The sequence below is a fragment of the Lathyrus oleraceus genome, chromosome 2, assembly GCF_024323335.1.
Source record: "Lathyrus oleraceus cultivar Zhongwan6 chromosome 2, CAAS_Psat_ZW6_1.0, whole genome shotgun sequence".
NCBI classification, from domain to species: domain Eukaryota; kingdom Viridiplantae; phylum Streptophyta; class Magnoliopsida; order Fabales; family Fabaceae; genus Lathyrus; species Lathyrus oleraceus.
This window is the reverse complement of record NC_066580.1, coordinates 403,313,278-403,385,366: the sequence shown is the minus strand read 5'-3', so window position 1 is coordinate 403,385,366 and position 72,089 is coordinate 403,313,278. Positions and strand designations below refer to the sequence as shown.

At 36.1% G+C, this 72,089-nt stretch overlaps 3 protein-coding genes across 6 annotated transcripts; all 3 read right to left on the bottom strand.

Annotated features, from left to right (window-relative positions):
• Positions 1-52,877: 52,877 nt before the first annotated feature.
• On the bottom strand, positions 52,878-54,659 carry LOC127123436 (uncharacterized). The gene is made up of 4 exons (XM_051053654.1): positions 54,522-54,659; positions 54,274-54,438; positions 53,973-54,170; positions 52,878-53,051 (listed from the first exon to the last, which is right to left on the bottom strand). Exons 1-4 carry the CDS (start codon positions 54,597-54,599, stop codon positions 52,878-52,880), a joined length of 615 nt encoding a protein of 204 aa, XP_050909611.1. The 5' UTR covers positions 54,600-54,659.
• Positions 54,660-55,299: 640 nt separating this feature from the next.
• On the bottom strand, positions 55,300-59,218 carry LOC127119729 (mitochondrial carnitine/acylcarnitine carrier-like protein). 3 transcript variants are annotated; one of them, XM_051050038.1, is made up of 3 exons: positions 59,012-59,218; positions 56,080-56,471; positions 55,300-55,994 (listed from the first exon to the last, which is right to left on the bottom strand). In XM_051050038.1, the coding sequence occupies exons 2-3, from the start codon at positions 56,469-56,471 to the stop codon at positions 55,493-55,495; spliced, it is 894 nt and encodes a 297-aa protein (XP_050905995.1). In that variant the 5' UTR covers positions 59,012-59,218; the 3' UTR covers positions 55,300-55,492. The 3 variants fall into 3 exon arrangements, with proteins under 3 accessions (XP_050905995.1, XP_050905994.1, XP_050905993.1); XM_051050037.1 differs by lacking the exon at positions 59,012-59,218 and adding an exon at positions 57,905-58,104; XM_051050036.1 differs by lacking the exon at positions 59,012-59,218 and adding an exon at positions 57,660-58,090.
• Positions 58,822-68,355, bottom strand: LOC127119728 (probable sphingolipid transporter spinster homolog 2). 2 transcript variants are annotated; one of them, XM_051050033.1, is made up of 16 exons: positions 68,127-68,355; positions 67,918-68,049; positions 67,721-67,822; positions 67,456-67,560; positions 67,289-67,364; positions 67,112-67,186; positions 65,866-65,968; positions 65,710-65,775; positions 65,201-65,246; positions 64,087-64,178; positions 63,786-63,862; positions 63,410-63,523; positions 61,800-61,919; positions 60,861-60,989; positions 60,216-60,294; positions 58,822-59,378 (listed from the first exon to the last, which is right to left on the bottom strand). In XM_051050033.1, exons 1-16 carry the CDS (start codon positions 68,177-68,179, stop codon positions 59,263-59,265), a joined length of 1,485 nt encoding a protein of 494 aa, XP_050905990.1. In that variant the 5' UTR covers positions 68,180-68,355; the 3' UTR covers positions 58,822-59,262. The 2 variants fall into 2 exon arrangements, with proteins under 2 accessions (XP_050905990.1, XP_050905992.1); XM_051050035.1 differs by lacking the exon at positions 60,216-60,294.
• Between the last annotated feature and the right edge of the window lie 3,734 nt (positions 68,356-72,089).

Sequence of the window (72,089 nt, the reverse complement as noted above, 5' to 3'; positions counted from 1 at the left end):
GTATTACATGAAAAATGATTCAACAACCGACAATAAACAATTAAAACATCCCGTCCCGATGTTACATCTATCAGAGCATGACCCACTAGGGTGACTACACTAGACTCCAAGCACTAGCTTCTACTCAACTCATTGCTCGTTACCTGAAAAATAATTGTAAGGGTGAGTTCCTCAATCGATGTAACAAACATTATAAATTATCATGTTATGTTAAGTAATTTAACTCATTAATCACCCAATATCAGCACAACTCATATACATACTCAAGATCAATACCACTGATACACATACAACAAACCAACAGAATGCAACTCTAATGAGACTCGACTCGTCATGCATGTGGTACCATTCGGAGTAAAACTCTCAACTTAAAATCATTGCCATTTTAGTGGGCATCAAGGCATAAGCCTTCAACTTTCAACTTAAAATTTTGCCAATCCAGGCCAACGTGGTGTGAGCAAAGCTCCGACTTAATGCATATGAATGTACATGGCATACACGACTTTAAACTGTCAACAACATAATAATAATATCAACACAACAACGTTTTCAACAAAAATCAACTTATAATCAACTTTGGCTCATCAAGCCTCCAACTCAGTATTTTCAACAACTTTAACACAACTGATCCACATATTTGGATCAACATTTCATAACATAAACCCAACAAAATTATTCCTCACAATCAACTAAAATAGGCCAATCACCAATTACGTTCACAACGTTAAAATACCAATTTTTCTAATTTCCAACAGTGTTAACCGGTTAACGCCCTGGGTTAACCGGTTAACGCAGGACAAAAATACATTTTCTGGCAAAACGCAACAGTGTTAACCGGTTAACGCCCTGGGTTAACCGGTTAACGCAGGAAAAACAGCACATTTCCACAAATTATAACAGTTTTAACCGGTTAACACCCTGGGTTAACCGGTTAACGCAGGCAAAACAGCAGTCCCTGCGCTAACACAAGGCAGAATGCAGAGTTCTCCGCATTTTCCGCCGTTGGAGGACTTCCGGACCTCCGATTCAATTTCCGTAAAAAGCTACATTATCGGAAAATCACGACACATACAATTATCGATTCAATTTCAGTTTTCATACAACTTAATCATCACAATTTTCTCAGCATTCTAAATCCCAATTAGGGTCAATTCAACGGTTTATCACTACCCATTACATGTTAATCTGTAATACCCATTAAACGACGATAAACCCCCCTTACCTGAGATAATCCGGCAGTCTCTAAGCTTCAAGCTTTTCCGTTCTTCAACCTTTGCTCTTTCTCCACTTTTCACCTTTCAGCCGCTTTCTCTATTTCACGTGAAAACTCTTTACCAACAATGAACCCTTTTTCTCTTATTCCAACTTATATATTTTCCACTAATTATTATTCCAAATAATAATAACAATAATAATCCAGTAATTCAATTTATTTAATTAAATTATTAAATATATTATTAACTTAATTAAATAATCCTCTTATTTAATTCGGGGTGTTACAACTCTCCCCTACTAAAAGAGTTTTCGTCCTCAAAAACATACCTCAAGCAAATAACTCTGGATAAGACTCCTTCATCCGACTCTCAAGTTCCCATGTCATGCTTTCGCCCGCAGCTCCCAACCAAACGACTTTAACCAACCCAATCTCTTTTCCTCGAAGAGTCTTTGTTTCTCGATCTTCAACTCGCACAGGCTTTGTCTCTACTGTTAAATTATCTCGCACTTGCACATCATCCATACTAACCACATGAGACGGATCTGAGATATACTTCCGAAGCTACGACACATGGAATACATCATGCAAATTCGAAAGATTAGGTGGTAATGCCATCCGATAAGCAACTTTTCCAACTCGTTCTAAGATTTGATACGGACCAATGAAGCGAGGAGTGAGCTTTTTAGACTTCAAAGCCCTCCCAACACCGGTCACAGGCGTGACTCTCAAAAACACATGGTCACCAGCTTGAAATTCTAAATCCTTCTTCCGCTTGTCATGGTAACTCTTCTGCCTACTCTGAGAAGCTTTCATCTTCTCCCGGATAAACTTCACTTTCTCGGTAGTTTCTCGAACTAACTCTGGTCCAAGTACTACACTCTCGCCAGATTCGTGCCAACACAACGGAGTTCTACATCTACGACCATATAATGCTTCAAAAGGCGCCATTCCGATACTAGAATGGTAACTGTTATTGTATGTGAACTCGATCAATGGAAGATAAGTGTCCCACGAACCTCCTTGTTCAAGAACACAAGCTCTCAGTAAATCTTCCAATGACTGAATAGTTCTCTCAGTTTGGCCATCAGTTTGAGGATGATATGCCGAACTCAACCTCAACTTAGATCCCAACGAATCTTGCAAACTTTTCCAAAATCCCGATGTAAACCTCGGATCTCTGTCCGACACAATACACAGAGGAACACCATGCAACTTTACAACTACTCGGATGTAAATCTCTGCCAACTTCGCAATTGGGTAAGTGATGTTAATAGGTATGAAGTGAGCCGACTTCGTGAGCCTATCAACGATCACCCAAATCGAATCATGCCCTCGTAAGGTAGCAGGCAGCCCCGTTACAAAGTCCATAGAAATGCTATCCCATTTCCATTCTGGAGCTTCCAACGGTTGCATCAACCCAGCAGGCTTCTGATGCTCAATCTTCGACTTCTGACAAGTTAAGCACGCATACACAAAACGAGCCACCTCTTCTTTCATTCCGGGCCACCAAAATAATTTCTTTAAATCCTGATACATTTTAGTAGCTCCTGGATGAATGCTCAAGCTGCTTCTATGACCCTCCTCTAGAATACTCCTCTTCAAAATTGCGTCGTCCGGAATACAAATTCTTTCCCCTAATTTCAACACACCTCTCGCATCAACCGTAAAGTCACTTTTCTCTAATTGACCACAACGATTAAGGATATCTACCAATTTCACATCCAATTTCTGTGCCTCTCGGATACTATCCATAAAATCATTATTAATCTTTAGCATTCCTAGCATCACACTCTGCGGTGTTACTTCGCAAACCAAACTCATATCCCGAAATTGCTCAATTAATTCCAACTCCTTAATCATCATTGCTGACACATGCAAGGTCTTTCTACTTAAAGCATCGGCCACAACATTTGCTTTTCCTGGATGATAATTCAAACCGAAATCATAATCCTTAAGCAATTCGAACCACCTACGTTGTCTCATGTTCAGCTCTTTCTGATCAAATAGATACTTTAAACTTTTATGATCGCTGAAAACTTCGAATCTGGAACCATAAAGGTAATGCCTCCAAAGTTTTAGCGCAAACACTACAGCAGCAAGTTCAAGATCATGCGTAGGATAGTTCTTTTCATGAATTCTCAACTGTCGCGACGCATAAGCAATTACTTTGTTATTCTGCATGAGCACACCTCCCAATCCCATCAATGAAGCATCACAGTAAATTATAAACGGTTCCTCCGGATTTGGCAAAGTCAAAACCGGCGCCGACGTCAATCTCCTCTTTAATTCATTAAAACTCTCTTCGCAATGAACATCCCACACGAAAGCTTTACCTTTGCAAGTTAATTTAGTCAACGGAAGTGCTAACTTAGAAAATCCTTCAATAAATCTTCGATAATATCCAGCTAATCCCAAAAAGCTTCTAATCTCGGTAACCGACTTAGGAGTTTCCCATTGCAATACCGCCTCTACCTTGGAAGGATCTACAGCAATACCTTTTCCTGAAATTACATGGCCGAGAAAACTGACTTCTCTTAACCAAAACTCACACTTGGACAACTTCGCATACAATTTCTTATCTTTCAAAACCTCCAATACTAATCTCAAATGTTCCTGGTGCTCTCCTTCGGACTTAGAGTAAATCAAAATATCATCAATAAATACTACCACAAAATGATCCAGATAAGTATGGAAAATACGATTCATGTATTCCATAAATACTCCCGGCGCATTAGTCACACCGAAAGGCATCACAGAATACTCATAATGTCCATACCGAGTTCTGAACGCTGTCTTCTGGATGTCTTCATCTTTCACTCTGATCTGATGATAGCCCGATCTCAAATCAATTTTACTGAACACACAAGCACCCACTAATTGGTCCATCAAATCATCTATCCTCGGTAGTGGATACTTATTCTTGATCGTTACTTTATTCAATTGTCTATAATCAATACAAAGCCTCATACTACCCTCTTTCTTCTTTACTAGCAACACTGGAGCTCCCCACGGCGACACACTTGGTCTTATAAACTTCTTCTCAAGTAAGTCTTCCAATTGCTTCTTTAATTCATACAATTCAGATGCCGACATTCTATACGGTGCCATCGAAACAGGCCTAGTACCAGGTACCAGATCAATAGTAAATTCAACTTCCCTCTCTGGCGGCACACTAGGAATTTCATCAGGAAAAACTTCAGGGAATTCTTTCACCACTAACAGTTCCTCTATCTTAGCTTTACTTTCAACCGACAACGTCGCCATCAAAGAAAACATCTGAGCTCCCTCTTTCATCAATTTTCGCAATTCTCTGAAAGGTAATAAGTCAACTCCTTCCTCTTCAGGAGTGGAAACCTCACCGACTTATGATGACAATTTATATGAACATAATTATACTCTAACCAGTTCATACCAAGAATTACATCCATCCCATCCAACTGCAAACATACTAAATCAACACAGAAATCTTTATCGAAGATCGACAAAGGACATTTTAAACATACCAAGGAAGTAGTTACTGATCCCTTAGCTGGGGTCTCAACAATCAATTCACCATCCAAAGCGGACAATTTTAAACCCAGTCTTCGAGCACAGTTAACAGAAATAAAACAGTGGGTAGCACCGGTATCAATAATAGTAATTAAAGGAGTACCATTTATGAAACATGTACCTCGGATAAGTCTGTCCTCACAGGAGGTTTGAGTTCCGGTCAATGCGAACACCTTCCCAGTCTGAGATTTCTTTGGCTTATGACACTGACTTCCAATATGCCCTTCCTCGCCACAATTAAAACAAATCATTTCCTTGTGCTTGCAATCAGCTATTGCATGACCAGTCTTACCACAGCGAAAACATCTCTTTACTTCAGCAGTGCATACATTACTCTTATGACCAGCCTGACCACATTTGAAGCAAAATATACCAGCAGGAGCACCTCCCTTACTAGTCCTCTGAGCCGGAGCAGCTCCTTGTTTCCCTTTTCCCACTGGAGCATCATACGGCTTGCCACGGTTTTGATGCTGCTTTCCCTTGCGGTCACTGACAATCTTGTAATGAGCATTATTGTCCTCTTCAAATATCCTGCAGCTATCAACCAGTTCAGTAAAAATGCGTATCTTCTGATACCCAACAACCTTCTTAATTTCAGAGCGCAATCCGTTCTCGAACTTGATGCACTTTGAAAATTCAGCACCAGCACCAGTGTAATGAGGATAAAATTTGGACAGCTCCACAAATTTCGCAGCATAATCAGTGACAGACATGTTTCCTTGCTTCAGCTCAAGGAACTCGATTTCCTTCTTACCACGGACATCTTCCGGATAATACTTTCTCATAAATTCCCTACGGAATACATCCCAAGTAATGTCTTCACCTGCCACGGTCAACCTCTCGTGAGTCTCTAGCCACCAGTCATCAGCTTCGACTGCTAGCATGTGAGTACCATACCGAACCTTCTGAGCTGGAGTGCAATCCATAACACGGAAGATTCTCTCAATCTCTTTCAACCATCCCAAGGCTGCATCTGGATCATGCTTCCCTTTAAACACCGGCGAATTCTCTCTTTGAAAAGTCGCCAAGCTACGTGATCCAGCATCCCCACCAGCATTTGGCAAGTTCTGCACCGCTTGTGCCATTGCTTGCATTGCGGCAGCCATTGCAGCGTCATTCCTTCCAGCCATTTCAACTTATCAATACAACACAACTTAAAGTTAGATTGGTAACAATACATAATTGTTAGACAGTAACGACACGACAACTGGCCGGACAGACCGACCTGCTCTGATACCACTAATGTAACACCCTTCTAAAATACCCCAAATATTTAATTAAAATAACAACAACAATTATCAGAGTAACTATGCACCAAGGGTGTCACACAACACTTAACAACATAATAACTGTCATGCTCATTATTTAATCAAAATAACATTTTTGCACAATTCGCAGCGGATATAAATCAACTCAACCATTCCACAAACATATAACGTATTACATGAAAAATGATTCAACAACCGACAATAAACAATTAAAACATCCCGTCCCGATGTTACATCTATCAGAGCATGACCCACTAGGGTGACTACACTAGACTCCAAGCACTAGCTTCTACTCAACTCATTGCTCGTTACCTGAAAAATAATTGTAAGGGTGAGTTCCTCAATCGATGTAACAAACATTATAAATTATCATGTTATGTTAAGTAATTTAACTCATTAATCACCCAATATCAGCACAACTCATATACATACTCAAGATCAATACCACTGATACACATACAACAAACCAACAGAATGCAACTCTAATGAGACTCGACTCGTCATGCATGTGGTACCATTCGGAGTAAAACTCCCAACTTAAAATCATTGCCATTTTAGTGGGCATCAAGGCATAAGCCTTCACCTTTCAACTTAAAATTTTGCCAATCCAGGCCAACGTGGTGTGAGCAAAGCTCCGACTTAATGCATATGAATGTACATGGCATACACGACTTTAAACTGTCAACAACATAATAATAATATCAACACAACAACGTTTTCAACAAAAATCAACTTATAATCAACTTTGGCTCATCAAGCCTCCAACTCAGTATTTTCAACAACTTTAACACAACTGATCCACATATTTGGATCAACATTTCATAACATAAACCCAACAAAATTATTCCTCACAATCAACTAAAATAGGCCAATCACCAATTACGTTCACAACGTTAAAATACCAATTTTTCTAATTTCCAACAGTGTTAACCGGTTAACGCCCTGGGTTAACCGGTTAACGCAGGACAAAAATACATTTTCTGGCAAAACGCAACAGTGTTAACCGGTTAACGCCCTGGGTTAACCGGTTAACGCAGGCAAAACAGCACATTTCCACAAATTATAACAGTGTTAACCGGTTAACACCCTGGGTTAACCGGTTAACGCAGGCAAAACAGCAGTCCCTGTGCTAACACAAGGCAGAATGCAGAGTTCTCCGCATTTTCCGCCGTTGGAGGACTTCCGGACCTCCGATTCAATTTCCGTAAAAAGCTACATTATCGGAAAATCACGACACATACAATTATCGATTCAATTTCAGTTTTCATACAACTTAATCATCACAATTTTCTCAGCATTCTAAATCCCAATTAGGGTCAATTCAACGGTTTATCACTACCCATTACATGTTAATCTATAATACCCATTAAACGACGATAAACCCCCCTTACCTGAGATAATCCGGCAGTCTCTAAGCTTCAAGCTTTTCCGTTCTTCAACCTTTTCTCTTTCTCCACTTTTCACCTTTCAGCCGCTTTCTCTATTTCACGTGAAAACTCTTTACCAACAATGAACCCTTTTTCTCTTATTCCAACTTATATATTTTCCACTAATTATTATTCCAAATAATAATAACAATAATAATCCAGTAATTCAATTTATTTAATTAAATTATTAAATATACTATTAACTTAATTAAATAATCCTCTTATTTAATTCGGGGTGTTACAGTATTGGCGCAATTAAAGAATCTATAGTGAGGAATATGTTATGCCACATACTCGGTTGAATTCTATTCTTGCACAGATTATTCAATATCGAGACATCATAGGTTTAACAAACAAGAGCATGATCGGGACTAGAGTTTTCAGACAGTTCCAAGTGGAATAAGCCTGGAGATTATTAGGTGGCGCTTTAAACGGTGTTGGAACAAAATTGTTTGATATCGTATTCCTTGGGTTTTGATGATAATAGAGTATTTGAAGAACAATTGGATATTCTAACATATGTTCAAGTATGCATGATTATATTATTGAGAACAGATGAAGAGAAATTTGAGGAATCTGCATTTGAAGATCAGACTCTGGATTTGAAGATCACTTCTGAAGACTCTGGCTCTGTTGGAAGATCCAAACTCTAAATAACTCAACTCTGAAGAAAGTCAGCATCTAGTGATCCAGACTCTGAAGCTTCAGAAGCCAAGAAGTGGACTTTGAAGTGATTAGCCTTTAAAGAGTGAAGTCTGAAGAACGTCAACCTTTGAAGTAGAGTCTCTTCAATCGAGGTAGCTCCGACAGACTCAAAGACCTTTTGATCATGTGAAGACTTAAGGAAAAATCTCTCATTTGATGTTTGAGCTTCAACGAATAATTCCTCTTGTAGAAATTTATTTTCTTGATGTGTCTAATCAAGTACAAAGATTATCCAACCTTTTGGTGAAGTTTTCAACGTCTCTTTCTCACCTTTCTATTAAAGGAGCAGCAGACCTGAAGAACAAAAATAACAATACACTACATCACAAAGACTTTGAACACCGAGATTCAAAGAGAAGGTACTCTGTCAAAATTGTTAGACTTAGAACATCTTAACATTGTATATATTTTAGAAGTTTTTAAGTCTTATAGTGTTTCTAAGTTGTATTTGGTCTACACCTCTGATTGTATATCAAGTGTAGTGTTTACCCAAATATCTTAACAGTTTGTTATAGAATCAGAAGTCTCTTGCTTTGGTGCTTGAGCATTTGAAGTCTCTTACTTGTATATTTGATCAAAGGAAGTCTCTTGCTTAGATGCTTGAGCATTTGTAATCAGTTTGGTTATAGTGGAAATCCCTTGGAAGTACAAGTGGACTGGAATACTCTTAAGTAATGAGAGGAACCATGATAACTTCTTATGTATCTGCTTTTACTTTTCTTGCTTCTGCTCATTAATATTTTCCTATTGCCAACTCTGATATTCAAGTCAGATTCTGGTTCAAAATATGATAAGGACAATTTGAAGCTATCCAAACTTTTCTGAGTCAGAATATGAACTAAGTGTTCAGAATCTGTTTGAAAGCTATCTCAGGTCGAAGCTGAAAAAGCTTAAAGAAGAAAAATGCAACAAACTCCCCCCCCCCCCCCCCCCCGTTCATGTGTTTTTCTCATCTTTAGTTGCCATCAGAGAAAGGTCCATGCTAAACACTTAACAATGGCGCAGAAAAAATCCAAAGAAAAATACATATTTTTTCATGGTTGATGAATTTGAAATTGGTTCAAGTGGGGGCACTCCCAATCCTCTTGGTGTTGTTAATCATGATTACAATACCTATGAGAGAAACAATTATACAACTAGACCTCCTACTTTTAATGGAGATTCTACTGATTATTAATGGTGGAAGAGCAAGATGTATACTCACACCATAGGTCTTGATGGTGATTTTAGGGGTATCTTAGAATATGGCATCGACATTCAAGTCAATAGTGTTGGAATGGTGTCTGACAGAAAATCTCTCACACCTGCTCAGAAATATATTTACAGAGAACATCATAGAGTTAGAGGCATCTTGGTTGATGTTCTACCTCATTATGATTACATCAAAATCATTGACAAATCTACTTCTCAAACCATCTTCAAATTCGTATATGTTACTTATAAAGGGAATCAATAAGTTCATGAAGCTTAGTATAACCTTCTAGTTCATCAGTATGAGCTGTTCATAATGAAGATATTGAAACCATATTTTCTAGGCTTCAAATTCATGTGTCTGGACTTCAGGTTCTTAACAAAATCTATACTACCTCTGATCATATCAAGAAGATTCTTAGGAGTCTTCTTGTAAGATACAGACCCAAGGTAACAACAATCCATGAGGCTAAAGACTTAAAATCATTAAGTCTCGAAAGTCTTATTAGCAATCTACAAAGCCATGAGATGGAGTTGAATGGAGATGAGCCTGTAAAGAAATCTAAATCACTGGCTTTGAAGTTAGTGGTAGAGAAATCTGATGATAAAGCTGTCAGATCCTGAAAATATGGAAACCAGAAGAAGCTTTTGTTAAAGAACATTATAATTGTGACAGTGATGATTAGGAAATAGCCTTTAACATCAAGAGGTTTCAGCAACTGGCTAACAAGAACAAGAGGTTCTCTGGTAAAAGATCTGGCCTCATAGGAATAAGCTCCAGAGTTAACAAAGCTGGTCAGAAAGGGTGATTCAACTGTCAGAAGTCTGATCATTTTATAGTTAACTATTCAGAGCTTCAAAATGACAAAGCTAAAATGGAAGCTTCTATAAGACCCTAATTTTGACCCTAAGATCCCTCATGGCATCATATCATTCCTCAATGCATTGCCTCAAGGATCATAGCATGTTTAGCTCCTTAACCCCAGGGTTGGGACTTGTGTGAGTGGTTTGAGACCACCAAGAATGTTTGTATTATATATTATTGCTTCTCTTGTTTGATTACTAACCAAAAGCACAAAAATATGTCACTAACTCTTTTTGTTTTGAAGCTCAAGTGATCATGTACTCCACAATGCTCCTAGTGGGCTTCTAAGCCCAATGAAATGGCTAGATGAAGAAGAGAAAAAGCATGACAATGGTCCAAAAAGCTCCTAATCATCATATATGTCTCCCAAGTATCTCAATTTGCCAATTTTATCAAGATAACCCAAAGGGCTTGAAGATTGTTTCCCAAGGAAACCCTAATTTCACTATGCTTTGACTATGCCTTGCCCTTGAAGCAATCTCAATCTCTAATCAAATTTAATCAAGGTAATTTCTTTCATTTATCATTTTATTCATATATGAGCCTATTTGAGGCCCCTCAATCATTCATTCATCAAGATTGGAAGTTTGGCCTTGAAAAGTTGACCAGTCAAGTCATCTGACTAAGCTGAGGTCCAATGAGATATAACTTTTGATGTGATTGTCAAATAAAGATGACCCTAAGATAAAACATGTTCCTAATAACCATATGAACAACTTTAATGTTCATCAAAAATCCATTTTAAGCTTTTAAGGTCATCATTCATTTCAAAACATTATAGGTCATTTTGATTGAAACCCTAATTTTGGGTCAACTTACCAAGGGCATAACTTCCTTAATTTTTATGATTTTAAGGTGAGACCAAATGAATTGGAAATCTTATGATGTCTAATTCAAATGTTATGTTGGATAAAATTTCATAATCCTAAAAGAAATACATGTGATAATACAAAACATTATAGGTTACCTTGGACCTAAGTCATTGAATTTGAAAAAAGTGCTTAACTTCAAATGCCCATAACATTCTCATGAAAACTCTAAATGATGCAAAATTTGAGTCTAGATTGATCATCTTGAAAAGATCTACAACTTTGAGGTTGGAGATTTTTTCATCTGAAGCTTGAATCAAGCAAACAGAGGGGCTTGAAGAGGCTTGCTTTTGGAGAAAATTTTCAAAGGGTGACTTAGACATGTTTTGTGCCCAAACTTTCACAGCCAGTTTTCACTAATTTCCAAATGCCAAATGATTGTTTCCCAACATGACTTTTGTTCCTTATTTCAAGAGATTTCCAACCATTACTCACATTACTTTTTTGGACTTTCCATGTGTGAGTTTCGAAGGGTTCATTCTTTATATCCATTTTGGCATTTCATGTTATAACTTGATGTGCAAGCTTGTTCAATTCATTGTGCACGTCCAAATCCCTTCCATGAGGTATCAGCAAGGTGTTTCACTCATTCTTGGGCCTGCTACACGCTTGCACAGGCCCATGCAAGTAAGATTCAAATTCCATGCACACGAGGGAACCATGCTTTACAACCCTCTTCAGCTATAAATAGAGATTCAATCTCATTCATTTCTCAACCAAGTGGAGATCTGAAGTGCTGCAGAATTGAAATCCCAACCATTACCAAAGGAATTTTCAGATTTTTCTCTCGTTTTCAAGCTTGAAATTCAACATCATTAGTTGATTCTCAAAGTTCAATTCCTTAACCTATCATCTCCATCACACTTCCAGAGCAAAAGCAGATCAAGATCTTGAAAAATTCGTGGCCTTATAAGCTCCATTTCAGAGGTAGAACCTCAAATTTTTTGGATCTAGATCTTGCAATTCAATGTGATTTTCTTTGGTTTATGTGGTTTTCTGAAGTCCTCACACTTGAGGCAGGCCAGTGGTGGTCTCAATTGTTCATTTCGTGCGTTTCCAGTTGACATACCATGATCTTCCATCTCACATTTCTCTCTAAATAGGAAGAGTAAGGATGATCCATGGATACAGTGGTGATGTACATCACCTGAGCTTCATTTTGATGTCCTTACTTTTTATTTTCATTACAAATTTTTTCCCTGTGCGTGGTGGTCGGAATCTGGTATCTCACCAGAGAAGATGGTGGTTTCCACCATCATCCCCACGTGTATGTTGCCCAACCCTTGGATCATGTCTCAATGTTATAATCCTGAGCGTCCATTGTGATTACTTGATTTAATGCATTATGATGCGCGCTTGACTTGAGTCTACCATGCGTACTCGCCTCTGAGCCTTTGATCCATGCCACGTCAATTAATGAATTTGATCTGGCGGCTGCGCTTTTTTCTATTATTTCTATTTTCTTTTAATTTCAGTTAATTCCATTTATTTTAAAAAATTCATAGAAAATTTATTTGAAGTCACAAAAATATGAGACCAATTCCAAAAAAATTCTTGAAAAATCTAGTTTCATATTTTGATTTTTAATTATTTTTGTGACTTCATTTAATATTTTTTGTGAATCATTTGACTTTTAATAGTTTTTAATTCATTTTTAATTACTTTCTGATATTTGAAAAATCCAAAAATATTTTCCTAACATCTATGGATCATGATAAGTCAATGAAAAATAGTCTCATCAATTTCTTATTTGATTTGAGATTTATTTGAGATTTTTAATTCATATTGTGTTATTTTCCATTGTTCTTAGTTGTTTTTAAATAGTTTTTGATTTCCAAAATGGTTGAAAAATTTTGTCAAAGTTTGTTTGACCATGTTAGACCTATGAGAATTTAATTGGACTTGTTGAAGTTGATTTGAATTAAATTTGAGGTTTGACCATATTTTGTTTATTTTATTTTGCATTTATTTTTTATTCAAAAGTTACCAAAAAATTATGGTTGACTTGTTGACTTGTAATCTTCATTTCTTTTCTGTTTGGCCTTAATTGATGATGATTTGGTTCACATTTGACCAATTGAGTTTGATATTTGAATTATCTTTCCCTCCCTTTCATCTTCATCCCATTCTTTTCATCATTTGGCCAATGAGTTAATGTCTTATGGTTGGTCTTGACAAATGAGAGGTTTAACCTTCTTTGATCCAAACCAAACTCAACTTGATCCAAGATCAAGTGAGTTGTTTTGTGTCCAAGATAGGTTGTTTCTTGGTCAAGCAAAAAACCTAAAGTTCATATAAGGCCTTTCCCCTTTTGTTTGGCATGGCAAGTTTGTGGAGCTTGGCTTACTAGTCATGATCTCTAACTTGTGTTTATTTGCCAATAGTTCTATTGACCGGCCTCAGATAGGTGTGACTACTACATTAGTCCACTTACGATTGCTTAACATATCGCTACATTGTCTTATGAAAAACTAACATAACTTCACTAATTACTAACTTTAATTTGAGCATTTAATTTCTTGCCCTTTACTTTTAATGCCATTTATTTCTTGCTCATTTATTCATATTGCTTTTCATTTTGCTCACTTGAGCACATATTTTATGTTTATGTCATTTTTCTTTTGCTCATTTGAGCTCATTATTGTATATAAATATATTGTTGTCTTGTGGTTGTTTTGTCTTTGTTTTGTGTGAACCCAAGGCAAAAAGGAGAAAGGACATAGAATTAGGACATACCCATGCTTAAAGGAGTTCAAGAGCAACTAGGCCTCATGCCTTTAGAATGCTAGACTTGTTGAAGAGCAACTAGGCCTCATGCCTTAAGAATGCTAAATTTCAAAGTTGACTTTAAAGGACTTTTCATCTAAACTTATTCTTTGTCCATTCCCCTTATTGTGTTGTGAACTTTTTGATGTTTGCTCTTGTGTGATAGGGATTCCACCTTGAGATTGTGTAAGAGGACCATTGTCATGAGTAGCCAAGTTAAGAGAGACAAGCCAAATGGAGATCCTAGGAGCTTGAATTCAATTGTGTGATTGCTTGTTTGTTTGCTAAGTCCAAAGGAAAGGAGCATCTTGAGTCATCTCTATGACTTCAAGAAAAGGAACTCCAAGGGTTTTTTTTCTATTTCTCATCTTTGTATGCTTTAGGACTAACTCTTATCTTCTTCTCCTCACTCTAACCAAGCCAAAAATCATTTTCTAAACTTTGACTTCATTTCAAATTAGAAACCTAGGCCTTAGGCCTTTGACTTTTTCAAAACCATTTTCATAAATACTCATTGTAAATAAACTATAATCCAACTTTGACCTTATTTTGTAAATAAATTTAACTTGTAAATATAACCCATTTCAAGTTGTTTTGTGGTTCCAATGGCCACTTGTTAAAACCTTTTCAAAAACATTAGTCATAGGTTTGAGTTATCATAGTGGTTGATGTAAATCTCACCTCATCCTTAGTGTTGGATTATAAGCCTTCCATGCTTATTATAGGGTTAACCCCTCACTAGCATGTTGAAGCCTTCCTCACATGGTGGATTGTTGGTTTAGGTTGAGTTTTCTCCCTTTGATAACAAAAGACCTTAAGGCTTTTGATTAAAATCAATTCACCAATCTTTGAAATATTTATCACGAACTACGAGGTTTTAATCCTCCTTTGTGATGGTACGTAGGCAATAGGTTCATCCATTCAAACAACAAAATTTGTAAATATAATCTATTCTCTTCTCATCCCTCCAATATTTTGTACAAATATTTTCATAAATACCAACCTACAACATATATTTGCAAAAAGAGGTTCCCTTAGAGTACTAAAGATGTTTTTGGTGCGTAAAACCTTCCCATTTCATAACCAACCCCCTTACCTAGATCTCTGACATTTTTATTAGTTTTTGATTTGAAAAACTTCTTACTTGGCTTTTGTTCGCTTTTTAGCCTTTCCTTTGGACAAATAAAAGTGCGGTGGCGACTCGAATTGTATGTTGACTTTTGGTTTAGTCAATAAACCTAAAAGTAACGAAAATCCCGCTACAGAAAAGTGGCGACTCTGTTGGGGACGTCTCCAGTGGGTTTAGTCTACTTCTTGCTTATGTGTGTTGTATGTTTATATTTATTGGTGACATATTTTTTGTGCAAATTTGGGATGACTGTATTGTTTGTAATGTATGAATTACTTGATATTAATTGCTTGTATGCTTGGTGGTTTCTTGTGAGATGAGTTTTATACCCGAACTCGAGTGCACTTATGATATGAGAATGGCATAGTCTTGTTGACTTGTGTGGAGTTATTCCTTAACAAGTTGACTTGCAAGCCCAGTCACTTGGTGGAGGTCTTGTTGGGATCAATAATGTCACCCGAGTTGTCGTGGTTAGGCATTACTCTTTCCAATATAAACCTTAGAAGCCAAGGACCTTAGATACCTAGCCCATCTTGGCCTATTCTAGGGCGTAGTACGAAGGTCGTTCAAGTGTAAGATTTGATACGATTGTTACGTGATACTACACTCATAAGAGTCCCTCTTGAGAATATTTTTGGAGAACGAGTAGTCGTTTTATCCGATAATATCCGAAAGATGAGATGATGACTATGGGGACCCTTTTTAGAACATGATTGTCAGGTTTAACCATAGTACACTCCCATTGGGTGGTTCTTAACCGATACTCCATGCTCGTGACTTACAACAAACCCTTGATTCACGGTTGATCCGTTCTCGTACATTCTCAATATCAATGGAACTTAGGTGTTGATAAGGTGTAAACCATAATCCACCAAAATGGATGATTGATATTGATAATGACGTGATCCATCCCATGACCTTTGTATGGTGTGACTTGCTTGATCCTTGAGTGTTATTGTTGCATCCATGCATTCATGCATTCATATGCATCCATACATTCATGCATTCATATGCATCCATATCATCAACAATAAAAGTTTTCAAGGAACTTAAGAGGTCTATTAGCAAATTTTCAGACATGGATAAGCAAAGAAGGAATACAAAGAAGTACAGTTTCAGACAACCCAACTTGAAAGAGTTAAGGAGTTTGACATCTTATGTATTAGAGCCCTTGGAGTTCAAAGCTCGCCATGGGAAGCTTCTGTCTATTCTTTCTACTAAGGTGGATGAGGGACTGATGAGTGTGTTGGTGCAGTTCTACGATCCTTTGTATCGGTGCTTCGCTTTTCTGGATTTCCAGCTTTTGCCTACATTGGAGGAGTATGCCTATCATGTGGGTATACCCATTCTTGACCAGTTGTCGTTCAGTGGCTTGGAGAAGATTACGTCTTCTCAAGAGATTGTTGATATGCTTCATGTGGATGTATCTGACATTGTTGCTAATATAACTACCAAAGGTGGAATTCAAGGTCTCCCATCTAATTTTCTGATTGCCAAAGCTACTTTGTTTGGGAAGGCAATGAGTAAGGAAGCTTTTGAAGCCATATTTGTACTCCTCATCTATGGGCTAGTGTTATTCCCTAACATCGACAACTTCGTGGATGTGGATGCTATTAGGATTTTCTCTTCTCTTAATCCCGTTCCTACTCTGTTGGGTGACACTTATTTCTCTTTGCATATGAGGAATGCAAAGGGTGGTGGTTCCATTGTGTGTTGTCTGCCTCTGTTGTACAAGTGGTTTATTTCGCACTTGCCTCAGACGCTTGCCTTCAAGGAGAACAAGGGATGTCTACGGTGGTCTGCAAGACTCATGTCTCTCACTAATGATGATATCTCTTGGTACAATCGTGTTTATGACGGCGTTCATATTATTGACTGTTGTGGTGAATTCTCCAATGTCCCTCTTCTTGGTACATGTGGTGGAATTAACTACAACCCTGATTTGGCTCGCCATCAGCTTGGGTTCCCCTTAAAGGATAAACCTAACAACATTTCATTGGAAGGCTTATTCTTTCAAGAGGGTAAAGATCCCCAAAACCTGAAGGATAGGATGGTCCACGCCTGGCGCAAAGTTCATAGGAAATGGAGGAATGAGCTTGGTCCGAAGAATTATATTGCTTTGGAACCTTACACCGCTTGGGTGAGGAAGAGAGCTCTTGAGTAACGTATGCCATACGAATATCCGAGACCTACCCCTATGGTTATGGTTAGGCCTTCAACCCTCCCTAGCCAAGGAGTAGAGGAGTTGAGAGATGAAGACCGTTCGCGTGCATGGGTTCGTGAGCGTGAGGAACTTCTTCAGCAGCTCAAAGATAAGGATGCAGTGATAGAATTTCTAGAGCATCAGGTTATTGATGGTCCTGATGATGTAGTTACTTCTCTTCTTCCTCATTCATCTAGGTTCTGGAAGAGGAAGTATGATCAGCTTGCCAAGGAGAAGGTCGATATGGAAGCAGCTTATGAGAGAGAGGTGAAGAGGCTTCGTGCAACCTATCTTCCGATCTCGAAGGCTTTGGATGATTATTTCTAGGGCTCCATAGGATGTTTATTCTCCTTTTCTCTTGTATTGTATTTGGTTACCAAAACTGTATTACTTCTTTGGTGTAAAAAGTTTCCAAATATTATTATTATGAGTATTCCATATATGTCTTAAAAGTTAAATATTTTCAAATATTTGCAAATAGATCTCTATAAAGTTTCGCTAATAAAAAACAAGCCATATGCACAAACATTGCATGCATCATATGCATAAGCAGGTTTTGTTCCAAGCTCTTGATCAGTGGTCTAACTCTTTGCTCTTCATTTATTTTGAAGACAAGTTGATGCACCGGTATAATACCAGAGCAAATCATCTGAAGATAATGGAACATCTCGAGCAAGAGAACAGGGACCTGAAGGAAGAGATTGCTAGACTGACTGCCATGATGGAGTCAGTCCTGGCCGCACAAAGCCAAGCTTCGCCAACTCCTGCAACTCCTCCCACGAGGACGGTCATATCTGAAATAGCTACTTCAATGGTGCCTGCTGCAACAGCCCATTTCGCTCCGACTATGCCAGCTGGGTTCCCTTGGGGAATGCCATCCAATTTCATGCTAGAGGGTTTCGCTCCTACTCTCGCTTCTATGCCGGCATCTAGCCCGGTCCTGTCTGTGCCACCTCCCGTTATGCACACCCTTCCCTGCGTTGAAGACACCATTTATCATTCCGAGCCATCTGAGGGCCTGGATGTATATGAAAAAATGGATGAAATGAAAGATCAATTCCTTGAGTTGCGTAAGGAACTAAAGACTTTGAGGGGTAAGGACCTCTTTGGGAAAAGTGCTGTTGAGTTGTGCCTAGTGCCCAACGACAAAGTCCCTGTTAAATTTAAAGTGCCTGACTTTGAGAAGTATAAGGGAAATACATGCCCGCTCAACCATCTTGTGATGTATGCTTGCAAGATGTTAACACAGACTGATAATGACCAACTGTTGATTCACTACTTTCAGGATAGCCTGACAGGTGCTGCGCTCCGGTGGTATATGGGGATGGAGAGTGCAAGCATATGTACTTTCAACGATCTAGGCGAGGCCTTTGTGAAGTAGTACAAATATAATATAGATATGGCTCCAGACAGGGACCAATTGAGGGAAATGTCTCAGAAGGATAAGGAGAGCTTCAAGGAATACGCCAAGATATGGCGAGAACTGACAGCTCAGATAGTGCCACCCCTGGAAGAGAAGGAGATGAAAAAGATCTTCCTGAAGACTTTGAGCTCTTTCTATTATGAGAGAATGATTGTTAGCGCTCCCTCAGACTTCACCGAAATGGTGAATATGGGGATGAGACTAGAAGAAGGGGTCCGTGAAGGACGTCTATCTCGAGATGACGGTTCCTCAGCAAAGAAGTATGGAGGCTTTGCTAGGAAGAAAGAGGGAGAGACTCATGTTGTGTCCTCTCATGTCAAAAGAAGGCCCTCTGTAAGGAGGAAGGAAGTCCGTCCGACTATAAACCAACACCAGGTGGCTCATATAGCACCTGCTTTCAGAGAAGTTCATCATCAACAACAACAACATCGTCAACAACAACAGGCCTACCAGCCTTGTAACAATAATAACACCAGCACCAGCAACTACGAGAGGAGGAGGGTAACTTTTGACCCGATTCCGATGACATATGTTGTGCTTTATCCTTCCTTGATTGATAGGAAGCTGATAACTCCACGAGATCCTCCTGTTGTACCAACCAATCCTCAGTGGTGGTATAAGCTCGAGCTTCATTGTGTGTATCATTCTGGGGCTCCCGGACATGATGTAGATGTAGGAGAATTGCGGTCCAAAATGCAGCGGAAATTAAAATTTTCTCCTTTAGAGATCCTTACAAACGGTCATGATCAGTGATAGAATATTTACCTCTTGTGACGATTGAAACCTTTGGTGCAGATCTCTTGTGACAATCAAAACCTTAGATGCAGATCCACGGAGCGATCACGAACGTTGAACGATGACAACGTCTCTACTCAGTCCACATGAACGGATTCCTTCAATCTCAGCGCTAGCTGGTACGAATGAAGGCTTTGAGTGAGAGAGAGAGAGAGAGAAAACGAAAATAATGCCACCGTGTTGAATGCTTCTGCACAAGGGTTCTATTTATAGAACCACTTGTGTGGGCTTCAAGCTAAAAGCCCACTTAAGTGTATTTTGGCCCATATCTTATAATATGCCCAAAATCACTTAAGCCCATGGTACCTTACCATATTTCGTATTCTACTCAAGTACACCGTACCTTACGATGTTCTATAATTCACTTAAGGGCACCGTACCTTACGGTATTCCTTAGTTACTTTATCTCTCATCAATCCGTCCTTTGTGTGTGACCCTGTAGGTTTTCGTGACGTTGGCAATTATATTAAATCACGCATTTAACATAATAAACAGTGAGCGGTATCTAGCAACACATCACTGCTACCCAAGACACGAAAATGTCATGTGATCTGACAATTCCTTCTGTGATAATACTTATGTGTATAATTACCCTTTTGCCCTTATGTCTATATTGAACACAAGGCATAGACCGTGTCATCCTCGTCCAGTTCAATATTGGGCCCATAGACATTTATCCTGTTATACATGATGGGCAAATTCCATCTAGGTCACTCATGTCCCTTAGCATGCTTCGTGGAGTACCCATCAACTGTCTTTATGGTTATCCAGTTACGGACAACGTTTGATCAGCAATAAAGCACTCGACTCTACATCTAGGGTCCATAGTGGTTTCAGGTCAAAGAGTGGTATACACCATTATCACCATGAGAATAACTTATGACACTTTGTATAACTTTCTATATAGTACTCTCATAGCGGGTCAATCCGGTATAAATATTACTCCTAATATTCATACCTATGTTTAAGACTTGATAACTCTTTATCCATGATCCATGATATGTGATCATCAGTCTACAAACATAATAGTCTTAATGCTTTAATGTTATCCCACTTCACACTAAAGCTCGACTACGGATACTTTAAGAATAGTGTCCTTATGTTTAATGTGATCTCATGATTAAGTCATACTTGATACATTAAACAGACTAGCTATTCTAGGGACTTTATTAAACAAACGTAATAAAGAAAAAGCCTTTTATTATTAATAAATAATTCGATACAAGTACCAAAAGTATTGGCCTCTAGGGCTTACACCAACAGTGGAGAATTGTTATCCATTGAAGACCAAGGTGCAAGACCTTGTGAGAAGTGGGATATTGTTTTTTGAGGACGTAGGTCCAAATGTAAAGAAGAACCCATTGCCCGAGCATGGGAAAGCAGTTGTTAACATGGTCCAGGGATGCCCTGGCAAGTACAAAGTCCTATATGTGAATGACATAAGGCAGTCCTTGGTTGAGATGCATAAGATGTTATGTGAACACAGCCACTACGAGCATAACCATGATAGGTGCCAAGTGTGCACTATCAATGAGAGAGGATGCCGTCAGGTAAGAAGGGACATCCAAGAGATGATAGGTCAAGGGATGATTGAGATACTTCAGAATCGTAATGAGGACGAAGTTGATGTTATCACCCCCGTGTTTAAAATTCCTGAGCCTGTTGTTATCAAGCATGATGGCAGCAAGAAGAAGGTATCGCCAGCTCTTGTGATAAAGCCAGCGGGCCCTGTCCTGTATGTATTAGACAAAGTTGTTCCCTACCGATATAACGCAGTCATGCTGGAGGATGGAAAGGAGGTACCGTTGCCCTCAACTTCTGTGGTGAGCATTTCATATGTTAGTGGTGTGACCCGTAGTGGTCGTGTTTTCTCGGTTCAGCCGAAATCCCATGAAGATGTCTTGTAGAGAACTGTTGCTAATCCTGTCGATCCCGTGGGGACTTCTTCTCCAAATAATTTTGTTCTTGTTGTTAAGGGTGTTGACCCTGTTGCTGTTAAGAATAATAATACTCCTATCCTGGTGAGCCAGTCTGGCATCTTGAAAGAGGATGGTGATGAGATGTTGAGGCTCGTCAAAAGGAGTGAATATTATGTTGTTGATCAACTGCTTCAAAATCCATAAAAGATATTTGTCTTATCTTTGTTGATGAATTCCGAGCCACACCATGAAGCTTTGCAGAGGGTGGTGGACGTGGCATACGTGGATCACGATGTCACAATCGAGCAGTTTGATAGCATTATTGCAAATATAACCGCTTGCAACAATTTGAACTTCTGTGATGTTGATCTTTCCGAGGAGGGGAAAGACCACAATTTGGCCTTACATATATCTATGAACTGTAAGGATGACGCCTTGTCCAATGTGTTGGTGGACACAGGGTCATCACTAAATGTATTGCCAAAATCCACTCTTGTCAAACTTTCGTATCAGGGGCCTCCCATGAGGCAGAGTGGAGTGGTTGTGAAGGCGTTTGATGGATCACGTAAAACTGTGATCGGCGAATTAGAACTCCCGGTCAAGATTGGACCTAGTGATTTTCATATCACTTTTCAGGTCATGGACATTCATCTGTCATACAACTGTTTGCTTGGTAGACCATGGATTCACAAGGCAGGCGTTGTGACATCCACCCTACACCAAAAGTTGAAGTTCGTGAAGAACAAGAAGTTGGTGGTGATAGGGGGAGAGAAGGCTCTCTTGGTCAGTCATTTATCTTCCTTCTCCTATATTGATGCTGAGCATGAGGTTGGGACTCCGTTCCAAGCCTTATCTATTGCTGAGCCTTCAAGGAAAGGACTTTCTTCATTTGTCTCCTATAATGATGTGAAGTTGGCCATTGAGCATGGTGCAACTACTGGTTTGGGGAAAATGATCAAGTTGGAAGACAACAAGTCCCGAGCTGGCATAGGGTATTCTTCTGGTGTTTCCAAAGATCGTGGGTTGTTCCAGAGTGGAGGTTTTATCCACACCGTTGAAGACCAGGAAGTTGTTGCCATTGTTGAAGATGATGAAGAGGAAGACCTTGGCAACTTTGTTATACCCGGAGGAATCTGCAATAATTGGATCGTTGTTGATGTTCCAACAGTTATCCACAAGTCAACGTAATGTGTTCATTTTGTTCAAAAACCCTTCTCCCATGCCAAAAGTAGAAGTGAAGACATTGTTGGCATAATTTGAGTAATACAATGATATTCATTCAATAATCACATGTTAAATGTTTGTTTTTCCAAAATTATTTTTGCTTTTTGCTTTTTGCATGAAATTGGTGATCACTATAAAACCGTAAAAAGAGAATAAAATCAATCTTTTCATCTGCATAATGATTTGCTTTATTTGAATTCTGAAATCTCTTTTATACTCGAAATCATTATGCAGGTTAATCAAACCCATTAAACATAATGATCCAACATCATCTCCCAACTTTGAGTTCCTTGTATTTGAGGCAGAAGAAGATGATGTTGAAGAGATTCCTAATGAGATTACCCGTCTGCTTGAGCATGAGGAGAAGATCATTCAGCCACATCTTGAGAATCTGGAAACAGTCAACTTGGGGTCTGAAGATTGCATTCACGAAGTAAAGATTGGGCCACTCCTTGAAGAGTTTCTTAAGAAGGGGTTGATCGAATTGCTACGAGAATATGTCGACGTCTTTGCCTGGTCATATGAAGACATGTCTGGTCTAGATACTGATATCGTGCAACATTTCTTGCCATTAAAACCCGAGTGTGTGCCTGTGAAGCAAAAGCTCAGAAGAACTCATCCTGATATGGCAGTGAAGATTAAAGAAGAAGTTCAAAAGCAAATTGATGTGGGGTTTCTGGTGACTTCTACATATCCTCAATGGGTGGCCAATATTGTGCCTGTGCCTAAAAAAGATGGAAAGGTCCGAATGTGTCTGGATTACCGGGACTTGAATAAAGCTAGTCCAAAAGATGATTTTCCTCTACCACACATTGATATGTTGGTAGACAATACGGCTAAATTCAATGTCTTTTCATTTATGGACGGATTTTCCGGTTATAATCAGATTAAAATGGCACCCGAGGATATGGAGAAGACAACATTCATCACACCTTGGGGAACATTCTGTTATCGAGTGATGTCCTTTGGTTTGAAGAACGCCGGAGCCACGTATCAATGCGCTATGACTACTTTGTTTCATGATATGATGCATAAGGAAATTGAGGTGTATGTTGACGATATGATTGTGAAGTCGAAAACAGAAGTTGAACATGTATAACACTTGTTGAAGCTTTTCCAGCGCTTGAGGAGGTATAAGCTCCGTTTGAATCCGAACAAGTATACATTTGGAGTCTGTTCCAGCAAGCTATTGGGCTTTATTGTCAACGAAAGAGGTATTGAAGTTGATCCTGCCAAGGTCAAAGCAATACAAGAGATGTCAGCGCCCAAAACTGAGAAGCAAGTCCGAGGTTTTCTTGGCCGCTTGAATTACATTTTGAGATTTATATCCCACATGACAGCCACATGTGCGCCTATATTCAAGCTCCTTCGGAAAGATCAGCTTCATGATTGGACCGAGGATTGCCAAAAGGCCTTTGATAGTATTAAAGAGTATTTGTCAGAGCCTCCGATTTTGTCTCCGCCTGTTGAAGAGAGACCGTTGATTATGTACTTGACTGTTCTTGATGATTCCATGGGTTGTGTCCTTGGACAGCAAGATGAATCAGGAAAAAAAAGTATGCGATATACTACTTGAGTAAGAAGTTTACTGATTGTGAGTCTCGGTATTCAATGCTTGAGAAGACATGTTGCGCTTTAGCCTGGGATGCTAAGCGTTTGCGCCTATATATGTTGAATCATACGACTTGGTTGATCTCCAAAATGGATCCAACCAAATATATCTTTGAGAAGCCTGCTTTAACTGGGAGAATTGCCCGTTGGCAGATGTTGTTATCTGAGTATGATATTGAATATCGAGCTCAAAAAGCTATTAAAGGTAGTATCTTGGCTGATCATCTAGCACATCAACCAATTGAAGATTATCAGTCTGTGCAGTATGACTTCCCTGATGAGGAGATTCTGTATTTGAAGATGAAAGATTGCGATGAGCCTACGCTCGATGAAGGGCCAAAGTCTGGTTCCCGATGGGGTATGGTGTTCGATGGTGCTGTCAATCAGTATAGAAATGGTATTGGGGCAGTGATTATTACTCCTCAAGGCACACATTTTCCTTTTACAGCAAGGTTAACTTTCAAATGCACGAATAATATGGAGGAGTATGAGGCTTGTATTATGGGTTTGGAAGAATGTATTGATCTTAGGATCAAACATCTTGATGTTTATGGTGATTCGGCCCTTGTTGTTAATCATATTAAAGGTGAATAGGAAATGAATCATCCTGGCCTCATCCCATACAGAGATTATGCGAGGAGGATTTCAACTTTTTTTACTAAGGTTGACTTCCATCATATTCCTCGAGATGAGAATCGGATGGCGAATGCTCTTGCTACGCTTGCTTCAATGATTGTAGTGAAGTATTGGAATGAAGTCCCCAATATTATTGTGATGCGCTTGGATAGACCGGCTCATGTGTTTCTAGTTGAGGAAGTAAAAGATGGTAAGTCGTGGTATTATGATATCAAGTGTTTTCTCCAAAGTCAGACTTACCCGCCTGGGGCATCTGTCAAAGATAAGAAGACTTTGAGGAGATTATCTGGCAGTTTATACCTTAATGGTGATGTGATTTACAAGAGGAATTTTGACATGGTTCTGCTCAGATGCGTGGATAGACACGAAGCAGACCTGTTGATGACTGAAGTTCATGAGGGTTCATTTGGTACTCATTCCAATGGACATGCCATGGCAAAGAAGATGTTGAGAGCAGGCTATTATTGGCTGACAATGGAGTCTGACTGCTGCAAATATGTGAAGAAATGTCACAAGTGTCAGATTTATATGGATAAGATTCATATTCCCCCGACCATTTTGAATGTTATTTCCTCACCATGGCCTTTCTCCATGTGGGGAATTAACATGATTGGCATGATTGAACCAAAGGCGTCGAACGGTCACCGTTTTATTATCGTAGCTATTGATTACTTCACCAAGTGGGTTGAAGCGGCGTCGTATGCAAATGTGACCAGGCAGGTGGTCGTAAAGTTTATCAAGAACCAGCTTATATGCCGATATGGTGTGCCAGACAAGATCATTACTGATAATGGATCTAACTTGAACAATAAGATGATGAAGGAGCTATGTAGCGAGTTCAAGATTGCACATCATAATTCTTCTCCCTATATACCCAAGATGAATGGGGCTTTTGAGGCTGCTAACAAGAACATCAAGAAGATTATTCAGAAGATGATTGTTACGTACAAAGACTGGCATGAGATGCTGCCATTTGCTTTGCATGGCTATCGTACATCTATCCGCACTTCAACAGGGGCAACCCCTTTCTCCCTTGTATATGGCATGGAGGTTGTGCTCCCCGTAGAGGTCGAGATTCCATCGATGAGAGTTTTGATGGAAGCCAAGTTGCCTGAGGCTGAATGGGTTCAGAGTCGTTATGACCAACTGAATTTGATAGAAGAAAAGAGATTGACAGCCATGTCCCATGGTCAGTTATATCAGCAAGGATGTAGAAAGCCTTTGATAAAAAGGTCAAGCCTCGTGTGTTCCGAGAAGGTGACCTCGTGCTCAAGAAAGTGTTGTCTTTCGCGCCCGATTTCAGGGGCAAGTGGACTCCAAACTATGAAGGTCCATATGTTGTTAAGAGAGCCTTTTCAGGCGGTGTTTTGTTGCTTACAACTATGGATGGGGAGGATTTCACTCGTCCTGTGAATTCAGATGCAGTCAAGAAATACTTTGCCTAAAAATAAAAACAGAATAGCTCGCTGAGTTGAAAACCTGAAAGGGCGGCTTAGGCAAAAATGAGCGTCTCGGTGGATTGAAAACCCGAAAGGACGATCCAGGCAAAAATTAGAGACATAAAAAGAAGTGAATGCACATATCCCGCTAGATTGAGTACCTCACCCTGGGGCAATCTAGGCAAAAATTATGGATTTGGCAAGTAACTGCATCCTGACAAGACTTTGCTCTACAGTTGTCATTTGTTAGGGATTCTCGCTCAATCGTCGTCACCCGAAGCGTCAAATACATTGAATTCGGAGTTGGTGGAGAAACGGTCATTATGTTCAATTTAGCCATTTTTCCATGTATATCACCAATTTCAAATTTTGTTAAGATCCATGGAGTCATGCCATTTATGGGCTACCATCCCATTAAATAAATTTGAGCTTTTATCCAATTCTTGGCACTCTTACTTGTTTCTGTTTAACAAATGCTTGCATGTTTTAATTGATAAATATCATTGTTTTAAACAAATAAAGTTTTATAATTTTTTTTAAACAAAATGAACATTCACAATGACTAAAAGGATAAATGGGATGTCTTCAATGCTTTCCCAAGGATAGTACGATCTCCGAAAGGTAAGACATTTGTTCACATTCTGGCATGTTTATATCCTCTTCATCAGCTTTCATGTTGTCTCCTCAGCAGGAAGTTGTCTAGAGCGGACTGGTGGAGGGTCAGTTTCTTTTTCTATCCCTAACATGTCATGTGTTGACGAAGGATTCATTTCCGATTCCCTCAGCCAAGACAGTTTCCTTTGAGAATTGCCTACAGTTTATCCCCAATAGGGTTGCCTGACCCGAGTTTGATAATTCGTATCCTCTCCATGTCTGAAGATTTCTTCTAAGTTTTGAGAGATGATGAGGAAGATGTGTTGCTTCCTTCCCCAGCGGAGCAAATTGTTCTTTCTCCCCTTAGCAGAGATTCTCTCTAGCAGTTAGAAGGCAATGTTTTGATTGATGGGTATCTATTTGGTGTTGTTCCCCCATGGAATTTCACATCATTCCTTGATAAATTCCCCAGTAGAGTTTCTTCTACGATGGATCTTATTGATATTCAGCCACATGTTCCCGAGAATTGATGAGAACTCCCTACCAATTGGAAGTTGTGACTTTGCCTATCCCCAGCGGTGATCGATGTCTTCCGGTATTTGATCATCCCCACCAGAGCTGAATTCTCCTGTAGGCCTTTCCCTTCTTTTTGAGATGTTGCGCCGGATATCCGTTCGTGACTCTTGAACCTATTTGTGTTAGATATGTCTGTCTGTCAGCATTAATCATACACAAATCATGCATATACATGCATAATCATAGCATTCATATATTCATGATTTGCATTATTTTCCATATATCTTTGCTTGTTATCTCCTGCTATTGGTGAAATTTTTTTTCCCAAGCAGATGCTCGTGTCTGATCTCTCCGTATAAAGTCAACCTCATAGGCAGAAAGTGTCTACCTTTCCTTCTTTATTCCCTACTGAGTTAAGTCCTCGTGGATGATTATTGTTTCAGTTTCCTCCCCAATTGCGTATCGGGATGGAATTACTCCCCTGAGTTATATCCTCATTGGGTTGAGTCTTGTTTAATTGTGTCTTTCTAGTTTGTTCCTAGATTGACCCCTTTCTTGTTATCCCCTGCAGTTTCCTATGGTTTAGTTGTTCAATTGCTCAGTAACCAGTAATTGTTCATCCTTTTCCCTAGTGGATCTCGTGGCCTTCTACCCAGTAGCCGGTAGTTGTAAGTCCTATTTCTGCGGTTTTCTACCCAGTAACCGGTAGATGTAATCCCCTCTTTGTTGGTTACCTTTGCCCAGTATCCGGTATTGATATTCCTTCGTTTTTTAGTATACCACCCAGTAACCGGTGATTTATCTCTCGGATAATTGCTTTTGTTAGGCAATTTATCCCTTGCGAGTCATCTTTCATTTACCCTTGTTTGGTAATGATTGTTTCTCCTTCTGATTGGTCATCATTTTGTACCTAGTAACCGGTATCCCGATATCCTTTCTTTTCGGTCGATTCATCCTTTATTAACCTAGTAATCGGTTGTGGATGATCTTCCATGCGAGTATGTTATCTATGTTATGACGGTAATAGATAATATATCTCATGCGCTCTTCAGTCGAAGTCTTTTTCTTCCCCAGTCGAGTAAGATTCGTATTTCCTTGCGGAATCGAATGCCCATCCTGTAAGTCGAGATTGCTTTTTTAGCCCTTCTTTCGGATGATGAGTGTCTTGGATATGTTCCCAATTCACGCCTAGTTGGTCACCTATTATATGCCCAGTAACCGGTATCACTGGTGTTCCTTCCTTCTACTCCCTATTATGACTTTTTGTCCCCTGTGGAGTCAGATTTTCCTGAGTTAAGATGTGCCTTTTGAGTCCTCCTCAGATGTTTTGGATGATTGATATCTCTCACCCTTATACCGGTCTTGGATATTCTTTCTCCCTGAGAATGTTGTTCTCTAACCCAGTAACCGGTGTTTTATTGACATGTCTCTCTTTGAGTTTATTACCCAGTAACCGGTAATATCTCGTTGTTTCTTCTTCAGCTGAGTCCTTTGTGGACATCCCCGTCTGAGTCCGGATCTTTATCCGATGTGTCCTTTATGGATAATTTTGTTGTATTGGCATATTCCCCAACACATGCACCTTGGTGTCGGCGAGTCTTTCCATCGATTTATTTTCGTGGAATCCCTTCGTGTCTCCCGGCAAGTTTTCCAGTCGTGACCTGCTCACGCATTTTTACCTTATTCCCCTCAGAGTCTCTGTTTCCCTAGTGAGTGCGTTACTCCTATGGATTTTTCCAGTTTCTTCGGATTTCTTTTCTTTTCGTGGCAATTATTCACCATGAAGATTTTATTTTCGCAGGCATACATTTGCATCATGAGGTCTCTTAGGGACCAAAATTCGTCTCTTTGTTATTATTTAAGTCCATTCTACCTCGTCGAGATGAAGATTTTTACCTTCATATCTCCGGCTAGAATGACCTTAAATAGGGGCATTTGTAAGACCCTAATTTTGACCCTAAGATCCCTCATGGCATCATATCATTGCTCAGTGCATTGCCTCAAGGATCATAGCATGTTTAGCTCCTTAACCCCAGGGTTGGGACTTGTGTGAGTGGTTTGAGACCACCAAGCATGTTTGTATTACATATTATTGCTTCTCTTGTTTGATTACTAACCAAAAGCACAAAAATATGTCACTAACTCTTTTTGTTTTGAAGCTCAAGTGATCATGTACTCCACAATGCTCCTAGGAAGCTCCTAAGCCCAATGAAATGGCTAGATGAAGAAGAGAAAAAGCATTAAAATGGTCCACAAAGCTCCTAATCATCATATATGTCTCCTAAGTATCTCAATTTTCCAATTTGATCAAGATAACCCAAAGGGCTTGAAGATTGTTTCCCAAGGAAACCCTACTTTCACTATGCTTTGATTGTGCCTTGCCCTTGAAGCAATCTCAATCTCTGATCAAATTTAATCAAGGGAAGTTCTTTCACTTATCATTTTATGCATATATGAGCCTATTTGAGGCCCCTCAATCATTCATTCATCAAGATTGGAAGTTTGGCCTTGAAAAGTTGACCAGTCAAGTCATCTAACTAAGTTGAGGTCCAATGAGATATAACTTTTGATGTGATTGTCAAATGAAGATGACCCCGAGATAAACAATGTTCCTAAGAATCATATGAACAACTTTCATGTTCATCAAAAATAAATTTGAAGCTTGGAAGGTCATCATTCATTTCAAAACATTATAGGTCATTTTGACTGAAACCCTAATTTTGGGTCAACTTACCAAGGGCATAACTTCCTTAATTTTTATGATTTTGAGGTGAGACCAAATGCATTATAAATCTTAAGATGTATAACTCAAATGTTATGTTGTACAAAATTTCATAATCCTAAAAGAAATACATTTGATAATACAAAACATTATAGGTCACCTTGGACCTAAGTCATTGAATTTGAAAAAAGGGCCCAACTTCAAATGCCCATAACTTTCTCATGAAAAATCCAAATAATGCAAAATTTGAGTCTAGATTGATCATATTGAAAAGATATATAACTTTTATGTTGGAGGTTTTTTCATTTGAAGCTTGCATCATGCAAACAGAGGGGCTTGCTCTTGGTGAAAATTTTCAAAGGGTGACTTAGACATGTTTTATGCCCAAACTTTCACAACCAGTTTTCACTAATTTCCAAATGCCAAATTAATTTTTGCCCAACATGACTTTTGTTCCTTATTTCAAGGGCTTTCCAACCATTACTCACATTACTTTTTTGGACTTTCCATGTGTGAGTTTCAAAGAGTTCATTCTTTATGTCCATTTCGGCATTTCATGTTATAACTTGATGTGCAAGCTTGTTCAATTCATTGTGCATGCCCAAATCCATTCCATGAGGTATCAGCAAGGTGTTTCACTCATTCTTGGGCCTACTACACGCTTGCACAGGCCCATGCAAGTAAGATTCAAATTCCATGCACACGAGGGAACCATGCTTTACAACCCTCTTCAGCTATAAATAGAGACTCAATCTCATTCATTTCTCAACCAAGTAGAGACCTGAAGTGCTGCAGAATTGAAATCCCAACCATTACCAAAGGAATTTTCAGATTTTTCTCTCTTTTTCAAGCTTGAAATTCAACATCATTAGTTGATTCTCAAAGCTCAATTCCTTAACCTATCATCTCCATCACACTTCCATAGCAAAAGCAGATCAAAATCTTGAAGAATTTGTGGCCTTAGAAGCTCCATTTCAGAGGTAGAAGCTCAAACTTTTTGGATCTAGATCTTGCAATTCAATGTGATTTTCTTTGGTTTATGTGGTTTTCTGAAGTCCTCACACTTGAGGCAGGCCAGTGGTGGTCTCAATTGTTCATTTCGTGCGTTTCCAGTTGACATACCATGATCTTCCATCTCACATTTCTCTCTAAATAGGAAGAGTGAGGATGGTCCATGGATACAATGGTGATGTACATCACCTGAGCTTCATTTTGATGTTCTTACTTTTTATTTTCATTACAAATTTTTTCCCTGCGCGTGGTGGCCGGAATATGGTATCTCACCGGAGAAGATGGTGGTTTCCACCATCATCCCCACGTGTATGTTGCTCAGCCCTTGGATCATGTCTCAACGTTATAATCCTGAGCGTCCATTGTGATTACTTGATTTAATGCATTATGCTGCGCGCTTGACTTGAGTCTATTATGCGTACTCGCCTTTGAGCCTTTGATCCATGCCACGTCAATTAATGAATTTGATCTGGTGGCTGGGCTTTTTTATATTATTCCTATTTTCTTTTAATTTCAGTTAATTCCATTTATTTTCAAAAATTCATAGAAAATTTATTTGAAGTCACAAAAATATGAGACCAATTCCAAAAATTTTCTTAAAAAATCTAGTTTCATATTTGATTTTTAATTATTTTTGTGACTTCATTGAATATTTTTTGTGAATTATTTGACTTTTAATAGTTTTTAATTCATTTTAAATTACTTTCTGATATTTGAAAAATCCAAAAATATTTTCCTAACACCTATGGATCATGATAAGTCAATGAAAAATAGTCTCATCAATTTCTTATTTGATTTGAGATTTATTTGAGATTTTTAATTCATATTGTGTTATTTTCCATTATTCTTAGTTGTTTTTAAATAGTTTTTGATTTCCAAAATGGTTGAAAAATTTTGTCAAAGTTTGTTTGACCATGTTAGACCTATGAGAATTTAATTGGACTTGTTGAAGTTGATTTAAATTAAATTTGAGGTTTGACCATATTTTGTTTATTTTATTTTGCATTTATTTTTTATTCAAAAATTACCAAAAAATTATGGTTGACTTGTAATCTTCATTTGTTTTCTATTTGACCTTGATTGATGATAATTTGGTTCAAATTTGACCAAATGAGTTTGATATTTGAATTCTTTTTCCCTCCCTTTCATTTTCATCCCATTCTTTTCATCATTTGGCCAATGAGTTAATGTCTTATGGTTGGTCTTGACAAATGAGAGGTTTAACCTTCTTTGATCCAAACCAAACTCAACTTGATCCAAGATCAAGTGAGTTGTTTTGTGTCCAAGATAGGTTGCTTCTTGGTCAAGCAAAAAACCTACAGTCCATACAAGGCCTTTCCCATTTTGTTTGGAATGGCAAGTTTGTGGAGCTTGGCTTACTAGTCATGATCTCTAACTTGTGTTTATTTGCCTATAGTTCTATTGACCAGCCTCAGATAGGTGCGACTACTACATTAGTCCACTTACGATTGCTTAACATAGCGCTACATTGTCTTATGAAAAACTAACATAACTTCACTAATTACTAACTTTAATTTGAGCATTTAATTTCTTGCCCTTTACTTTTAATGCCATTTATTTCTTGCTCATTATTCATATTGCTTTTCATTTTGCTCACTTGAGCACATATTTTAGGTTTATGTCATTTTTCTTTTGCTCATTTGAGCTCATTATTGTATATAAATATATTGTTGTCTTGTGGTTGTTTTGTCTTTGTTTTGTGTGAACCCAATGCAAAAAGGAGAAAGGACTTAGAATTAGGACATACCCATGCTTAAAGAAGTTCAAGAGCAACTAGACCTCATGCCTTTAGAATGCTAGACTTGTTGAATTGCAACTAGGCCTCATGCCTTTAGAATTCTAAATTTCAAAGTTGACTTTAAAAGACTTTTCATTTAAACTTATTCTTTGTCCATTCCCCTTATTGAGTTGTGAACTTTTTTATATTTGCTCTTGTGTGATAGGGATTTCACCTTGAGATTGTGTAAGAGGACCATTGTCATTAGTAGCCAAGTTAAGGGAGACAAGCCAAATGGAGATCCTAGGAGCTTGAATTCAATTGTGTGATTGCTTGTTTGTTTTCTAAGTCCAAAGGAAAGGAGCATCTTGAGTCATCTCTATGACTTCAAGAAAAGGAACTCCAAGGGTTTTTTTTCTCTTTCTCATCTTTGTATGCTTTAGGACTAGCCCTTCTCTTCTTCTCCTCACTCTAACCAAGCCAAAAAATCATTTTCTAAACTTTGACTTCATTTCAAATTAGAAACCTAGGCCTTAGGCCTTTGACTTTTTCAAAACCATTTTCATAAATACTCATTGTAAATAAACTCTAATACAACTTTGACCTCATTTTGTAAATAAATTTAACTTGTAAATATAACCCATTTCAAGTTGTTTTGTGGTTCCAATGGCCACTTGTTAAAACCTTTTCAAAAACATTAGTCATAGGTTTGAGTTATCATAGTGGTTGATGTAAATCTCACCTCATCCTTAGTGTTGGATTATAAGCCTTCCATACTTATTATAGGGTTAACCCCTCACTAGCATGTTAAAGCCTTCTTCACATGGTGGATTGTTGGTTTAGGTTGAGTTTTCTCCCTTTGATAACAAAAGACCTTAAGGCTTTTGATTAAAATCAATTCACCAATCTTTGAAATATTTACCACGAACTACGAGGTTTTGATCCTCCTTTGTGATGGTACGTAGGAAATGGGTTCATCCATTCAAACAACAAAATTTGTAAATATAATTTATTCTCTTCTCATCCCTCCAATATTTTGTACAAATCTTTTCACAAATACCAACCTACAACATATATTTGCAAAAAGAGGTTCCCTTAGAGTACTGAGGATGTTTTGGGTGCGTAAAACCTTCCCAGTTCATAACCAACCCCCTTACCTAGTTCTCTGACATTTTTATTAGTTTTTGATTTGAAAAACTTCTTACTTGGCTTTTGTTCGCTTTTTAGCCTTTCCTTTGGACAAATAAAAGTGTGGTGGCGACTCGAATTGTATGTGGACTTTTGGTTTAGTGAATAAACCTAAAAGTAACGAAAACCCCGCTACAGCTTCCAAAAGAACAACTCCAAAAGAAAGTTCAATAAAAGTCTCATGACAACATGGGATGAACTTGATAATGATGAAGAATATGATGAGAATAAAGAAGAAGTTAATCTAATTTGTATGGCTTCAACATTCTTAGATATGGAATCAGAAGTTGGTTCTGACTTAGATCCATAGGATGCAGATGAGGTATTATCTAAACTCTCTAGATTTGATTTAGTTTCCTTTTGTCAATATCTTATGGATATATGTCATGAGAAATCCAGACACATGAAAATATTGAAAAAGCAATATGATCTTTTGAAAGATGAACTAAAAGCATCTCAAAAGAAAACCGAATCTCTTGAAAGAGATCATATTTCTCAAGTAAATAAAGTGTCTAATAAACCATTGAGTGAGCATGAAATGGCTCTTTAAGAGTTTATCATAACTGGTTTTGAGAGAACTAAACTTACTTCCATGATCTATGGAGTAAGTAAGAGCAAATGAGAAGGTCTCAATTATCATTAAAAACCTTTTAACCCAAGGACTGAAACCTTGATTAAATTATCACATCCTTCTTCTTTAAGTTGTGCTAAAAAAGGGTTGTCATCTCAGTTTGTGTCTGCTACTAATGCTATGGTTTTAAACCAGTCATAACCTATAATTATAGAGTCAGAGGTTCTGAAGGCATCAGAACTTTAGACTTCAAGGTCAAAAGTTCTAGAGGAAAAAAAAACAATAATTCTTGAGTCAAAGATTCTAAAAGAATCAGAACCTGAGACCTCAAAGTCAAAGGTTCTGAAGAAGATAAAACCTAAGACATCCAGTTACAAGGTATTGAAAGATTCAAAACATGAGGATAAGATTCATTCAAGACAACATACTTTTAAATCTAAAGTCTTGAATAATCCAAAGCCTTATTACAAAGCAAAGGCTCAAAATAAGAGGAAGCTTAGTAAAACTAACCTCAAAGGACTCATAAGAGTATGGATACCAAAAAGTGAGATTATTTTTTCTACATATATGCTGAAAGAAAGAAAAAAGCAACAACTTCAGTTCCAGGACAATGGTTGCTTACAACATATAATAGCAGAAAAGCCTATGTTCCAAATCCCAACTCATAAGGAGGAAGAAAATGTGGATTCTGGAAGAAACCAGTAAGAAAATATTACCGGTACTGGGAGGACTGAAGCTGATTAATCAGGAGTTGGTGCTTCAGATATTTAACCATACTACTACATAATAGACCTTTCCTAACACCCATTTTACAACAGTTTTTCTGTTAACCGTGGTAATAACTTTTTTGGGGCACTTTTTTTTGTATTTACTAAAAGACATTTCACAATGATCAGAGGTACCAACCATGGTGAAAAGTGACGCATGGTCATGAGTTCAAATCCTAGCACCTACAGTTTTGTTTTAATTTATTTTTAACCCACTTTTCACCACGGTTAGATCTTCCAAGCATCATGAAAAGTGGCGCCTGGTCATGATTTCGAATTCTAGCACCTACAGTTTAATTTTTGTTTATTTATAAAATGACATACAACAATTGTTATTTAAAGTAATTGTTGTGATAGGTTGAGACATACAACAACGGTTGTTTAAAGTAAATGTTTTGATAGGTATAATGTTTTTTATTAAAGTAAGTGTGTTTATTGAGTTTCTTCACCGTTCTTAAACAAATATCTGTCGTCAATTTAGTGAGTAACAACACTCAAGACACTACCATTAGTGATCCGCATGAAACCTAAAACTTAGATAAACTTCCAACTTAGACAAACTTCATCTTCTACCTCCAAACATCTTCTTCCATTTACGAAACTCTTTTTATCTATTACACCAAGCTCGAAAACATCATTTCTTCCATAAACAAAACTCAAAAACATAATTTCTTTCATTAACAAATTTCAGAACTCCATCACCTCTTCTCCAACTTGGATGAGACAAGGAAAACATGAATTCAAGTTAGAAATGTTAGTTGTTTTTGTTCTTGTTGTTATTCTTGTTGTTCTTTTTGTTATTGTTGTTGTTGTTGTTATTATTTTTGTTGTTGTTGTTCTTGTTCTTGTTATTATTTTTGTAATTGTTATTGTCGTTGTTGTTGTTGTTGTTGTTCTTGTTATTGTTGTTCTTCTTCTTGTTATGATTATTGTTGTTTTTATTTTTGTTCTTTTTCTTATTGTTCTTGTTGTTCTTGTTTTTGTTCTTCTTGTTCTTGTTATTGTTGTTGTTGTTATTCTACTGCTGCATTTTTTTATTAAAATACATACAACAATGGTTGTTTAAAGTAACCGTTATGATAGATTGAAACATACAACAACATTTGTTTAAAGTAATCGTTGTGGTAGGTATTGCGCTACTTGACTTATAATCACGGTTGTACGACCGTTGTTGAAAGCTTCATACATACAATCACACCTAACCTTACAACGGTTAGTCTAGCACGGTGGTATCCCTTTTTCAACCATTATGATCGGTATTTTCCGTAGTAGCGCCAACCTCTAGAGCTCATCTAGTTTTAGTGGTCTCTGAAAAGACCCATGATAGTTATCATAAGAGCATTGTTGGAACAAAGTGGTTCCTCAAGAACAATCTCATTAGCATATCAGAAGCTGCACAAAGAAAGGTATGACAATTTCCTTGTTTTTACTCAACAGTTTCCAAACCTAATATTCTAAATACCAGTTAGTAGAATTTCATATTTATGAAAGTAGAATTACACCTCACTGTGATAATACTACTTCTATCTGAGTTTCAAATAATCTTATTTTATCTCAGAGTCAAGCATCTTAAAAGTCTTTTAAAGTTTGTGCTTGCATCTGATTGGGGAAGCAGAGTCTGATGATAATTAGAAGTTACTCTAATTAGAAGCTCTAAACTAGATTTTGGTGAATAGTAGCCTCTGAAGCATCTAAGCCTCTGAAACTCATAATAAGACTAATTTCCTCATATATGCACACAAGTGGATAAAACTTTTCAACTACCTCTGACACATGTCCACTTACGTGTCATGAATTTTAAACGTCTTCTGACATCTGTCTTGTAACTGTTGGGTAAAAACCCTTCAGATTATGATGATTCGTCTTAGAAACGGTGCATCCTGCCTCCTTTGTCTTTAAATTTGTTTTTATCAAAGATTATTTTTCACTCAAAAAACGCTACTTAATCATACGCACACATTTCTCTCTCTCTCTCTCTCTCTCTCTCTCTCTCTCTCTCTCTCTCTCTCTCTCTCTCTCTCTCTCTCTCTCTCTTTCTCTCTCTCTCTCTCTCTCTCTCACACACACACACACACACACACACACACACACACACACACAAACACACACACGCACACACGCACACGCACACGCACACACACTCTCAAGCTTTCTCTGAAAACTACCCATTTCAAAAGAAAACCCTAAGAACCCTAAAACCTATTTTGCAATGGCATCATCATCTTCTCAAAATCCACCCATGAATGTTGAATATGGTAAAAGTATGAATATCAATCCCAGAACCATTGATATCAATAAGGAGGACCTGAAGCTCATTATGGAGCAAATTGTGGATTTTGATTCCTTCAATCTGAATGGTTACACCCTCTAGGGCTTCTTCGAAGTGGAATAATGGTCTTCATTCTTTGAGATGTTGAATGTTATAACTTACCCACATATGGTCAAGGACTTTTGGATAAGAGTTTAAGTATTTGATGAGCTTGGTGCTTCTATGCAATAAAATTAAATGGTGTTGAAAGACAAATCTTTGAAAGGGAACAGTATAAGGGAAAAGGGTTTGAAATAGTTTGAAGAAGTGAAAATTAGTTCAGGTGTGATGGGTGTTGATGTGACCAGCATACAAAAGATTATTTTCAAGCTTCTTGGTATATCAAATACAGGAAGATTCAATCTGAACACCAAGGAAAGAAACTGAGAAGCCGATGTTATCAAAACAAGGTTGTTTGAGTTATCAGAACATACATCGACCTCTTCAGACTTTGGAAAGGTGAATAATATGAAGGCTACTTACAAGATTTTGTTTAAGATCCTCATTATCCGTTTGATCCCTAGAGAAGGTAGCACTGATCAAATATTTTGGGATCATACACACTTCATATGGTATTTGGTCGATGAAGATAACATCAATCTCCCTGGGTACATCTTTCATCATTTGTGTGAAGCTATCAAGGATAGTGAGAAGCACAAAAAGAAGAATGTACCCTATGATAGACTTTTGTCTGAATTGTTTCATCAGGTTCATCTGATTGAATCCCCTGAAAGTTGATTTTTCTTATGAGGATCTTAAGGAGATTCATGGTAACATTCTCTCTGCTTATGCTCTATCCAACATGAAGCTTCTGAATAAGAATGAAGTGGTGTTATCATCAGAACCTCTCAGAGTTAGAAGCTCAAAATCTAACTATCTTGAGGATTATCATGTAATTACCAAGCATGGCAATCATGAGGTAATTAGTATGTACATTGAGATGGAAAGAAAAGAAGCTGGTGTGGTTATGAGATATGGGGACTTAGCAGACGAACCAACTGAGTTGTACAAATAATCTATGAAAAGAAAACAGGTGGCTTCTAATGCTCAGAAGATAGTTCAAAAGCCTCCTAAGAATAAGGTTATGCAACATAAGGAGATTGAGAAGGAAATTGAAGAGGTAGTTGCCTCCACTATTTTGATTCCATCTAAGACAAGAAGTGGAAAGACTCCTCAGAATATATCTTCATCTTCTGTCATAACTGATGGACCTGTGAAGAAGAATAAGTTAATAAAGATGATTATTCCTTTTAAAATTATAGAGGAAGAAGAGGGAGTTGAGGTATCTTTGGTCAAGAGGACAAAGGTTGTAGATGTTGGAGCCCAGAAGGTTGCAGTAGGAGCTATTCACAAGGGAGCTCAAATAATTGTATTTGCTCTGTTGGATCAAGCATAAAAGCAACCTATAACTTCTAATGCTCAGTTGGAAGAAGTTGTTGACGGAGAACAAGTTCTGGAGACTATTAAAGTTCAAGCAACTGAAGTTATAGTTGGGTTGAAGACTGGTCATAATGCCTCTAAAGCTAAAGCTTCTAGTGTACCTGAAGGAGCTGCATCAGAAGCTACTACAAACATTGCTTCTAAAGTTGTTGGTGAAGAGGATCAAGCTACTCAAGATGATATGGAGACTCACATGACATGTAACAATTTAAAATCTATCTTTGAGAATTATTTTGATTCTTCCACCTTAAACCACATATCACGATTTAAACTCTTCTCCTGAAAGCACTTTATCACTTGTTCATAACAGAGATCAACTCTCAGAACCTGTGATGGATTCCCCTAACCCAACACCTATCATTCAGATCCTAGAAAATGCTATGAATCTAGTTGATTTTGAACATCCTTCTAGTGAAACTACTGATGACCAGAAACTAATGACATACTTTTCTAATTCTGAACAACCTCCACCTCTTAACATCATGTTTGGACCCCCTATTGATGTTTCTAGTGGGGAAGCTTCATGAATCTCTAGCTCATAATTAAATTATGATCATGTTGCTAGTCTGAATCTCAAACCTGTCATTCTTACACTTGTATTTATCAGGCCTATCTAATTTATCCCTCTTCAAACCTTCACCCCTCAAAACCTACAAAATGACCAAGCATGTTCTGCTGAAACAAACTATGAGCATAATAATTTATCTGTTCAGCTTGAAGCGGAACATGTAACCCTAGATCAACCATAACATGTACATTTAGCTAAACCCCAACCTGAAACTCAACTAGAACACCAACCTACACCTAAACCTTCACTTTAACCTACACTCGAACCATCACCTGAACCTACACCTCAACCAGTACCTAGTCATGTTTGTAATTAATATCAAGTTCAAATTACATTTGAACCTTAGATTGAAATTGAATAATTTTATTTGGACCAACCTTCACCTGAAACCAACCTTCACCTGAAACCAACCTTAGCCAAACTGATCAAGAAAACCAACCATCTGACCATCACTCATCTCCCAAAAGAACAGATGTTGTGTCAGAATATGGCACAATAATCCTATCCATTCCTTCATAAACTGGCATTCCACAAACAGACATTCCACCTCCTCCACCCTATATCCAAGCTCAATTATAAGAATACAAAACCTTCTCTTTGATAGATTACAAAATTTGGTTGATGCGAGAACTACAGCCTCTGACCCAGTAGCTTATGCTGTAAAATGGGATTCTCTCACAACCTTTATGGTATCAGTTCTTCAAAGTCTTAAGCACATCTCCTCAGAGTCTGTTTCTTCTTCCAGTCATAGGCAAGATCTTTTGGAAGCAAAACTGACTTCTATTCCTGTTAATCAGGAAGCCATGGGTAATAAGCAAAGAGAGATGGATGATAATATGAAGGTTATGTGTTTTCCAGACAAGATGCCATGGGTGCTGATCTAAAAACAATTATGGAGCTTCTAGAGAAGAAAACTTAGGCTCTAGGATTTAGTCACCCATTTGTTTTATCTTTTCTGAACTTATGTTATGAATCATTTTTTTTATGAATGGAAACTTTTCTTCAGTATCTTTTATGTCCTTTTATTTATCGTTTTGTCATTGACTAAAGGGGGAGAGATAAAAGAGTATTTAGGCACCTCTGATGATTATTCTATTGTTGTTTAATTTAAATTCCGAAAATTAATGTTATTATGTTGTTAAAGGAATTTAATTAACTTGGATATGCCTTATGGGGAGCTTGCAAACCTCACCCTCTGGACTACCAGACTCAAGGGGAGCTTACAAATCTTAGACCCTGAAGTCAACATGTTAATCAAATTAACAATCATTGTTCTTAAATACTATTGTTTTTCATTATCAAAAAGGGGGATATTATTGACACAAATTTAGTTGATACCATATTCCTTAGGTTTTTATGATAAAAAATTATTTAAAGAAAAATTGGGTGCCCTAACATATATTCAAGTATGCATGATTATATGATTGAGAACAGATGAAGAGAAGTTTGAGGAATCTCCATTTAAAGATCAGACTCATGCTCTGAAGATCACTTCTGAAGACTTTGAGTCAGATGGAAGATCTAGACTCTGAAGAAAGTTAGCCTCTGGTCATCCAAACTCTGAAGCTTCAGAAGCCAAGAAGTGGACTCTGAAATGATCAGCTTCTGAAGAGTGAAGTTTGAAGAAATTCAACCTATAAAGCAGAGTCTCTTTAATCAAGGTAACTATGATAGACTGAGAGACATTTTGATCACCTAAAGACTTAAGGAAAAAATATCTCCTTTGATGTCTGAGCTTCAACAGATAATTCCTCTTGCAGAAAGTTATTTTCTTGATATGTCTAATCAAGTACAAAGGTTATCCAACCTTTTGGTGAAATTATTCAATGTCTCTTTCTCTCCTCTCCATTTAAGGAGCAACGTACCTGAAGAACAAAATAATAATACACTACATCACAAGACTTTGAAAATTAGCATTCAAAGATAAGGTACTCTGTCAAAATTGCTAGACTTAGAACATCTTAGCATTGTGTATATTTTAGAAGTTCTTAAGTATTAAAGTCTTTATAAGTTGTATTTTGTTTACACCTTCGGTTGTATATCAAGTGTAGTATTTACCCAAGTATCTTAACAATTTTTTATAGAGTCAGAAGTCTCTTGTTGTAGTGCTTGAGAATTTGAAGTCTCTTATTTGTGTGTTTGAGCAAAGGAATTATCTTGCTTGTGTGCGTGATCATTTGTAATCAATTTGGTTATAATCGAAATCCCTTGGAAGTACAAAGGGACTGAATTACTCTCAAGTTGTGAGAGGAACCAGGATAGCAACTTGTGTCTCTGTTTTTACTTTTCTTGCTTCTGCTCATTAATATTTCGCTTCTATCAACTCTGATATTCTAAGTCAGATTCTAGTTCAGAATCTAATAAGGACCTTCAGAAGCTATTCAAGCTTTTCTGAGTCAGACTCTGAATGAAGTGTTCAAAATATGTTTGAAATCTATCTGAAGTAGAAGCTGAAAAAGTTCAAAGAAGAAAAAGCTAACACAGTTCAACCCCTTTTCTTGTGTTTTTCTCACCTTTACACGGATGGTGCAGTCCTCAATTTAGGGATAGTAGGGTGTGTAGGTGTCTTAAGCGACGAGCATGGTGTGTGGCTGAATGGAATTGCAAAGTATTTAGGAAGGTTCTCTATGATTGTTGTAGAATTGTGGAGAATTTAGGAAGGAATCCAATTAGCTCAAGCAAATGGCTATACCTGAGTGGTAATCCAAACAGACCGCATATTTCTTGCCTTTTTGTCATCAAATAAAAAGTGTGAGAAACATATTTGAAAAAGTAATTAAATAGTTTAAATAATTAAAGTACAAAAAAATCTAACATAAAAAATAATATAAATAAAAATCAATAGATTAAAACACAAGAAGTTGCATTAAGCAATAAAGAAAAGTACAAAACAAACAAAACAATTCCCGGAGGAAATGAAAAATAACATATAACAACAACATATAAGAACGAAAGTAGTAAGAGAAGAAAACAACAACAAAAATAAGTAGCTTTTCAAAAATAAATTGAAGTGTTTGTTTGATGTCAGCAATGTGTAAATCTGAAGTAAGTTGGATCTGTTCAATATTGACAATTTTTTGGTAGATGGTAGAAGACACTCTATGAAACTCTTATTTCAACATATATGTATTGATAACCAAAGGTGACAATGATTGAGGAACATAGAAGGACGGTGTATAGTTCATATTTCCCTCAACAAGTGTTGTGTCTGAATCCAAGTTATGAATGTCTTCAAGTTCTTCAATAGGAAGTTCTAGTGGAATCAACTTTGTAGCTTGTGTCATAGTAAAGAATTTCTTCATATTTTCCTTAAAGGAGATTGTGTTAACCTCATAAATGTTTTTTTGTCCCTCAACATTGTTGAGTTCCATCCATTCCTATATCTATAATGCAGGTCATTGATCAAGAACTTCACTCAACATAAGGCTAGAAACATTCTTATACCTTAAATCACTATAAGAGTTTTGTTGATTTGCGACCCTTAGATAAAAAATGTTCTCCCCCGTATATGTGTTAATCACTATAAGAGTTTTGTTGAGCCGACTTTACACAATCATTTCACAAATAATATTAGAAAACATTACAATAGCGAAAAACACAAGTCAGAGGTGTTATCTTCCTCACTCATGCTTCTTTTTCATTCGCAACACCATCAACTTCCTCATTTGAAACACCACCATCTTATTCTTTTTACGAGTTTTTAATTTCTCTATTTTCCCTTCTCTATCTCAACCTCTCGCGTTCTAGGTTATATTTATTAGTGTATGTTCATATATTTTTATATTATGCTTAGGTTATATAATCTAGTTTATGTATCTAAGTTCATATTTGTATAAATTTATATTTTTTATTTAAATTCGTAACATTTACATTTGATAATTGAAAATTTTAAATGTATAATGCTTGTATTTAAGCTCATATTATATTTTAGCACTGTAATATGTTTTTGAACTTTACGATAAATGATGATAGTTCCTTTATGACTTCAAGTAAATCGAATTTTTTGGAACCAAATTAGTGATGAAGAAAATTTATAGTTTTATTTTATTTATTAGTTCTTTATAATTCTTTATAATTATAAATACTTTTATCGTTTCTCATTATAAATCTGGTTTAATTTATTATCTTTTGTTCAAAATATAACTTTTGTTTGGATTGAGAGCCTTGGTCTTGATTTGCTAAGCTTTTTGTCGCTCTTGAAATATTTTCCCATCATTGAAACACTTCATTATTTCCTATAGGCGTTTGGCCCTAGGGGCACAGGTTAGGGCATGATTTTCCTACCTAGAATGCTTGAGTACTTTAGACCTTCACTACTTCTGACGAGATACTTAACTCACCGTCTTTAGATTTATTTTCCTACTTTAGATATGGACCATTGATTTTCTATTGACTTCTTTATAAAAGGTAGGTTTTTCCCCCAATGTCTCTTTTCTCTCTCCCTACTACTTTACGCTCATTTATTTTTTCTAATTTTGTTCACATGTTCTCTTGCTTGGGCGTATGAGTATTATGTTGCTTACTTATCTATGGGATTGCCTTCTTTCCGTCTCCCATTCACAGGCACATCATTGTCTTTTTCTACATTGTTTCATGGTTAATATAAGGGATACGCTTGTAAGCGATGCTCTCAAGCTCACTAGAGAAGAGGCTTCATAATCTACGAGAATGGAGAATCCTGAATTTGTGGGACTTCTCTACGGTTGAAACTTCCCTACCCTCGTCCCAAATACGCCTCAAGGTGACTCTGGGTCGAGGTTAGGTTCTTCTAGCGATGATAATGGTTCGTAGATGAGTGATATAACCATGCGTGTCACTAAAAGGTGACCCATGAAGGCGAATTTTCTTTCCTTTTATGTCAAGGATATATATTATCGAGATATCGATTATGCAAAACCTACTAAGGAAAGGAATAAACTTTTTGGTACTTATTTTACCTTTGCTTTATTTGTGATATCAGAGCTTGTATTATCTCTTATTTGTTGATATTTCCCCTTTCAGATGCACTCAAGATGAAGAGGGCCACAATCGCTCGTGTTGTGCCTGCATAGGATGATGGATCCATTCCCCTATTAGAGGAATCCACGTGACTGCTCAGACGCCCTCAGAACTTCGGAGCAAGAAGAACCATGATAGAGTTGCCTTTGTTGGGGACAAAAAGGACCAGGGTAAGGCGGTCGTCTTAGGGAGTCCTACTAAAAGGTCGAAGCATCCTAGGTATACTCCTTTTATCCACTTGTCGAAAAACATTGGGAATCCTCTTCTCCCATTTCCCCATGTGCTAGTTGGTTGGATGTCCCAAACTGTGGCAGAGATAAAGGATTGTGTATCTACCGAGGATTATGCCCACATGCGCAAACTTTCCAAAACAGGAAAATATGGCTTGTTGGCAGAGTCAGCCTTCCTTCTGTTGCGATCGGCCTCCCTCGTGACTTAGTTTGCGGCCGAACTTGAGGAACTTATGATCCCTAACGCCTCTTCTCAAGAATTCGAATCTTCGAAGGCTAGTTATGAATTTACGGAGTCGAAAGTCAACAGCTTCGAAAGGGAGTTTTCTAAGTTACGCCACCATCTGGATAAAATGTCTTCTTTCTTTGAGGAGGTGACTACATATAGCTCTCCTGCGACCTTTGTCGGTCGGGTGGCTGATCTTTAGGGCCTACGTGACAAGGGGAAGAAATGTTCTCGTGAAGCGGAGCTTATGCTAGAGGCCTCGTCTTCAAGTCCTCGGGCAGTCGAGGTGTAGCTTCAGGAAGAGAAACCCACTAATTCTAAGGAGATGGGGGCTTTCCAAGAGGAACGCGTCGATATAGAAAAATAGTTGTTGGGTCATCCTAATGACATTATGGAGGAAACCACTCTCAAGAACGTTTTAGGCCAATTAGAGCTAATTGTTCCTGGTCTCTAGACCTTTCATGATTCCTTCAAGTTTGTCTATAGAACTGATTCATTGTAATTTGTTGTTACTATGTAAATTAAATTATATTTGTTGTAGTGTTTATATTTCCCTCGGTGAGGATAGGATATATATGGTCATGACATTGAAATTGCTATCAGATAAGTGCTCCATGTCACAAAGGACCGTCGTAGCCAAGGGTACGATCTACATTCCATCCCCTGAGTTATGACTGGGATCAAGGTGGATGTATTTAGGCTCAATCGCCTACGTCATTGTAGTGACTAATTTTGAAGGGGGGGGGGGAAGCTATGCAAAAACACACTTAGTATTTCCTGTCTCATGTATCTTAAAAAGAGATAAGGACATAAAAGAATGCGACATAAACGATAATAGAAAAGTAATTGCACTCATAAACATGTCATTATGTTACATGGAAAAGAGTGGAACAAATAGATACATGGCCATTTTAACTGTAATATTGATTTAGTTTGGTGATGCTTCATGTCCTTGGTATTTGTTCTCTTGCAAAGGATTTTAAGACGTAGGTTCATTTTCCGGTGTTGGTTTGCACCCGGTATGGTCCTTCCCAATTTGCTGCAAGCTTTCCATCTCTTTACATTTTCCCCTCATATGTCAGCTCTTCGAGCACCAAATATCCTATCTGGAATTCTTATTGTTGGACACACCGGTTGTACTTGGAGGTCATCATTTACTTGAGGAAGACACTGGTGAAAGCGGTTAGAAACCTCTTTTTTCTTCTAAAAGGTCAACCGCTCCCATGATTGCTATGTTATTATCTTCTATCGACAAAGGGTTAAATGTCCTTTAACCTAGTTCTTCAATTTCCACTAGAATGACTATTTTAATATTGTACGTAAGCCAAAAGAGTTTCTCCAAAAGTCAACTACGGAGTTGTACAATGAGCCCAAAAAAGATGTAGCAGATAGTCATCCTAGTTATCGTTGGCCTCATCTAGTCTTTGCTTTATACCTCTAACTAGCACCCGATTAGCCGATTCTACTTGTCAGTTCTTTTGGGACCAAAGAGAAGTGTTGTTTGATCCTTAACTCCTCCAATAGGCTTTTCAAACTTTTATCACTAAACTGAATTCCATTATCCGTCACAATGTCTTGGGGATCCCAAATCTAGCCAATGTGTTGCTTTTAAAGAATTCCAGGACATTCGATGTCGTGATGTTTGACAATGCTCCTTCCTCGATCCACTTGGTAAAGTAATTCATGGCTACGATCAAGTATTTTAGTTGCCCCAACATAGAGGAAAAATGACCAAGGATGTCCAGTCCCCATTGCAGGAATGGACATGGTGATGTCAGAACATGTAACTCTGTGGATGGAGCGTTGAAGGCCTCCCCCTGTCGTTGATATGGTAACACTTCTTCACGTATTCCGAGGTGTCTTGAACCATGGTAGACCAGAAATACCCCTCTCTTAAAATCTTTTTGGCCAAGGAGATGTTGCTCGACTATCTCATCGTGTACTTCTAAAAGTGCGTAAAAGGTTTCCTTCTTCCCTAAGGACTTCAGCAAGGATGTAAATAAGCCTCTTTTATACAAAGTTTATCTGATCACGGTATACTCACTAGCTCTTATATTTACCATGGTAGCATTGGATAGATCAAACTAAAGACTCTCTAGCTCAATATACTCTCCTATTGGGGACATCCCAGATGGTGAGATGGTACAGTTTATGGATGACACTATCTTCCCCGAGAACTCAATGATCAGGATTTTCCTAGTCTCTTGGACGAAAGAGTGATTAATCCAGGGGTTTCTCGTACTGACTAACAGGGAGAGTACGTCGGTGCGAGTGTTTTATTCCCACTATACATTAGCGATTTCCAACTTCTCGGTAGCTAGCTTAAGGTACCGTTGGAATATCAGATCTTTGGCTTGGGTCTCCTCTCTTATCTGATAGACGACTAATTGGGAGCCTGTTTTCAACTTGATGTGATATGCCCCCATCTCTTCAACTAGGGACATTCCCATAATCTCTACTTCATACTTGACCTTTCATTGTGCTTGCGATGACCTCATCTTTCTTTAGGGACTGCCATGTTCGTTGCTGGGATATGTAGCGGGCGCGAGGGTTAGATCGATGTCAAGAATCTCGTGTGTTGATATAAAAAAAATATTTGTGTTTTTTTAGAGGCGTATGATTAATGTGGATTTTACTTCCAAAGGAAGATCGAATCCTATCTTCACTGACCATTTGGGTTGTTGTCGAGTTGGATGGCCTCGAAATCAACGTCTGGGACGGGCCTAACTTTACCTTTGAAGGCATTTAGGTCGAACATATTGATATTCCCGGGACCTTCCTCTACTTCCATCGACAACACGGGAATGTCATTAAGGATAATTTATTTGATCCACCTTGCTTCCTTAAGGTCGATGCTGGCAACAACCAACTTTCTTTCCATGTAATGATATGCTATCTTCAGGTGGATCGAGGAAGCTATCACATCTAGATTTTCCAAAATCCCCCAAGGATACCTCTGAATGCACTTCTACACGAAATTACAAGGAAGTTAAGGGTTACCTTTCTCTCACGCAATCCTTTTCCTAACGGCATCGTGAGATCTACCGTTTCGCATGGACAAGTTACTGAATAATTGAAGACCAATATATCTCCGCGTTGATACTAACTCATATATGATTTTCCGAGGCTTAGTTGCTTCAAAGTATCAATGTATAGGAGGTTGAAAGAGTTTATGTCATCTACGAGGAATTCCGTCAGAGTATAATCGACGACAATGATATATAGGATCAACGACAGGTCAAAGTTTGGAGTTCCCTTGATCTTCTCACGATCTTGAAATCTTATCGCTAGTCAAACTTTGTGTTGTTGTTCTCCGATAATCGTCATTGGAGAAAGGCATTATGGCGGAGGATCTAGATGTCGCGACATTGTGGATCTCGTCGATAGATGACAATTGGTGTGAGAGTGAATCGAAAGATTCAACGGATCTCTTTGACGCGGCGAAGGAGTTGCTACTTCCACCTCTGATGCTTCCATTAGAGATCTGGTTTAGATCGAAGATGATTTGCTCGTGGAATTTTTGCGGGAATTAGGAGTCAATTTCCACATGACGCCATTGTTCCATTCTAGAAACATAATTAGGTATATGTTGATGGTGAAGAATCTTGGACAGATGGTGTTAATCTCTAATACCGCAACACAAGGATGAATTTGCAAAATTAGCACTCTAACACTCGAGTCATTGCAAAATTCAATATAAATAGAGATCATAAAGTGTATCTTGAATATTTCATAAGATGACTTTTATACCTTAAATCATTTAGAGTGAATTGACATTAATTTGAACCTTAATTCCTCCTAAAGTTTAATACAAAATTAACTTGACGTATTAAAAAAAGAAATCAATAATAATATTATTAGTTTAGTTTTTTTTTCTGAAACAAATCATTAGTGTGACTATTTATTTAATTAACAGCAAAAATAATAACCTACTAGATTCAAATGATAAGATTTTCTTAGAAAATCAATATATTTATGCACACAACTGCAACTACTAATGATTAAAAATAACTGAAATGTATTGAAAATAAAATATTTATATTTCCTAAGAAACATTTTTCTATAAGCGTCAGATCCGAATCGAATTTTAAATCAAATATGTTAAGAGAGTCAAACATATAATATATGTATCAAATTATATAGTTTTTTTTAAAGGATATACCACATTATGTTGGTAAGATGATAACATTTTTTATTAGAAATAAACTGAAATTAATTATTGAACGGAATATATTAGATCAATTCATCAAGTTCATGATTATCATTGTTTCATTCTATAAAATAAAAATATAACTATACTCAATTGTTGCTTAAATTAATACTAAAAAGTTGTTTGGAGTCTCCAAAATAAAACAAAAAATGATCATGTCACAACCAGAAACTGTCCATTCGTAGAACTAAAACAAAACAAAAAAACAAATTTTTAAAATATAAATATCAAAACTTTATTAAATTGGAGAAGAAAGATGGATGTCCCTATCATTACATGGATTTTCCAGCTAAGCATTTAACTTTCTTTTACCATACATGATCTAGTCCATGACGATAATTTTAATCTTACACTTCTCATGTTCCTGATTTCAATTTAATTTTATTCTCTTTATTTAACTTTATAAATAAAAGAAAATTTTGTTGATTTAAATCAATAACAAATTAATAAGATATAATTTAGTGCAGAATAAAATAATTAAATAAATAAGTATAAAATTAAAGAATCGACAAGTTGATATTTAAAATTTTTTTATTAAAAATGATATTGATTCATTTAAATTGATAAAATACATCGAATAATGCAAATTCAAAATCGTTATAAATTGAAAAGGATGAATATGTGAACCAAATATTGGGGTTGATTGAATATATACATGTTGAAGAAGTCACGCATCGTTTAATTTTGTGAATGGAAAGGGAGTCAAATGTTATATATACGATACAAGTTCTTTGAAAACCCACATTGTTTAATTTTGTGAAGGAAGAGAGTGTCCAAGACTATATATAGGATTCAAATTCTTCATTACAAGACGCAACAGTCCAAAACAATTTAAGTTTGTATATGACTTTATTTGTTCTCTTATACTCTTGTATTTGAATGTTTTGAGATTTAGTAAATATTTGTTTTGGAGGATGTGTGTACTAGGAGACTGAGTTAGTTGATGGTATATTATGTATTTTAATAATTTTCACAAAATGTTATTCTCTAGTTGTCTATTGACAGTGGTCGTGGTTTTTTTTCGATTTTTGAGTTTCCACGTTATTTTCTTGCGTTGTGATTGTGTTACTCTTTTTTCTCTATGCTTTGTTTATTTTCGGATTATGTTATTCTTGGACCCTGCTATAGGATGTGGGGACTCACACTTGTGACGGAGAATGTTTGGTGCAAGTATGAGTGGTTCAAGTCTCACATCGCCTATGAATGACTGAAATATTTGATTTATAAGAGAGAGATGAGTCATTTATCTAACACCTTAAGGTTTTTGGTTGAGATGTGGGGTTTCACTCTCTTGTGGTCCTGGAGCATTAGTCTTGTTGGTGCTCCCGACTCTTTCGAACTCTCCAACAGTGGTATCAAAGCAATGGTTCGACTTGATGGGGGAACAGGAACTGGATCAGGTATTGGATCTTGTTATAGGATGGGGACTCACTCTTGTGAGGGAGAATGTCAAACTCATAACAGGTAATAGCAAATGGTATATTTGAACTCATAACCAATTAATTAATTAATTTTTAAAATAGAAACCTAATTAATTTTTTAACTTTATTTGATTACTTAATCGATTAAGGCACTTAATTTGATAAAATAACTAATATAATTAATATAAATATATATGTCCATATAATATTTATTGAAATATAATATATATATATATATATATATATATATATATATATATATATATATATATATATATATATATCCACGTAATAATTATTGAAATATGTCAACAATCTCACACTTGGACACTATATATTAATAATTATATCACAATTCTTTAGGTGCGTATCTGAATGTTATTTTTTTTAGATTTCAACTTTACAGAAAAGCCTAACTCGGTTTTAAAGCTAAATATTTGATGATGAGTGCTTCAAGCACTAAAGAGCTCTTTTTATTTTTAATTATGATTCTGCCAAGGAAGTATGAGACACTTTTGAAATAGTTCATGGAGATTTTCCTGAGATCAAACAAGAGAGAATGAATATACATATCCAAGAAGATGAGTTACAAGTAAAAGTGACAATCATCTTCACAAATGGTTCTCAAACATTGAAACTCTTATTTTAGGTACTATGTGTCTAACAAATATCTCAGACTCAAGAATTGGTATCAGAAATATAATTCAATACCTCATTCGAAGCATAGACATGTTTGTGTTGAATTTCAGAAAAAATCCAAGAAAGGAGGAAATTATCTTGAAACTCAAATAGATAATACAACTTCTGAAAGATGAAAAAAATAATTCAAGAGCTTTTGAAGAATCTTCATCATCTTTAAGACTACTTGAAGAGTGATTGAAAGATCAACACTAAATATTTTGTTTGAAAGAATTATCAGAGTAAATGAACGATTCTATGAAGAATCAACATCAGAATTTTTTTTTAAAGAATTAACATCCGGAAGAATCTTAGAGGAAACATCATTTGGAGGAACTTTGAAAAGTCAATGGGAGAGACCTCAAGAGATTCATACAAAGATGTATTCAAAGATATACCTGATAGGAAAAAAGAATTATCATAGGGTATTAACATGATAAATCGTTCATTAATATTTGTCCTGATAAGGAAAAAAATATAGTTTAGTGTTTATTCATCTTGATGATGACAACACTATATGTTAAACGGTATAATATTAAGTCTTCATTTGAAAAGAATAAGTAATGATCAAGATGTTCTATCAAGATGAAGATGTTTATGTGAGATAAAGATGTAAAGCCAACCTCACGATAGTGTCTATCAAAGAAGCTTTGTCAAGTCTCATCATTTAGAAGAATCAAGTCTCAAATGAAGTCACTACTATAAAATATACATTTCGTAACAATTTCTTACTACAACCATTTATTCAACCGAAATAATATCTATTCATTAAACACCTTATTTTTATTTTTAAATCACTTTTCTTCCGTATCCAAATATGTAAAGAACTGACATGCTTCAAATCTAAGCACCAACAATTTTATGTAGTTTAGTTTAAAAAATATATATTTCCTTAATTTTTATTTTTTTAATAAAAATCAAACTATTTTTCACCAATAAACAATATTTCTAGAGTAACTCAAATAAAAAAATACAAAAAATTAACAAAACCACAACATATGGTGTCCCACTAAACCAACCATTAGATTTGGTATATACATGTTGTTTAGTAGTTTAGACACCATCATGAACTTGTCTTTAGTCTTTTATTGCTTTCTTTATATGATAAAACTAATGAGTTTTTGTTTAGTTTATTCATTCCAACTCCTAATTTGTGGCTGCTCTATCACCACGATTTCTTTGATATATTAAATCCATAACCCTTTAATCCATGAGATCAATCACACCCTTCATCATCCAATAATTCAACTAAAATAATCAAAAAACAACTATTAAAAATTATATTTAAACAAAGAAATTAAATACTAATAATAGTACTAATGAATCCACCAAAAACTTCAACCTCACACACTTTATTATTAATAGTACTACTACTAAAAGAGCAACATATGAATATCTAATAACTAAAACCATTAATTAATTAATTAATTAATTAATTAATTAATTAATCAAATAATTAACAGCCTAGTAATTTTAAATGTGGCCAACTAATAGAAGGCACTATTTTCTTTTCACTTTTGCTTTTCTTTTCACTCTTCTTCCCTTTATTATTCTTTGCCACCACCACTTGTTGCTTATTACTAGAACATGTGCTTTTCGTTTGAGGCTCTTCCACAATCTCTGGTTTTTCCTGCATCATTCAGTTTTATTAAAATAACATCTTACATAAGCTTTTAGTAATATAGTATATGAAGCTTCTAGCAAAAGAATATTCTCTTCTTTTTTTTTGTATAAAATACTAGAAGCTTCTCTCATCATGATGCACATGATTTTTTTTAGCACAAAATGTGGACTTTTAGCCACCCAATAAATTTTCATGTTAGCTACTACAAAACTCAAACTATTATATAGTATTCTAAATATCTTAGTGAAATTGTTTTTTTTATTTTGGTGAAAGAGACATAGTGCTATATTTTTTTCTATCATGTTCCACAATAGCTTACTATTTGTAGTAACCAATAACCATTGTCTTAATAGCACAAAGATCCAATGTTAAATAGTTTAAGCATTCATAGTACCATAAAATTTAATTTAATAAGAAAAAGTGTATAAAATTTAGTGAGTGGTGACAACACAAAAAATCGTAGACATATATCTAGGGGTGGCAAACGGGCATGCCCGTCCCGTTTATACCCGCCCCGCAAAAACCCACAAAAAACAGGGCGGGGCGGTCATAGTTGAGGATGTGGGCCCAAAATTTAGGCCCGTCCCGCAAAAAAGTGAGGGCGAGACAGGGAAAGTCTGCGGACACTGCACTCTTTAAGCCTAAAAATACAAAAATTTATGTAAATACATGTGCCCGCGGAAAAAACGGGGCGGGACGGGGCGGACACATTAGAGGGTGAAGGCCTAAATCCTTGACCCGTCCCGCACTAAAGTGCGGGAAAAACGGGCATGTCCGACAGGTCGGGCCCGTTTTGCCACCCCTACATATATTTGATATTTACTTATGATTTTTTTTGTCTGCATTAATGTTGATGACATTTTAATCGGATCGATCGAGTATATAACGTATTTTTTCATAGTTGACACTATAAGATTGATGAATTACCTTGAATTGAGTAGTGTTATTATGATTGTGAGGCATTATTTGTTTGTCACCATTATGATTAGGGACATTGTTGAAGGTTGGAAATGAGTAACTTATTTCTCCCTTGGATCCTTGGCTTGATGAAGACTCACCAGAAGCTTGTGTGGAAGCAACAGACAGAGGATTTGAGCTTCCACTTGAATCCATCTCTACACAAAGCTACATATGAACAAACAAGTTAATATACATCAAAAAATATTGAAAACTATAGAATAATTAAATTCATTTTTGTAACATTAAATTATGAAATATAAAGTTACACCTGAAAAAGCCTGTTTTCAAGAGAGGCAACACGATCCATCAATGTTCCTTTAAAGTAATCTTCTTTAATGGAAGATTCAGAAGATTGTTGTTTATTATTATTATTATCAGCACCCCCATTAACAACATTGTTTCCACATCTTTGTTTTCTTTCTAAATATTTCATCTGTCACAAACAAAAAACAAAAGTGTAAGAAAAAGTATGTGAGAATTAAAATTGGTTTCAATAAGTGAAAAGTAATTGCTCACAATGAATTCCAAATGATCGAGTCTAGCAATGAGAGGGATGGAAGAGGAATCATGAGAGAGTAGTTTTTGATGATCCATGTTTGTGTTATGACAAAAAATAATGTGATATGTTATGTTACATATGTATATATATGTAGTGATTTATTTCATGATCTATTATGACACACAAGAAATAATCAACTCATTCCCTTGTTTTTTGAGTACACCTCACTAGTCATACATTAGTTTGTTTGTTATCTTGTTACTATTAACATGGCAAAGACAATTTCTTTTGGATATCACCAAGACTAATTGTGTTCACCAAAACCAATTATGGGCTTATGGCCCAAAGCTTCTGTTTATTATTTGGGTATATTCTAAAATATGAGTTTTATCGGAGGAATTTTTTTTTGTCGTAGTCGGATGTCTTGTTAACGGAACTCAGATGCATCCTTATAATAATTATATGTATTTTTGAAGACTTTAACATATAGAGATGAATTGAAAAACACTCTTAATTATATATACTCCTATTTTGGAATATTTGATCATATCTAACTAGAAAACAAGATGAATCTTATTTTTACTATCTTGAAATGAATCGAGTTTGAAGTTATATCTTAAATTAGACCGAGTTTGAGTATAGTTTTTTAAGCTAAATCAAGTTGAATCAAATTCGACTCATTTCAAATTCACCTCTGCGTGAATGTCTCTGCAGTAAACATTATTGTATATATATCTTAGTCGTATAGAATCTTAAATTTAAGAAATTTCTTATATATGAGCTTTTAAGAACAACTTTTAAAATAAAAGGTTGCTTTCATTACCACTGGTTAAAGAATCATTCCATGAAGTAATCAATAAACACAAGCCATTGTGGCAATGTTGCAATGCATGAAATAAAAATGTTGTAGGATTTGAAATAAAATATATATTTGAGCATTCATGGTACTCAATGATAAACTCCCCTATGAAACTTGCTTATTAAGTAATCATCCCAAAGCTGATCTTGTCATCTCATATGCCAAGAAACATGCTGCATTTGCAGGAACACTTCTGAACATTGCAGGACCGAAACCCTTATAAAGCCCTTTAATTCCCTCGGTAGCTTTTATCCTTCTGAAAGCATCAATTGAACCAGAAAATTTTGGATTTTTGTAATCGTCAACTTGCAACACACTCTTAACAACATCAGTTGGATAAACCATACACCAAAAAGCAGCGCCGGCCAAGCCTCCGGAAGCCATCAGAGAGCCTCTACCAAGTTTTGAGGTGTCGGTGCCTCCTGCAATTAATTGCTTTGTTGCTTCGTATACGCCGAACATTGCTGCATTTCCAGGTATTTCACGCGCCATAGTGGGAATCAAGCCTTTGAAGAGACCCCTCACGCCGCCTTCTGATCTGAGAACATGTCTGGCCACATCCATTGGTCCTCCGTATTTCACTGCCAATGTTGCTGTTCCTGAACCAGCAAGCGCACTCTGTGCTTGTAACCTGTATTCATCATGTAACAACAGAATATTTAGTTAGAAAAACTATAACGATTTTGCGTACACCATAAGCGGCGGCGGCGGCTAACCTGCACTTGAGCAGTTCAGTAGGACAAGCTAGAAAGGAAACAGAAAGTCCAGCTGCAGCTCCACAAACAACCTGCTGGTTTATTGTTAGGGTATCACCAGGAGATGATCTCAACAATGTTTCCATTTGGCCTCTAACCGTAAATAGGACAGCATTGAAGGCGGCTACGGTAGCAAGTGGTGCTCCCATACCTTTGTATAAGCCACTTGGACCTTCAGCTGCTATTGTCTTCTTGACAGCATCAATTGCACCGGAATATTTCGGAACCTGGCCAGGAAGTGGTGTAGGCTGGCTTTGAAGCTTGACCTTTATGGTGTCGAATGGGTGACCAACTACTAGTTGTGCCGCCCCTCCAATAGTTCCAGCAGTAAGGTCCTTAGCCACATCTCCCATCTGAAAAGAAAACAAAAATTTTGTTGAAGTTATGAGATAGAGAAGTAATAGGAAATATAATTATAGTGAAATATGCTTGTTATTGACTTCATTCAAAAGACTAAGGTTTTATTTGGATAAGCAACATAATTAAGTGTTTATGATATAAGTTCTTTTAGATAAGAATTTATTATATAACAAAAGATAAAATATAGTCAGATTGTTTTCATATAAGCTATAAGTTGTGTTCATAAGATATCTTGGGGAGCATGCAGGAAAACAGTTTATGGACATATCATAAACTATTTTCTTAAATCAATGGAAATCTTTAATCAATAATTTCACAAGATTAGCATACAATTTCAGACTAAAAATGCACACAAAGAATACCTCACAATTACATTCAAAAGATACAGCTCAAAAAAGTTATAAAACACGTCCGAAGCAACTGAAAACACAGAAACAAGAATACATACCAAGGCCTTAAAAAAAAATTCAAAGGTCATAAGATTAACTTCATGCTTATGCAGGTATGAAGCACTATCACAAACCAGTGAAATCATCATCTAGGCCACCTAGATAACTAAGCAACCATTGTTGTATCTGGAACAAGGTCACTATGGAGAATGGTTTTATTTACCCTAATCCAATCCATAGATACAGCTTATACAGTTCCAGAAAAAGTACAGGCCATGAATATGTGCAGTACTCTTTTTCATTCCATTACCTTTCTAAGGAACAATGCATGTGAAATAGCAAACAAAATGTTGAAACCCGACATGATGTTTCATGTCTCAAAATACAATGTTTAATGTTCTCGTACAGATAATCACATTGATAGTAATTTAAGTAATCTGGAAAATACATGTTCGTAATGAAAAATTGGCATGTGTGATAGGTCTTCAATTATATACATAGGAATCATATATACAGAAAACCAGTTCCTGAATGGGGTGTTTGCAAGTTTTTCACATACCCATCTATAGGAGAAATCAACAACATCAAAAAGTGGGGTCATCCAAGGATTCCAACATAAGGGTGAAAAATGGAGCAATAAAACTAGTGAACATCTTACTAAGGTAGATCCAAAACAACAAAAGTTATTTCCTTGGATCAAAAAGTTGAAGGTAGAATAATATGATAAAGTATAATTATGAATCTAAAAGAAAGGGAAGAAAAAAAAACTTTAAAACATAGAAAGAATGTTACCGTGATTAAGAGTAATGTCTTTTAGCAGAAGGATGAAACAGAGAATGGTTGTTATTGCTAGCCAGTGATTCAGAAAGGTATAAAGAGAAGAAATTTTGATGAATCGCAAAAAGGGTGATTTAGCAACCCAATACACACACGATTTGTCAGATAGCGACTATGTTAGCGAATGAGAGTTAACTAATAGTGGACACTGGACACACACAGAGGAATCAAATGTTATTATAATTGAGTATTTAACCAACCTTGCTTTGGTATATGTTAAGTGTCCATCTCCAAAACGTTGTTTTTAAGGAAAACAAGAGTTTTGTTACACTGTCTCGGCGCCAACTATGTTTACCTAACCTCCCTTTTCTGTGTTTTATTTGAGCCTCAAATGGTCTATCTTGTTTTTTTATCTGGAAAAAGGAAATTCCAAACAATCACCAAATTTACTGTTCATTTATGAAATTGATTCCATATTTCATGTTCCAGACAATTAGTGTCAAATGAAATTTACATCATTTTCTTCTTTCTTTTTTTTCTCTCTTTCTTGCTTTTATTCTTATTATTATTACCTTTGATTTTATTTATATTGTCTATAATTTGTCCAAATAAAAAGCAAACTTTTTTATAATACATCCATTATAAAAAGATTTTACAATTAAAAAAAATTAAAAATTAAAAAATAGATGAAGAGTTAAACAACTAGTTAATTCACTTAATAAAATATATGAACGCTTGTTCAAATCCACAACATCCTACTTCATCTTTAATAAGATACATTTCAGCTACTAAACTACTTAATAAAAAAAAATATTGATTATTCAATAAATCTGAAAAGTAATTTTTTTAAAGAAATAGGACCAATGAATTTAAAAAGTAATTTTTTTGTATAGATAAGACCAGTATTTTTTATATTAATTTATTAATAAACAAATTTGAAGGTACTAAAAAATTTAAGTAAAAAAGATCATCACAAAAGAAAGATTGCCTAAAAATTTGATTTCCTAATAAAGAAATTGTAAGGTGTGAACCTTAATTTTTAAGTACGAATTATGAAGTTTCTTCATAAGCTGTTTCAATAAGAATAATTTTGTTCAGCAACGTTCAATAAAAAGGAACAATCCGACATGTTTATACAATAATCCTTGTGATGGTGTATTTTCAGAATAGGAAGCAGTTTGATCGTTCCTGAAAGCTTGGAGAATTGTATAGAAAACAAGACTCTTTGAGCAAGTACACATTGCGGCTAGTTTTTCTTTTTCTTTAAAGTCGGTACTTTAATTACAATAATTACATGGAATAACAAATATCCACTACTAGTTTCTTTTTCATGATAAGACTTGAGATTTGAGAATGGCAATACTTACGAGACTTGAAAATACTTCTGAGGAGTGGAAACAACAATTTGATCATGATGAGTGGTTGCAAGACTTGAAAATATGTACTGAAATTGTTCCAATATCCTCTTAACCAACAAGTATCAAAAACACTGTCCACCATTTTCTGTATGACTGACTATTAGAGTAAAGATGCTACCGATTTTCACCTGATGAGGGTAAACCAAAATACTTTAATTTGTAAATTGTAAGCATGTCGTTGGTAATAAAAGTGTAAGAAACTAGGCTTGACTGGAGCTGCTCGCTTCAAGCAATGGCTTCCTTTCCCCTATTAGAGTTGTGGTCGATTGGTCTTCATCATCTTCGTTCAACAGATCCTTACTTTTCAAAAAGGTTCCTGTAGAATTTATATGATTCAGTAACTATAATCCATTTATATGTTTAACTTTCTTCAAGTGATTAGTAGCTGGAGTTTTCTTGATCTCAGGCGTCAAATTGTTGGTGTGCTTAACCAACAATGATTTGTATTCAAGCAAAACTTATATAAAAAAACCATCAATTTAGTCCCTAAAGTAAAACTTTCTCCAATGTAGTCCCTAAAGTAAAACTTTATCTAATGTAGTCCCTAAAGTATACAAATAAGAAGTATCATTAAAGTATGTGAAATCCATCAATTTAGCCCTAAAAGTATATGAAAACCCGTCAATTTAGTTCCTAACATCTTAATAGCAGAGACTAAATTGACGAATTTTATATACTTTTAGGGACTGCTTATTATATTTATATATTTATGAGGATTAAATTGGAGAGAGTGATATTTTATGAACTAAATTGATCATTTACCCAAATGTATATACCCAGCTAGGGCTACTGACCAACTCACAAACGTGGAAGATCCTCTATTGCTCCCTCTACAACTCTGAATCTCTTTCTCTCTCTTTTCTTCTTTTCACCATTTTATTTCAAAATTTCTCACCTAACACTAATTTTCTCTGCTGCAGCGGCAGCAGGGTAGTAGAGTTCAGTTTCCACACACTCAATAGGGTTCTTTATGAACATATACCACAATAAATTTGGAACACAGTTCAAACTTCAGGCTATTTACAGAATGAGATCACCGAGTATCCAGGATTGACATTTCTTTGCATTGATGACTTATAGCTCCCGTCGTGAGATAAAGAAAGGGATGAATGACTAATAAATTACTATTAAAGCTGCATTGGTGCTTGCTTACCTACAAACCATATTCCAGCAGCAAGAAAGAAAATAGATGTTAGACACAAAGATGTTTTCCTCCAGTCGTTAATATGATCCTGTGAATAAAAACTGAAGTGCTTAGAGTTGAGATCATGCTTAAAATAAGACTCTAAATAAAGACAAATGGAAGAATAATGCAAAGAATATTCAGGTCAGCAAATCTGGACAATGGCTACATCAAAATGCAAAACAGAAACTACTGTCGTTCGTGCCATTAATTTTTCCAACACTTTTGCAATAGATCTTTAAAGGGCATACGGCTAGTTATCTTCTACATCAACCTAGTTTATCTTCTACTCTAGCATAGTAAGACTTGAAAGTTGAAACTCCTTCACTAGAAAGACACGGCTAAAAAAACAGTATTATGAAAAATCAAACCAGGTGTAACACGTATCCTGCTACTGACATGGGATTGACAATACAAACGTCAGTAGAAAAAGATAAACCCATTCTGATAACAGATCATACTTAAACTTCATAGTAGGTAAAATTAACTTCACTAGAGCACTACAAGTGAAAATAATCATCTAATAAACCTCATGTATGCTGGCTGGTAGTTATCTATAATATCCTGTTATAAATCACCAAAACACGACAAAGATATTAGGAAATAAGGTCCAACCTGCAGGATCCCGACAAGTGGTGCGGAAGGGACATCGCCAAAGATATGGATTGACACAGTAGAGATTGCCATAGACAAAGGCCTCAAACTTGGTTTTACACAACGGAGAGAAACATAATTTACCGGAGCCTGCAAAAATAGTACTATACCATCAACCAAATATCAACTAAAGAGACTGACTATCAATATTCTTAGCACACCATTTTTTTTAAAACTTGTTAGTAAACTATATTCTTAACAGCATAGCACATTTCACCATCATCTTTATATTAAAAACTTTAAACCACTTAACATTTCACCCTAGACATAACAAGGTACAATAATACAAGAAATTAATGTTATTTTATCATCATTTCCTATAAAATATTTGACAAAGTAAGTGAAAACAAGGTGACGCGTTTGTAATTATTTATGAAAGCAAAAAGCAGTTAAAAACCAAAAAAGAAAAAACCTCTGGCACCACATATTACAATGTGGAGTGAATCAAGCAATCCAAAGCAAGATGTCTAAAGCCAAGATACAATTGTGCTATAGATCTACGGTCTGCAACCCCTCAAAAGAAAGTATATACAGTCTCATCATTAAAGCAGACAACATAAGTATCCAATGATTAGATTCTTGGTTGAGAGCAATAACTAAGTCGAAATTAAGGCTATGGACACTTTAAGGCAAGAAATCCAAAATAGACTACAAACACGTGTTTGGACTATAGTTGCAATTTGATTTAGTCTATTCATGCAAGGGTAAGAGAATTGTCTATTCATGCAAGGGGTAAGAGAATTGTCTGCAAACTCGTCCATGACAAAAAATATGCACCAACCTCAATTCTCAACATAAAATCCAATACAAAACCAATAGAATGCAACTTTCAGCAAATAAAAAAGCAGGTGAACACTTTAAGATAATAAAAGTAATCCAGTAAGTGATTCAGAAAAGTACCATGGTGGCGAATATCAGCAGTTCACCCACAGAGAAGAAGACAATGAAACCAGACAAGCCCTTGAAAAGGAAAGCAATCAAACAAAAGATTGCCCCTAGAAATGTTGCTCCAGAAAGAAGCTGCAATTGTAACAAAAGAAGCCAAAGAAGAAATGAATCAAACAACATAGCATAAAATTACCATGAACTATTGAAAAAAAAAACAACCTGGTGCCATTAAGATCTCACCATGGAGAGATCCAAGGAAGGCTTAAACCTATTGAAGGCTTATTGTAGTGTAGCCTCTCCTTGTATTTAGAAGAGGCTGAATCCACAAATTAAACTCATGACCTCCAGTTACATGGAAACAACTCTTATTGTTGCGCCAAGTATGGGATATAGCAAAATTTCATACAAAGAAACTTGTTGTGTGTTTGTTTCAAGGCATTTAAAGACAATGAGATTGGGAATATAAGGTCTCATGTTTGAGACCACCTAAAGTAGTTCGACCCATTGAGTCGAAAAGAGGTGATTTGGATTGAATGAGAATCATCATGTTTAACACCTTTCTGCTCTTGCTTTGGAGGCAGAGTGTTTTTGGAAATAATACTTTCCACTTCATTGTTGACTGAGGAACTATCAGCCATTGTGAATCAGAGGCTCATACTACAAAGATCTGCTCGCCAAGTTGAAGCAAATGAGAGAAGAATAATTCTCAATTATATTTATTTGTGCAGTGATCTCTCTCTTAAATAGTGGTAGAGATAAAGTCCAAAAATAATTACAGGGATCATACATTAATTACAGCATACTAACAATAAAAAGATTACCTAAAAATAGAAATAACTAAATAAGGAAATAATATATATGATACAGGAATATTCACAAGAATATTTTGTAATAATATTCACAAGAATTCTTGAGGATGTTAATAAAATTTGAGAGAATTATCTTCATTCTTCAATATCAATAACTACCCCAAGAATACAAACTCACTAGCGATCTCTGTTTCATCTTAATCAAAGAAATACAAACTCACTAGCGATCTCTGTTTCATCTTAATCAAAGAAATACAAACACAAATTCTGTTTTATATGTACAATGTGGATGACAAAGCCTCATGTACAAGATACAAAAGTGCTACAACTATTGACACTAAATTCAGGAAATCACACATACTACTTTTACTGGTGAAAATAGTTTTCTTGCATCTAGATCAAGAATCAAAATATATTTTAAATCCAAGCAATATACCTTCTTTGTAACTCTAGGTTTTCAATCAAATACCTGCTTTATATTGTACTCTCTGTTCCTTTTTAATTGTTTTTTTTTTACTTTTTATGCATACCAATAATGTTAATAAAGTTTACTACTTTTCATGCAACAATTATCTTTTTACTTATAATACCCTTAACTATTATTAATTTATATGACTTTTTCTCTCTCTCTTTAATAAATAACTAAGGGCAATTTTAACAAAATGATAATTAATATTACCTTGAACTTTGAAAACGACACTTAAAATGAAACAAATTTTTTACACAAAACGACACTTAAAATGAAACAAAATGTTTACACAAAAACGACACTTAAAAAGGAACGGAGAGAGTATTAAGTATTAATTATGTCACCTTGAAAGCATTTGAGATTGTTGAAGTCATCTTATCAAGAATCATGCCTCCAGCTAGAGTACCAAATATCCCACAAACAATTGTAATACCTCCAAACAACAAGTCAGCATTACTCTGTTAAAAAAGAACTGTCAGGGAAGTGCACTCCCAACAGCAATGCTGGAATTGTCCCAAAGTATAAACAAATAATATTGAGGAAAACACGACCACTAAGTCTGGTTCCAAATTTTGGTTGACAAGATGGATAAATCAAACTCCATTGGACTCTAAAAAACAAAATCTAAAAAACTAACATTTAAATAAAGGATTTTTGGGCAAATAACTTATATTGATAGTTTATATGATAAAATTATTGAAGGGAAACATATGAAAATACCATATGGTAGATACTATATCCAGCCTTTGGCCCCCAGTAAGAGTAAGCTCCAATGACAAAATTGTATGATATGTACCCTGGCAATGATTGAATTCTGAAGTAAGGTAAAAAATAACACAGTTTGGAATTGACTATATCATCTTGAAATTCTCAAAAATGAAAACTTATTCAAATAATTGGGAATTATGGTCGATAAAACTATAAGGATAATGTTCCCGATTATTATTTAATAAACCTCAAGTTCCAGAAACAAATAGAGAAAGGTTGTTATTACCCGCAGGTAAGGAAAAGGAAAAAGTACCTAGAACATTTATAACATACACACGGTCATGCAAAAGCTCTTGCATATCTTTTGAGAATCTGGTGAACTGATTCCTCAAGTTGGATGTTAAGCTGGCAATCATAGGGGAAAAACAATATTTTGATTAATCTCTTGGATCACAAAAAGGAAACAAGATCACCAATCTATTTTGACTATAAACATAAAGGTGGTCTCAAATTTACTTGAACCTTAGAAGGGGAGCCAATATTTTAAAACCGGCCTGAAAAATCGAACCTGTGAGACCTCAGGGTCATAGTGCATATGGTTCAATCCCTAGAACCACAATACCGGATGACTAATTAAAAAAATAGGCTTTCTTGTGTAAAAATTGAACCGGTTGAACGCTGATTTTAACAAACTATTAACTGACTGTGGTTAAGTAAACCGGCGGCGGTTCCTAGTTCAACCAGTTGAACCGTCTGATCCGGTTCTGAAAATACTGAGGGGCGCCCATCATGTGAGAGTAAAACTGATTTTAACCATACTATGCAAAAACAGTTTATAAGAAAAGTTCTTTGAAAGTAGCATGGGGTGAAAGTGGGGGCATATGTGATTATGTAATATGTAAGACAATTTTCTTCTCATTTCTGTTTTAATACAGAAAAGCAACCGTCTAACAGGTGAGAGAATCTCAATTCCAGTATGTCATGTGAGTATGCATGTGCCTGTCAATGTGTATATGTGTTTGTGTCTGACTGTCTGTCTTTCTGCATACTATCATTTTCAGTCTGACTTGAGTCCTGACAAGGTTATCAGCCTGTAATAGGGTCACTACCATGACTGTTTTGTGTGAAATGTTTTAATTTTATGAATATAACCACAACTATATCTCTCTCTTTTTCAAAAATAAAAATAAAAATATTATGTTAATGGCCCTATTCACTCGATGAAAATTTAGGCTACTGACTGTTTACTCACCGAAGATTAAATAAATAATTCAATTTAGGGTAATGGTAGTTGAATTCTGCTCTAATTTTATTTTTGTTTTCCTCTTTGTGCATCATAAAAAGTTTTGCTTTGGGTTTTCCTCTGCTTGGGATTCGAAGCAGGAAACAGACAAAATCAGAAAATCAAAGGCAACAGAGCAACTCACCTGGATCCTCTGATAAAGGCTTGATCTACAACAAGCATGCCATCAGCTATATAGAAGGGAAACCTCTAACTTTGAGTATTGAAATTACTTAGTACCAGAAGAAAAAAGTGACCATACAACACTAAAAATAAATGGAATTATTTTAATTTTTGAATGATTGACTAACATATATAGCATAGCTTCTTCCTTGAAAACGAAAAATAACATTAAAAAAATAAGAATGATATAATTACTATAAAAGCAATGCATTTTTTACTTTGCATTTTGTATTCAAATATTTGTACATGGACTGAAAAAAAACCACTATTTCTCAAACAAAACATCAAAAATATAAAACATGGGGAAACCTTGGAAGCACTTTTGTATTTAAAATCGAAAAATGTAAACAGAAACCAAATACACCATGAATTACTCTGCCCCCCCCCCCCCCCCCCCCTACTTTCAAAAAGATACCTAACAAAATATCGAACATAAATTACCTAAGTAGTATACAAAATATTTAGACATACCTCCATTTTCTGAAGCATTTGCTTCGTTAGATGTTAGTGCCTGCTTGGATTCCATGGGAGCAAATCCTGTTGTTAGAAACCAGACAGTGAATTACTTTACGAGGATTAAAACAATCAAGGGAATTCTGAAACGCATCAAACAGAGTAAATGGTTACCTTTCAACTGCAAAGGCTTTATTAAAAAACCCAATATGGGAAAAGGAAGCATAAAAATTGCCTCACCCCAGAATGCAACACGCCAGTTAAATTGGCTTCCAACCTATACAACATTTTGAAAGTTTGAAGCTGACTCATTATCGCACTGAACAATATTCAAAGGTAAGGTACCGTTAGACCACATATACAGCCTTCCTATATAAGGATAAAACAACAGTTTCTTCTGAAAATAGTCTCACGGATATCCTTTTTTACATGATAAATTAAGAACATGGATAATGTACTCAATAGATCTCAAGTATTTGCAAATGTTATCTATAATCACCACGGTTATCTTTTCAAAGACAAACACTTCACTACCCATATATCTTTTGTATCACAGTTGGGGAGTGACAGACACCAAAATATTATGAGGTACTCTTCTTGTCAGGTACTGTAGATATGGAACATGACTACATGATGTTTGGGAAATATGCCATTGTCCTAAGAAAGAAGGGAGTTACGGTCTTCATATGTTGGTTTAATAGAGCATTGCATTGACCAATTTCCTTTGGAATGTCATTCCCTTTCACATCAGACATCTCTTTTTTTCTTGAGAATTTGTCTCCCTAGGGTATATTGGTTTTTGCTTTCTTTACATGTAGATGATGTTTTGCATGTAAATTTGCAAGAGGACCAACGGTAGAAGATTGATCTATAAATTCGGCCTTAGCACACCTTTTTTGTCTTTCTTTGTTATACAGTTAATTTCAGTAGCATTCAACATTCCACAATGTTTGGGCATCGGGACGGGTAAGTAGTTGTGAGAATTAAGTAGTCAGATGGAAAGGGATATTTTGTATAAATAGGAGAGACTAGAATAGAAAGAGACATTTTGTACGTGTGATATTGTGAGTGAAAGGAGAGTCCATTTGTGAAGGGGGAACCCTTCAGGGAATTATGTTCCAATCTCTTGTACAATTTTCAGTAATACACTACTATTCCTTTGACTTGTTTCTATCTTTCAATTAATTTTTTTGTTTCCTGACTAAAGTTCCAATGAATCTTCAAATGGAACTTACTTACATACATATATGTATATCTATATTTAGTTAATAGTTTACACACACAAATGAGACATTACATTAACAGATATAGTAAAAAATTGACATGAGTTCATGACAAAGAAAACAATTAGGTCACACGACCAAACAAATTAAACAATAAAAACCATCTGAACACAGTTAGATTGTGCGATATATCTTACCAATCCACCATAAACATAGCCCAGAGCAGTTCCAGCTGGTATACACATGTAAAATGTAGCAAGCCATGCTGTTTTCTGCCATCAGTAAAAACACTAAAAAGCTGAACCTATGCATTCAATATTCATAAAGAAACATTATTAACTAATTCTGAATTGGAAAGGAGAAATAAGTCAAACCTGTGCAGCAGGAGCATTGTCATCTATGAATGGTGCAGCAAGACTTATGAAGGAAGCCTCGCCTACACCAACTAGCCTGTGAAACAAAACGTTGTCAGTCTCGACTCTATAGCATGAGAAAATGGTGAAGTGCTTGAAAATTTGAAAGCACTAAAATATTCCCTTACATTCGGCATATTGCAATAGACCAAAAATCAAAAGAGCTACCACATCCAGCTATCGCAATTGTCCAAACAGACAATCCAACACCAATAAGGCGGAATGGATTGTGACTGAAAACATGATAATGCATTAGATTGAAGACACATGTAACATTCTACACTATAAATTTTATGTATTTAAATTACACATCAAATCAAATAACATAAAAACCCTAAATCTTAAACACTTTGATGTTACCTTTAACGCATAAAAATTGAAGCAATTATTAACCTTTTGGCAAGAGAAGCAAATATTGGAGAAGCAATTAAAAGTCCAACCAAAAATGCAGATGAAAGAACTCCATCTTGAAAATTGTTCAAGTTAAAATCTCCCCTGAAAAGTGAAAAACCAAGCTACTATAACAAGATAAATACCAACAATTATTATAATTCAGGTTGAAGAAAAGGTGAAGGAATAATGGAACATACTGAATTCCAGTACCGGAAGTACAAACACCAGAATCAGTACAAGTTGCAAGACTTCCATTAACACCATTGCTAGCTATAGCTCCACGGTCCACATAGTTAATCAAGTTTATGACACAAAATATACCTAGAAGCCTGAAATCACGATGATGTATTAGATTTTCTGAAATTCTAAAGGTGGAGATGAATTGAAATACGAAAGTAGGGTTCACCTTTTGGGCGTAAACCAAGAAGGATTGGTAGTTTGAGCAGATTTGGGAACCATTTTCGAACTTCTGGAATTTTGGATTTGGAATTGGAAGTAAGTATTGGCTTCAAGTTTTCTTTATTGTATCGTGACGCTAAAGATCTCTAAAATCAGTACAAACCGCTCCAAATTGTATATTTTACAATTGACAATTCCATCTTTCTTATTTCACTTTGTTCAAAAATTTCATTTATATTCAATTTATTTTACATTTTGAGATGTTTTGACTATAAATTTGTTACTTGTAAAATGAGTTAATTCTATTTCAATTGTATTTTTCATTTTAGTCAATTATCACTTTATCAATAATTTTTTATAGAATTTGATTTGTAACCATTATCACTTACCATATTTAGTGTTATATTATATACAAGTAATAGTTGATGTTTATTTGATTTATTTCTATTAATTTCGGTTCTAACATACTTCATAGTGACATAATTTATATCTCATTATTTTTATATTTCAAGTATTTGATTAGTTCTTCTCGAATTAAAAAAAATAAAGAAAAATATTAGTGAATGTTCTACGAAGACTCTTTAAGAGCTTAAAAATGTAAGTTATTTTTTTAAATATGTGTATTCAATGCATCATAAATTAAAATATTTGACTTTTCTAAAGAATATTTTCGCTATTTAGAATCATTAGAGGGTGTCTCGGGTGCATTCGTTAGCATGACCCAAAAATATATTATGTCAAACTATTCATAGAAATTTTATATTGTTAATTTTGGTCATCTTTTGATTTAGCTCCGTCGGCCATGTACAAGGGCAGCAAGCTCTATTGCACAAGGCCCAAATTTTAGGAGGTCCAAAAAAAAAGATTCTTTAATAATAGTAATAAGAGTAGAAGATGAAAATGTGAAACCTGTTATGCAAGTTGTCATTGTTGTTCTTATCTCTTATGCATTGCATCTGGCTTACTTGTTATACAAGTTATCAATTTTTCTAGTTAGGTTGGTTAGAATAGTTTGTTAGGATGTTAATACTTTTTAACCAATTTGTAATTGCCAATAGCATGTATATAAGCTAGTCAGTTTTGCTCTCTCAATTCAATGAATCAATCACAATTCCATTCACTCTCAAATTGCATTCAATTTACTATTATGGTACATAGAGCCTGATTTTACCAACTTTTCATTTATCTTGTGTGCCTGCAATGGAGAGGAACAATAACAATAACAATGGCAGAAATGTGAATTCATATGTTGCGCTTGATCCTTACCACATACATATATCGGAAAATCGAATCTTTGTGTCACACTACAACTAGAAAGGGATTTCAACTACCATGGATGGATAAAGAGGATGCAACGTGTTCTTGCCACCAAGGACAAGTTCAGATTTGTTAATGGTTTGATTATGGTACCAAGAGAAGATGATCTCAACTTTTTGCATGGGAGAGATGTAACAATCTTGTGCATTCATGGCTGATTAATTCCATGAAACCATGGATTGTTGAAAGTGTTTGTGTACATAAAAAACGTCGTAGACGTTTGGAATGGTCTCAATGAGAGGTATTTACAAGAAGAAATAGTTTATGTAGTTGCTTTGTACCAAGACATCTTGAATTTCAAGCCATGTGACCTCAAAGTTTATGAGTATTTTTACTGAAATTGGAGCTTTATTGGAGGAACTTAATCAATTCAGGCTCATGCATTGATTTACTTGTTTACATGCATGTGTGTGTGCTGCTATGGGCAATGAAAGAAATTTCAAGAAGGAAGATCAAATAATTCAGTTCCTTATGGGATTGAATAAGCAATACCAAAATGTTAAATCTCATATTTTGTTGATGAAGCATATACCAACAATCAACAAGGTTTTGTCTATCGTGTTGCAGAAAGAAAGAAAGCAAAATTATGGAGCCAACAGTCACCCTGATCTCAAAGTTAAAGAAACAGATGCATTGGCAAATTTAGTTTAAATTGGTGGGGCTAACCGCAATTTTGGAAAAGGAAGAGGATACACTATATATTATGGAGTATGAGGTTGAGGCAAGTCTTTCAAAGAAAAGGTGTGCATATATTATGGAAAGAATTATCACACGGTAGACGTGTGTTATAGAAAGCGTGGTTATCCACCAAGATGGGGAGTTGCTCGAGGAAATACACATGCCAACAATGTTGGATCTGATACACAAGAAGTTGGTGCAGAAATGAAGATGAAAGTCAATGAAGGAAGCATCATTCACCAAAGATCAATTCAATGGATTGATTTTTTTACTTGAGAGAAACAATCTATATGGAACCAAGCATGCAAAAAATATGGTTAGAGGAGAAAGTAATAGTTGTTATTCTGCATGAGGAGCGGGTAAATACTCTAACCATGATGCTAAAATCAAAATTGATGATTGAAAATGGATCTTAGAAGAAACATGTCATATTTGTAATTCTATAGAATGGTTTGTATCATATAGTGAATTAGTTCCTCCTATATTTGTTGCTTTGCCAAATGGAACCAACATTCAAGCTCATACAGGTGGAAAAGTCAAATTACATGATAAGCTAGTCTTAGAGAAGGTCCTTTACCTACCAGGATTTAACATTAATGTAATATATGTGTCAAGATTATCTGAGAAAAACAATAGTACCATAGTGTTTGAAGATGATTCATGCACTATACAGGAAAGAGGAACTATGAAGAATATTGGTTTGGCTAAGATGATGGATGACCTTTATTACTTGAAGTTTGGTCAGGTAAAATTGAGTGATAGTACTCATGTTGTTGATTCATAGCAAAAGAAGGCACCTGCTTCCATTGCGGTAAGACCGGACACTGGAAGAGAAACTGCCCAAAGTACCTAGAAGATAAGAAGAATGGAGTAGAGACTTCAACTTCAGGTATTTTTGTTATTGAAATTAATTTATCTACTTCTGCATCATGGGTATTAGATACGGGATGCGGTTCTCACATTTGTACAAATGTGCGGGGACTAAAAAGGAGTAGAGATTTGGCAAAAGGTGAAGTCGACCTACGAGTTGGCAATGGAGCAAAGGTTGCTGCTTTAGCCGTAGGAACTTATGTATTGACTTTACCTAGTGGTTTAATAATTCAGTTAGAGAACTGTTATTATGTACCTGTAATTAGCAGGAATATTATTTCCGTTTCTTGTTTGGACAAGTTTGGTTTTTCATTTATAATAAAGAACAATTGTTGTTCAATTTATTTGAATGATATATTCTATGTTACTGCACAAATGAACAATGGACTATATGTCCTTGATCTTGAAATGCCTATTTATAACATTAATACTAAAAGGATGAAATCTAATTAGTTAAATCCAACTTACCTTCGGCATTGTCGATTAGGCCACATAAATGAGAAACGCATTTCCAAACTCCATAAAGATGGACTCTTGGACTCTTTTGATTATGAATCATATGAGACATGCAGATCTTGTTTAATTGGAAAGATGACAAAGTCTCAATTCACAAGAAAAGGTGAAAAGTGTAGGAGAATGCCATCCAAGGCGCAGCGGAATTTATAAATTTCTCCATTTAGTGATCCTTACGAATGGGCATGATCAGTGATAGAATTGTTACCTCTTGTGGCGATTCAAACCTTTGGTGCATATCTCTGATAATGATCAAAACCTTTGATACAGATCCACGGGGCGATCACGAACGTTGAACGATGACAACGTCTCTACTCAGCCCACACGAACGGATTCCTTCAATCGCAGTGCTAGCTGTTATGAATGAAGGCTTTGAGTGAGAGAAAGAGGGAAACAAAATTCCAATTCTCTACTTGAATTTCTGTCTGAGTGGATTGGAGTGACAATGCTTCTACCCAAGGGGTTCTATTTATAGAACCACTTGTGTGGGCTTCAAGCTAAAAAGTCCACTTAAGTGTATTTTGGCCCATATCTTATAATATGCCCAAAATCACTTAAGTATTTGGTACCTTACCATATTTCGTCTCCCACT

Excerpts from the sequence above, each read along its gene's own strand:
- LOC127123436 (XM_051053654.1), bottom strand. The coding sequence starts at position 54,599 with ATGGATCATCAAAAACTACTCTCTCATGATTCCTCTTCCATCCCTCTC. Across the intron at positions 54,439-54,521 it reads TCGATCATTTGGAATTCATT|ATGAAATATTTAGAAAGAAA; the intron begins GTGAGCAATTAC and ends TGTTTGTGACAG. Across the intron at positions 53,052-53,972 it reads ATAACACTACTCAATTCAAG|GAAAAACCAGAGATTGTGGA; the intron begins GTAATTCATCAA and ends TGAATGATGCAG.
- LOC127119729 (XM_051050038.1), bottom strand. The coding sequence starts at position 56,471 with ATGGGAGATGTGGCTAAGGACCTTACTGCTGGAACTATTGGAGGGGCG. Across the intron at positions 55,995-56,079 it reads ACTGAACTGCTCAAGTGCAG|GTTACAAGCACAGAGTGCGC; the intron begins GTTAGCCGCCGC and ends TGATGAATACAG.
- LOC127119728 (XM_051050033.1), bottom strand. The coding sequence starts at position 68,179 with ATGGTTCCCAAATCTGCTCAAACTACCAATCCTTCTTGGTTTACGCCC. Across the intron at positions 67,561-67,720 it reads TTTGCTTCTCTTGCCAAAAG|TCACAATCCATTCCGCCTTA; the intron begins GTTAATAATTGC and ends TCATGTTTTCAG. Across the intron at positions 61,920-63,409 it reads CAATCTCAAATGCTTTCAAG|CTTCTTTCTGGAGCAACATT; the intron begins GTGACATAATTA and ends TTACAATTGCAG.